Below are 72,089 nucleotides of genomic sequence, written 5' to 3'. Positions count from 1 at the left end.
ACAACAACAAGACATTTACTTGCTAGTGAAAATAATGGGATTAAAAAACAGTACTTGGATCAACTACTAATAAACATTTTTGTAGCACACACAGACATACATATATGACAGCAACAAATATTCAGTACTGTTAAAGACAAAACAACAGGCCCAAAATGGAGTTATTTATTTTAAAACCCACACCACCAAGCTGAGACTTAATTATAGTTCTAACTCTCCCAGGAATGGACTCTTAAATCAATCAGAAACTGTCTGATTAGTATGAGCTAGATAATTTGCCCAATAGACTCCTGAAATCCCCTATCAGGAAAGTAACCTTGCAATAACCAATCCACCTTTTTGCTTAGTATAATTTCCATATTCCCACTCCTTTCTGTCTATAAAAATCTTTTGCTTTATATAACTCTTTGCAGTTCCTTTCTATCTGCTTGATTAGATGCTGCCCAACTTGTGAATAAAGCCAACAAGATCTTTAAAATTTACTTAGTTGAGGGGCAGCCCAGGTGGCTCAGCGGTTGAGTGCCACCTTCGGTCCAGGGTGTGATCCTGGAGACCTGGAATCAAGGCCCACGTCGGGCTCCCGGTGCATGGAGCCTGCTTCTCCCTCTGCCAGTGTCTCTGCCTCCCTCTCTCTCTGTGTGTCTCTCATGAATAAATAAATATAATCTTTTTAAAAAATAAAATAATATAAAATAAAATTTACTTAGTTGAATTTTCATTTTTAATAATATAGTTGTGAAAGAGTTCATATCAATTGGACAAGCCTTGTTTTCTGGTTTTGACGTTCCATATGAAAATTTACAGGAGTAAAGGAGGGCCCCTCAGAATGGCAAGGGACAAAACATTCAAATTATGTCTTATAAAGATTCACTGGAGAAACTAGAGAAGCCTAGGCTGAAGAAGACAAGGCTCAAGGAGAGACAAAGTTTTCCTCCAAATATTGAAATATATTTTTCATAAAACATAATTTTAAAAGAGGAACTGGATTTATTCTAGAATGCCACAAAATTCAGAACTAGAAGCAATGGCTAGATATTTTAGAAAGATCTAGTTCATTATGTTCTTAGAAAATAATTTTAGTAGAAACAAAATTTTTACTCCACAAAGAAAGTGAAGTATAGATCATTATTGACTTTGACAGGAGCAGTTGGTAGGATGATGAGTCTGAAAGGCTGTTTAGAATATGTTCATATATCTATAATCAGCTTTGAAATAATCTGACGAAAGCCGGAAGATGGATGTATGGGCATTAATGTCATAATTTTATTTGTGTTTGTGTTTAATTTTATTCATAATAAAGGTAAATAAAGAGAGAAAAGGTAAGTTCAAGAGAAAATAAGAGGAGAGAGATTAGGGACAAATTATTTAAGAAAATACAGGCTGTTCTTTCAAAAAGTTTGTTTTAAAAGGAGAGAAATAAGGGGGATCCCTGGGTGGCTCAGCGGTTTAACACCTGCCTTCAGCCCAGGGTGTGATCCTGGGGTCCTGGGATCGAGTCCCACGTCGGGCTCCCTGCGTGGAGCCTGCTTCTCCCTCTGCTTGTGTCTCTGCCTCTCTCTCTCTCTCTCTCTCTCTCTCATGAATAAATAAATAAAATATTTTTTTAAAAAAAGGAGAGAAATAAGATGGTAGCTGGAGGGTGTCTAAGATCCAGAGAGAATTTCTCTTAAGATGAAAGAAGATGCAATTGACTCTTGAACGATGCGGGGTTGGAGTGCCAATCTTGCTGCCCTCCAGTCAAAAATCCACTTACAACCTTTTTTTTTTTTTTAAAGAAAACTCTACGCCCAGTATGAGGCTCCAACTCACAGTCCCAAAATCAAGAGTTGCATACTGTACAGACTTAGCCAACCAGGTGCGCCCCCACATATAACTTTTGACTCCCCAAAAACTTAAGTACTAGTAGCCTACTGTTGACATAAAGCCTTACTGATAATGTAAACAGTTGACACATATTTTGTATGTCGTATGTATTATATACTGTATCTTCACAATAATGTAAGCTACAGGAAAGAAAATGTTATTAAGAAAACATAAGAAAGAGAAAGTACATTTATAAACTGTACTGTGTTTATCAAACAAAAAATCTGTGTGTAAGTGGACTCACACGGTTTCCACCCGCGTTGTTCAGGGGTGAACTGCACAGCATTTGTAAATGATTCGGGAAAGGACAGGGGAATAGTAACACAGAAGGGATTTGGGGCCAGTTGCTATAAGGATGAGTTTAAGTGGTTTAGGGAGGGAGAAGATTTATTTTGCACAAGTAGGTTGACAGGCAATAAGAGGAAGAAAGGCTAAGATGACAGGGACTTTAATGCCTCTATAGAAACGGAATTTTACTTAGCTGATTATTGGGAACCTTCAAAGGATTTTAAACAGGGAAGAGGCATGTTAGACTTGTACTTTAGGTAACATCCCTGTATCCAGGACGGGATTCAACTCAGAATGTGAATTGACCCCTTCTTTTCAATAGGCGGTACTTCGTATAGATCACTAAAACCTGAAATGCTCCAGTGAATCCTTGAGGATGGCATTTTACACCTTTTTGGAAATCATCTGAGTGTCAACATATAAAGTTAGCCTCACAAAAGAATATCAACATTTACTCTGTGACTACCAAATGACCAATTTTAGCAAGTGCATTTTTTTCTTTGTAATTTCATATAGGAAAAATGGTATTTCATCAACTGTTTTAAGTTACATTTCTTTAACTTCTTATGAGGGTAATGATTTCCATCTGTGCCTTCATTGTGTGTATTTTTTTCATTCCATTGTTAGTAAACTTTATTGCAGTTAAAGATGCAGTTGTTGTACAGGTATTTTCATAATCCAAGAAGTCTCAAGTAAAACAAGAAATTGCTTGTATTATCAGCCCAGAATCTCCTTCTTAAAGAACCCTAAGCTTTTAAATTGCTATAAAATATTTAGTTTTAACTATCTAAACATAGAGTATAAGGAGCTGGACACACAATAATTAACCGTAAAAGAACACATCCTCCCTTGCAAACAAATAATCAGATCCTATGGGGAACTGGTCCTCGTTGTGCCATTACAAATGACCTCAATACAGACCTTCCGTTGATACAACGTAGAAAGCTTTTGATGCCTGCCAGATGTAAGCATCATTTGTAAGCTTTAATTTCTTGAAGAAAGAAATACACAGACATTAACCACAGTGTTGAACAAGAAGAGAACGTAAGATAAAACCTGGGCTTATTTTGGCTTATTTGCAATTTAGGGGTAATGTTTTGGTACAATCTTTAAAGATATTGAAATAACTAGTTCCTATTAAATAGCTGTCTCAGTGTCTTACACATGTGGGGAATGGGAAGGACATATAGTATGATGTTTGCTGCTGTAATGAAGGATAAGCAAGCTTTTTCTGTAAAAGGCCAGATAGCAAATATTTGAAGCGCTGCAGGCCATCCAGTTCCTGGTGCAGCTGTCTGATTCTGTGATGCAGTGACAGTGCAGCCTTGGGGGCGCCTGGGTGGCTCAGGAGATTAAATGTCTCACTCTTGATTTCGGCTCAGGTCATGATCCTGGGGTGGTGAGATTGAGCCCCACGTTGGGCTCCATGATCAGCAGGGAGTCTGCTTGAGATTCTCTCTCTGCCTCTTCCCTCCTCTCTGCTCCTGCACTCTCTCTCTCTCTAATAAATAAATGAATCTTAAAAAAAATAAAAAATAAAAAGGAATGTAGCCTTAGGCCTTACTTAAACAAAAGAGCATGGTGGTGTTCTAATAAAACCATGTAAATGGACACTAAAATGTGAACATCATGTCATTTTCACATATCACAAAACAGTATTCTTCTGTTGATTTTTTTCAATTATTTTAAAATGTGAAAACCATTCTTTACTGATGGACTGTACAAAAAACAGGCATGTGGCCAGATTTGGCCCAAGATAGGCAGTTTGCCTGCTTCTGCTGTAACAGATTGTTTCTTTTTGAAATGAGTAAGAATTTCTGAAGAATTCTGAAGAATTCTGTAGAATTAGAAGAATCAGCCCTTCTAATTCCCCAAATGAAGATATTGGTATAAATACTACATAAGTGACAAACTGCAAAGAGCAGATGATCATGTGTATGAAAGTTGAAGGTATTATCAAATTCAGTCATGCAAACAATTCACAATTCATAAGAATCCATTTATTTTTCTTAAAGAAACTCATTGACACATTCAAATGCTAGTCTTTAATGACATTAATATATCTACTTGGCAGCAAGATTGATGGTAAAGGACAAAGTCCTGGGAAGAGAGTTTAGAGTTATGATATGTACTAGCTGTGTGATTTAGAGCCAATCACTTATACTTTCTTGACTTCCATCTGTAAAATAAGGCCACTAGACTAGATCATACCTAAGCTTCCTTCCAGCTATGAGTTTTTAATCAAGCACATTGAGTTACAGTATGAAGCATTTAATCTAGCCTATATTCTTGGAATTTATGAGCCCTGAATAGATAGAACATTTCTAAATCATTTTTGTCTTAGTTCACTATTGACTAAGTCCAGGATCTAGACAAGTACCTGAAACATAGTAGGAACTTAATAAATGTGTTGAACAAATAAGAAAAATATAATTCTCTCTTTATAAGACCATGTATAAAAAGTTAAAATAAGGTAATATATTGATTTAGCAAGAGTTTTCTTGTAATTTTTTTTAAGTAAACTTTATACCCTACATGGAGCTTGAACTAACAAAGCAGAGATTAGGAATCACATGCTATACCCACTGAGCCAGCCAGGCATCCCGTTTAGTGAATACTTTTTAAACAACTATGTGTCAGGTACTGATACCAGGAGCAATAAGATGACATACCTGTTCAGGAAACTTCAGGGAAGAGTGGGGTTGAGGCACAAGGTATGATGATAAAATTTATTTATACAATTATGACTTCCATGGTCTTTTCATAGTTCTAATATAAGCACTTAGCAGAAAGTGAAATCAGAACTAAGAGACCGTTTCTATCCCTCTGATCCTTGTCTTTAAAAATGAATAAATAAAAATAAAAAAAAAATAAAAATAAAAATAAAAATGAATAAATATCACTTGTCATCATTTGCTCTTTCCTTAGCAGAGTCTCTATCTCTTTAACACAGGTACATAGACAAACACAAACACTTGGATCTTTCAGTTCATGACCCTTTTTTTGTCACTGCTGAAAATGTTGATTAACTCATCAATAAATAAGGATTATTACATAAATGAAGATTCTAGGAATTGAAAAAGGCATAAGAGACAAATACAGAAAAATGTTAGTTCTAGGGGCACCTGAATGGCTCAGTCCATAGAGTATGTGACTCTTGATCTCAGGTAGTGACTTCAAGCCACATGTTTGGCAAAGAGCTTACTTAAAAAAAAAAAAAAAAAAAGTGTTAGCTCCAGATTAGGAAGACCATTATTATGGACATCAAGAGAGTAACCTGGCCCAAGAGGAGCAATGGTGCTGGAGGGTAGGGAAAGCAGAATATGCTGAACGTGGGTGAATAGGTATAATAGAATTTCTTTTCTGATTGCTGCTATTTTAATCAGTGAAAAAGTGAATAAGCAAAGTCAAAACAGAATGATTAGGAGGAAGAGAAAAAGGTGTTACAAGTTTGAGGGGAAAGAAATAGTGAAATAATCACCTAGGACTTTTTTTTTTCCCCCTCAAATACCAAGTGAAATCGTTTTTTTTTTTTAATTATGTTTTCACACATGTTTTAGTTGACACTTAAAATTTTTCATTAGGAATTTTAAAAGTTGCCAAGGATGTAATGTCTGGTACATTGTAAGTATAGAAATTTTGTTTTATTATATTTTTAAGACTTTATTTATTTACTCATGAGAGACACAGAGAGAGAGAGGGGGGCAGAGACGCAGGCAGAGGGAGAAGCAGGCTCCTTGCAGGGAGCCCAGTGTGGGACTCGATCCCAGGATCCCGGGACCATGCCCCAAGCAGAAGACAGATGCTCAACCGCTTAACCATCCAGCCGTCCCAAGTATAGACATTTTAAATAAAACTTTTATATTGCTTTTTTTTTTAAATGTAGATACTGGAATCAAAGTATAATTTACAAAAATTAAAAACATTATTTGGGGATCCTTGGGTGGTTTAGCAGTTTAGCACCTGCCTTGGGCCCAGGGCATGATCCCAGGCCTCCGGGATCAAGTCCCATGTCAGGCTCCCTGCATGAAGCCTGCTTCTCCCTCTGCCTATGTCTCTGCCTCTCTCTCTCTCTCTCTCTCTCTCTCTCTCTGTCTCTCATGAATAAATAAATAAAATCTTTAAAAAATAAAAAAATAAGAAAAACATTATTCATAGAAATATGAAGTAAGCATGCATAGATTTATTTAGGTCATTGATGAGGGGACCAGCAGGATGGTAAACAAGTTCAAAAACTTATAGAAAAGGGTGTTCATAGTCCCTGAAAAGAAGTATAATGAAATAAGATTGCCAAATTAGATATAAAATTAGTTAATGTGCTATAGGGCAGTAAAAATGTACATTTTAAGCTGTCTTTTCTATAGAAATCATCCATATCTCTACTAAACAAAATTCATTTGCAATTTTATTGAATAAAAATCTTTGCTTTGAGATGCTTAGCTGGCTCAGTTGGTGGAGCATGCATCTCTTGATTTTGGGGTCATGAGTTCAAACCCTATAATGGGCCTAGAACTTACTTTTAAAAAATATATATTTGCTTTGCTATTAATTTTCTACAACTTAGCACCTACCCTTAAAGAATTATAAAATATTCTGATCAATAGTATATAGTGAGTCAAAAAAGGTACACATCTTGGGGTGCCTGGATGGCTCAGCTAGGATTCCAAGTCTTGATCTTGGCTCAGGTCATGATTTCAAGATCACAAGATGGGGTCTTGTGTTGAGCCTTGTGTGAGGCTCCACACTCAGCAGGGAATCTGCTTCTCTCTCTCCCTCTCCCTCTCTCTTTTTCTGCTCTTCGTCCACTCATTCTCTCTCTGTCTCTCCCTCTCTCTCTCTCTCTTTAAAATAAATAAATAAAATCTTGAAAAAAGGGTACACATGTTTAAAAAACTAGGTATTTCATATTTGAGCCTGTTAGACAATACTCCTATTAATGACATTGAAAAGTCATATGATCATCCTTTTGCATATTTTTGTGTTTCAGATTCTATTTCTTATGAGAATAGCATAATAATCTGATATCCAGAATCATTTATTTTTTTAAAAAAGATTTTATTTATTCATGAGAGACAGTGAGAGAGGCAGAGACATAGGCTGAAGGAGAAGCAGGCTCCCTGCAGTGAACCTGATATGTGACTCAGTCCCAGGACCCCGGGGATCATAACCTGAGCCAAAGGCAGACACTCAACCACTGAGCCACCCAGGTGTCCCCAGAATCATTCATTTTATTTTATTTCATTTTATTTACTTATTTTTGGTGGGCAGCAAAGTTTATTGAGCAACAGTAAAGTTTATTGAAAGATAGAATACAAAAGCTCTCCAAGAGGGAGAGAATGAAAGAGGGTTGCCCCAGAATCATTCACTTTAAAAAATACAAAGTATTACCCCTCTTTGGGCTCTATGGCGTGGAGCCTATTTTTTTTAAATAAATAAATAAATAAAATAAAAATAAAGTACATATGATTCTTCTTTAACAGAATATTTACATTTTTCTTTTTTCCTCCTTGAAATACTACTTTTATTTACCTTTTCATATAATTATTCTAATTTAATATACATTTAAATTCAATAGCCATTTTTTTTTCTTCTTTTTAAGTAGGCTCCATATCCAGTGTGGAGCCCAGTGTAGGGCTTGAACACATGATCCTGAGATCAAGACCTGAACTGAGATCAAGAGTTGGATGCTTAACCAACTGAGTCCCCAGACCCCCCTAGCCATTCTTTTTTTGAATTTATTTTTTAAAGTAATCTGCATACCCAACATGGGACTCAAATTCAAGACCCTGTGGGGAGCCTACTTCTTCCTCTGCCTATGTCTCTGCCTCTCTCTCTCTCTCTGTGTGTCTCTCATGAATAAATAAATTAAAAATCTTTAAAAAAAACTACTTTTTTCTTATCATACGGTTCATAAGTGTCAAAAAATTACCATTCTGTATTTAGCTTATTAACCATTATTACCAACTAAAGATTCTGATCACCAGTTGCAACATATGGAGGAGTACTTTTCCTCGCACCAAGCAATTCTCCAATACCAGTTGGGTGTTCTACAGCTCAACTCAATTCTGAAGCTATCTACCCAGAGAGAGCTTCAGATTCCACAGGTTAAGGGCTCAGTCTCATAAGACTGTACCCCATCCTTCAGACACCAGTTGCAAGCACAGGTTTTTCACCTGTCAACCAGCTACACGTAGGAGTTTCAGCAACCCGATCCTTGGGTTCAAAACAGAACTTGTAGAAACATTTTACTTACTAGGTCACCAGTTTATTATAAAAAATATACTCTGAAACAGCCAGATGGAAGAGATGCATAGGGCAAGGTGTGAGCACTGAGCTTCCATGTCCTCTGGGAGGGCACTCTTCTCTCAGAATCTCCATGTGTTTACCAACCTGGAAGCTCCCCAACATCCCTCCTTTTGGATTTTTATCGAGGTTTCATTACAAAGGCATGATTGATTAAATCATTGGCCATAGATGATTGATTCAATGTCCAGCCCCCTCTCCCCAACTCCGAAATCAAGGGGTGGGACTGAAAGATCCAATCCTGCATTCAAAGTTGGTTTTCCCAGCAACCAGCCCCCATTCTAGGTGCTCTCCAAAACTCAACTCATTAATATAAATCCACTTGTGGTGGAAAAGGGCTTGTTATAAATAACAAGATAACCATTTGATATTTATGGCTCTGAAGTGACTTCTGGAACTAAAAACTACAGATGAAATATTGCTCTTATCTCTTACACCATTGCTCTTACCACTCAGGAAATTCCAAGGATTTTGGAGGCTGCAAACCAAAAATGGTGGATGAAGACCAATGATATATGAGAAATATATTTTGGTCATCTGAATGATTAAATATATATTTCTTATAAACCACAATATCACACACAAAAATATAATCTTAATTATTTTTAATTAATATAAATTAATATATTAAATTAATATAATTAAATTATTCAAAGCTAAATAAATAAATAAATAAAATAAAATAAATAAATAAAATTATTCTGAGCAAAATGCAGACTTTATTGGAAAAGTATCTCTTTTTGTTAAGTTTATTCATCCTTTAAATTTTTTTTTATTTTTTTTAAGATTTTATTTATTCATGAGAAACACACAGAGGCAGAGACACAGGCAGAGGGAGAAGCAGGCTCCACGCAGGAAGCCCAATATGGGACTCGATCCCGGGACTCCAGGATCAGGCCCTGAGCCAAAGGCAGATGCTCAACCACTGAGCCACCCAGGCATCCCTATTCATCTCTTTTAGTAATCTCTACACCCAACACGAGACTCAAACTCATAACCCCAAGATCAAGAGTTGCATCCTTTTCCATCTAAGCCAGTCGAGCACCCCACAGAATGTATCTCTTGACATTAAAGGATCTTCTCTAACACCACAATTTTAATTGTCCTTTTTGGGGCAATGTATCAAAGAAAAATTTGGGGGAAGAAAGAAAGAAAAGAAAAAAGAAAAGAAAAGAAAGAAGAAAAGAAAAGAAAAAAGAAAGGAAAAAGGGATGACTTTGTTTTGTGAGTAGAAGAAAGATCATATGGAAAAAGGACTAGGGGGCATTTAGTTGGCTCAGTTGTTTGGGAACCTGCCTTCAGATCAGGTCATGATCCTGGAGTCCTAGATCAAACCCCTCATTGGGCTCCCTGCTCAGAGAGGAGTCTGTTTCTCCCTCTGCCTCTCACCCAACTCGTGCTCTTCCTCTCTCTCAAATAAATAAATAAAACCTTAAAAAAAAAAAAAAAAAGAATAGAGAAACTCTCATTCCTTTTGCACAGGAACATACTGAAGCAGATGAATTATAAATTTTAGGAAATAAATAAATGGAAATTTAAGATATGGAGTTACTCCCTTTAAATTACTTGAACATCCAAGTCTTAGTGGACTGCAGTTTGAAACCACTGGTTTGCAAGGTGAGAGAATGAATGGACTGAGGCAATAATTCTCAGAGTGTGACCATCAACCAGACCAGCAGCATCAGTATCACCTGGAAACTTGGTAAAAATGCAAATTCTCAGGCCCCACCTTAGACTATTGTGGTCGCCAGCCTCCTAGATGGTCCTCAAAGATCTCTGCCTCCTGGGATTCACATCCTTGGGCAGTTCCCTCCCACATTCTACCAAGGTACAATTGTGTCCTTTGGTCTGTGACCAATGGATAAAACAGAGGCTTAAAAGACTATGGACTCTGTCCCGTCCCCCTCATCTCTATCATCTGTCTTATCATTTTCTCTGTAAGAAAACGGCTACCATGGAGACGCCTACGTGGCAAGAACTATAGCCTTTCACCAACGGTCACGTGTATGAGCTTGAAAGCGAATCCTCTAGCCCTTCAGGTGACTGCAGCCCAGCCAACAACAGCTTGACTACAACTTTGCCAGAACCATCAAGTTGTTTCTCCCACATTCCTGATCCTCAAAAATGGCATGAGACTTTTTAAAAGATTTTAAAAAGAAAGAAAGAGAGAAAGAAAAAAGGAAAAAAGTTTGCTGTAAGGTACTAAGTCTTGAAGTAATTTCTTATACAGCTCTTATGCCTACTGAATCCGAAACTGAAGGCAGGGCCCAGCAACCTGGAAAAGACACGAGTGATTCCGATGCAGGTTTTAGCCAGACAACCACGGAGTAGGGAATGTAGAAGCATTGCAGAGAAGTACAAAAAGCAAGTGGGATCATGCACAAGGTTATGTGCTAGTTCCAAGGATATGCAGCCCCCTGGGGACAGAGTAGACAAGAGAGTAGGCTTTAACCAGAGTTAGTGTTTTACCAGGATTTATGTCGAAGCACGAAGGCAAAGGACTGAGTGCCCGCCAAAGAGTGATTATAGACTAGGGAGTTAAAGCTTCATAAGAAGGGAAGTGAGATGATGGGGTAACAAACTGAAAACTGCTACAGAGGCCGGTGAATTGAGAGCAAAACCACAGAGAAGTATTTTACTCACAACCCTAGAGAGAGTCTGGAAAATGAAAAATATATATATTTTTTTAAATTTTATTTATTTATTCATGAGAGACACAGAGAGAGAGAGAGGCAGAGACACAGGCAGAGGGAGAAGCAGGCTCGATGCGGGACTCGATCTTGGGACCACAGGATCACGCCCTGAGCCAAAGGTAGATGCTCAGTAACTGAGCCACCCAGGAGCCCCCCTCCCTTTTTTTTTTTTTTTTTAAGGAAAGAAATAATTTGGAGAGGACTGAAATTCTTTCCTAATAGAAGAGGGCTCTATATCACAATGAAGCAAGAGTTGCTGTCTATCCCAGTCCTTTCTCAACTTTATGAGAGACTCACACTGAGAAACACATTTCACATGGTTGCCTATTACAAACACATGTCTACAAGTGATACAAGTTCCACCAAACAATGCTTGCCCTGACTAGATACACATGACACACTCTATATTCTAGATTATTCTATTCTAGTTTAAAAACTTTAAAATGATTTTTAAAAACTTCTGGTTATAGCTCATTAAATAGATTTTAGATTCTCTAATGGGTTCCAATCCACAGCTTAAAAAATCTCGGTCTATGCCAACACTGTCCAGTAGAAATAAAATGTGAGCCACATGTGCAGTTTTAAATTCTCTAATAGCCACATTTAAAAAAAAAAAGGTAGAAAGAAATAAGTGAAATTAATTTAAATAACATGTTTTATGTAATGTAACATATTCTAAATATTATCACTTCAACATATCATCAATATGAAGAAATATTAGAATGGAGACACTTTATGTATTCTTCTCACTTATAATCTTTAAGATTTTATTTTTTTAAAGATTGTATGTATTTATTTGACAGAGAGAGAGAGAGTGCACACGCACCTGCAGGAGGAGGGGCAGAGGGAGAGAGAGAGGCAGACTCCTGCTGAGCACAGAGCCCAACGTGGTATTGGATCCCAGGACCCTGAGATCATGACCCCAGCCAAAGGCAGATGCTTAACAAACTGAGCCACCCAGGCGCCCCTAAGATTTTATTTTTAAGTAATTTCTACACCCAACATGGGGTTCAAACAAACAACCCAGAGTTCAAGAGTCACACGATCTATGTATGGACTGAGCCAGCTAGGCACTCCTCATATACAATCTTTAAACTCCAGAGTGTATTTTACATTTATGGGACATCTTCACTTCAACTATTCACATTTCAAGTGCTCAATAGCTGTGTAACTAGTGGCTACCGTATCAGATGGCACAGATGTAGGGACGCCCAGGTGGCTCAGCGGTTGAGCACCTGCCTTTGGCCCAGGTCGTGATCCCCAGGTCCCGGGATCGAGTCCCACATCGGACGCCCTGCATGGAGCCTGCTTCTCCCTCCGCCTGTGCCTCTGCCTCCCTCTCTCTCTGTGTCTCTCATGAATAAATAAATAAAATCTTAAAAAAAAAAAGATGGCACAAATGTCCACAATACTATATCATGATAGCAAAGATCAAAAGTCAGAGAGATCTGATTTCCAAACTCAGCTGTACCACTGATTTGACCTTGCTCAAGTCATGTCAACCTCCTGAGTCATTTTTTCAACTTTAAAATATGGATAAAACAAAATCTGTCCTTACAGAACCAAGAATTATCTGAGATTATGTTATAAAGTGTTTTCGGTAGTGTTCATGTATATATGCAGTAGTGTTAGCTCCGGTTCAAAGTAATCAAGTCTCTTGGCTGAACAAAACTAAATTAAACTTGCAGTCTGAGGCATTCACTCCTCAGGTATTTATGAAACTTGTAAAACTAAAAGATTTTCCTCCTATAATGGAAACTTCAATCTTGGGAGATGAATTTTAAAGATACAAACTGCATTATAATTCAACTACAAGAAATTTAAAAACAAGAGTATTCATACAACATCATAGAGCAACTGACATTTGAGCTAAAAATTAAACTTTGAGGCAGGGCTGAGGGAAAGAAATAAAAGGTCGTTAAGGCAATAGGCAAAGCTTGTGTTCAAGCACAAAGAAATGTGTGAAATCACAGCAACAGTGAACACATGTACTGTGATCTGTACCAGCCATTCACCGGAATTATTTTAGTGCATGATCCTTCAGGGAAGAGGAAAGCATTTTGTTTTTCCTTGACTCCCAAAGGCTTGTCCTGATGCCAGCCATGAAACAAGATATGAGAAAGTTTACCATCCAAAGGGAAGTTCAAAAGTAAGAAAAATGTAGGGATTTTTCATAAAGCTACTTTGACTCAATTTTTTAAAATGTCCTTTACTTTCCAATTGTGGGTTTCCTAACTTTGTGGCATTATAATATCATTTATTTTTTTACATGAATGTAACAACCATGTTGTTATAGATTTCTTTCTTTGTTTTTAATATCCTCACTTAGCTCTTTCTTTCAGCAAATATTCAGTGAGTGTCTTAGTCAGTTTGAGCTGCCCTAACCAAAATGGCATAGGCTTGGGGTGCCTGGGTGGCTCAGACAGTTAAGCATCTGCCTTGGGCTCAGGCCATGAAAACAGGGTCTGGGGATGGAGCCCTGTATCAGGTACCCTGCTCAGCAAGGGTCTGCTTCTCCCTCTCCCTCTGCACCCCTTCCCACCTCCCTCCCCCCCCCAAATAAATAAATAATTTTTTTTTTAAATGCCATAGGGATGCCTGGGTGGCTCAGTTGGTTAAGCATCTGCCTTCAGCTTGGGTCATGATCCGAGGGTCCTGGATTGAATCCTGCATTGGGCTCCCTACTCTGTGGGGAGCCTGCTTCTCCCTCTGTCCTGCCCCCTGCTTCTGCTCTCTTGCTCTGCCTGCTGCTCCCCCTGCTTGTGCACACACTCTCTCTCTGTCTCTGCCAAATAAATAAATAAAATCTTTTTTAAAAAAAATGCGATAGGCCAAGTGGCTTAAACAACAAACATTTTTCATAGTTCTGGAGGCTGGAAGTCCAAAATCAAGGTGTCAGCATGGGCAGGTTCTGATGACAGCCCTCTCTCTGGTTTGCAGATGGCTACCTCCTTGCTATTTCCTCACATCAGAGAGGGAGAGACATCCTTTCTTGTGTCTCATCTTATAAGGACACTAATCCATTCATGAGGATTCCACCCTCATGCCCTAATCAGCTCCCAAAGCACCCCCTACTACCAAACACCATCACAAAGAATTGGGGCTTAAATATATTTATGGGGGGGGGGGACATTCATTCGATAGCAGTGAGCTGCTGCTTTTTGCCAGATCCAGTAATAAGCTCTGGAGATAATATCAGCGAACAAGAATTAAAAAAAAAAAAAAAAAAAGAGGACCCTCTCCTCGCAGAGCTACAGTCTAATGGAGGAAACATAATAAGTAAACTAAGAAACCAATATCCAAGATACTTAAGATAATTATAGAGTGAGATATGAATTAGTAAATTTACAGCATGGACGACATGACGATAATTGCTGCCTACTTTGGCTGATGGCATCAGGAAAAGCCTTTCTGAGGGAATAAAATTAAAACTAAGGAAGTACACTGGGGACAAAACAGAATACTATGCTCATTGGTTCCTCTTTTAGTTCTGACACCAATTCCAGTGGAGGGGGGGCAGGCGGGAAGGAGGTAGTTTCCTTGCACTCAAGGAGCCTTTCTCAACAACCAGCAGGGTGTCCAAGAATTTAACCCAATTCTGACACTATCTACACAAAGATAGCATCAGATTCCACAGGTTAAGGGTTCAGGCCCACAGCCTATCCTCCCCACCCCCCCTTCAGATGCCAGTCGGAGGCCCAGGTTGCTGCCCCGGCTTCTGACTGGCTATAAATCAGACAGTTCCATGATCTCCTCATGTTCCATTACTTTGCTAGAGCGGCTCACAGAACTCAGAAACATTTTACTTACTAGACACAAGTTTACTATAAAAGGATGTAACCCAGAAATAACCAGAAGAAAGATGTGTGTAGGGCAAGGTATGTGGGATGGGGTGTGGAGCTTCTGTGCCCTCACTGGGCACCTCCCAGACCTTACATGTTCACTAACCTTCAAGCTCTTTGAATCCTTTTGGGGTTTTATGGAGGCTTTTATTACCTAGTCATGATTAATTGAATCACTGACCAATAAGAATTGATTCTATTTCCAGGCTATCTTACCTCCCCAGAGGTCAGGGGGATGGGACTTAAAGTTCTAACTCTAATCACAGGTTGTTTGCTCTAGAGACCAGCCTCCATCCTTAGGTGATGTAAGGGACATTCCAAAAGTCACCTCATTAACATAACAAAAGATACATTAATCACTCTAATCACTTAAGAAATTCCAAGGGTTTTAGGAGCTCTGCGCCAGAAAGGGGGATAAAGATTAAATACATATTTCTTATTATAAATCATAGTATTACAGTTTCCCACCATCTAGAGGCTCAACAATCAATTATATTGGGCTATAGATTCCGTATTCCAAAGCGCTAAGCTATAGAGGTATGATTACATTTTGGCTTTAGAAATCTAGAAGATAGATTTATCAGCAGCAAAGAAGTTGCATCAAATGGAGTAGTTTAGCACAGAAACAAGTGAGGAAACTATTATAATAAACTAAGACTTGAATAAAGTCAAAGATTGTGGTGATGAGATATTTTGAGGCCAGAATTAAGGCAAAGCCTTAATTAGAAAGGCAAAGCCAACAGGATTTTTAGCTTGGATATGGCAGGCAGTTATGTGAAGTATCACGAATAATTCAGAGATCTCTACCTTTTGTAGGAAAGACAGTGATGTCATTAACCAGGGTAAAGCATCTGGGGATAACAGTACTATGATTTGTTGGCCACCTGTTGTATGTCAGGTTAAGTGCTTCATAAACATGAGAGATTGGATAAATTTAGAAATACACAAATATTGGATTCACCCATGTGACTAGGAAGTAAAATGCACCTTACTGCCTGCTATAGGCTCAATGTTTATATCTTCCCAGAATTCATTTGTTGAAACCTAATTTCCAATGTGATGGTATTTGGAGGTGGGGGCTTTGGGGTGTGATTAGATCATGAGAGCAGAGCCCTCATGAATAGGATCAGTGTCCTTATAAAAGGGACCCCAGGGAGCTCCCTTACTCCTTCCAACATGTAGACACAGTGAGTAAGATGGCCTACTATGAAGCAGGAATTGGGCCCTCAACAGACACCCGATCGTTTTTTGTTTGTCTGTTTGTTTTTTAAGATTTATTTATTTGAGAGAGAGAGAGAAAGAGTTGGGGAAGGTGGGGAGGTAGAAAGAAACTTAAGGAGACGCCACACTGAGTCTAATGCAGGCTCAATCTCATGACCCTGAGATCAGGACCTGAGCTGAAACCAACAGTCGGTTGCTTAATCGACTGCACCACCCAGTCGCCCTGGATCTGCCAGTCTTGATCTCAGACTTCCAGCCTCCAGAACTAGGAGAATAATTGTTGTTTAAGCCACCCCGTCTGTGGTATTTTTGTTGTAACAGCTGGAACCACTAAGACACCGCCTTCCTGACCATGAGCAATTATATTAAAAAGAATAATGTAAAATCACAACCACAAATTTCTAGGGCTCTCCCACAGTCTTGGAAAATACCTGAGCAAGTGAAGAAACCTAAAGTATGCTTCAATAGCCTGGTAAATCCACCTTTGAATGCCCATTAGATAATGGGTTTGAGGGGCACCTAGCTGGCTCAGTCAGAAAACCATGTGACTCTTGATCTCAAGGTCATAAGTTTGAGCCCCACACTGGGCATAGAGATTACTTAAAAAAAAAAAAAAAAAAAAAAAAAAAAAGATAATGAGTTTGAGTTGCCTTCAAGACAGCATAAGATGATTAATTGGAGAGTTGGAATTTTGGGTGTAAATTGAGAAAGATGGTTGTAGGAGTCATTGGTCATGGTTAAAACCTTGACAGATGGCAAAAGCTCCAAGTGAGAAAATGTACAACAAGGAGCAAAGAGGGTAACATGTGGAGTTCTGACCTAATAAAAGGTTTAGGAAAGAATTTTTTTTTTTTTTTTTTTTTTAGGAAAGAATTTAAAAAGACACAGTATATTAGCTTCCTATTGCTGCTGTAACAAATTATTACAAGCTTAGTGGCTTAAAATAACACACATTTATTCCTTATAGTTCTGCAGGTCAGAAGTCCAAAATCAATTTTACAGGACTAAGGTCACCGTCATGGCAGAGCTAGTTTCTTGTGGACATTCTGAAGGGACAATCGTTTCCTTGCCTTTCAGCATACAGTGCCTGCTTGTGGCCCCTTCCTCTTTTCAGCACATCACCCCAATGTCCGCTGGCATCATCACATGGCCTTCTCCTGCTCTAACTCTGACTGCTGCTATATTCCTCCTTGTATGAGGACTATTGTGATGACATCTGGCCTACGGGTTAATCCAGGATAAATTCCTCATCTCAAGACCCTTAACTTTTTTTGTTTGTTTGTTAAGTAAGTTCTACATCCAACATGGATTTGAACTCATGACCCCGATATCAAGAATCACATGCTCTATCAACTGAGCCAGCCAGGTGTCCCTCAAGACTTTTAACTGAATCATATCTGCAAACTCTCTCTTCTCACAAAGGGCAATATTCACAGGTTCTGGGGATTGGGACATGGATATACTTGGAGGCCATTACTTGCTGACCACGCACAGTAACAAAGGAAACTAAAATACGAGGGTAATAAAAGAACAACAACAACAAAAAAAGGTAAATGCGAGGAAAGAGGATGCTCAATGAATCTGACTTAACCATGTCAGTTAACTGAGTCAAATAGAGGTACAAATGGAAAAGTATTAAGAGTAGGGCATTAGACTGATTAATAAAGAGCTTTGCCAAGTTGGTTTCAAGTGGAAACTATATCTCAGCAAATTGAAGAGCAGATGGGAGAGGAAGACATAAAGCCAGCAAGGATTGACTCAGTTTTTTCAGGAAGAAAAGGTGAAAAATTTTTGAAGAAGACCACACAATCCAGAGAAGTGTTCTATTGGTTTCAAAGGGAGAAACAGCTTTGAACATGTTTATACCCTTACAAAGAAGCCAATAGAGAGGGACGTCTGGGTGGCTTCGGCTCAGGTCATGATCCCGGGGTCCTGGGTCGAGTCCTGCATCAGGATCCCTGCCCTCTGCCTGTGTCTCTGCCTCTCTCTCTCTCTCTCTCTCTCTCTCTCTCATGAACAAATAAGTAAAATCTTTAAAAAAAAAAAAAAAAAAAGCCATGAAGAAAAATGGGAGAAAAACAGAGGCAAAAAGAGGGTGCAGAGCAATCAGTGGGGGGCAGCTGCAGTATTCCTTCCTCATGAATGAGAAAACAGCAGTGAATGGCTGAGTTGAGGGAAAAATGTAACATGGAGTGTAATCATTCATAATGCAGTAAATAACTTCTGGACTACACAATCTTTAGTCTCCAGGTTTATCATTTTAGATACTTCCCTTAAAAAAAATTCATTGTGAAGAGATATTTGCATTCCCACGTGTGGAAACAGCCCGAATGTTCACTGCTACGTGAATAGAGAAAATATGGTATATGTATTCAAGGAAATATTCTGAAGCCTTAAAAAAGAAGGAAATTCTGCTGTACATGACAACATGGATCAATCTTGAAGGCTTTATGCTACGTGAAATAAGTCCATCACAGAATGAATGTCCTTTATCTATCTCTACGTATTTTGCTGAGACATTTTAAAATATTTTTGCAGACGTCATACCACTCCCACCCGCGTACTTTAGCATGCACCTCCAAGAATTGAGACATTCTCATTTTTATCCACAAACATTACCATCACTTCAAATATTGGATATGCCTAGTATAGAGAAGTTTTTAGTTGTCGCATAAGAATTCTGAGGATAAATAAATAAATAAATAAATAAATAAGCAAGCCTATTAGTCTTCAAAATTGAAGCGCTTTCAGAGACTAACTTCTTCATTCATGCACCATTTCTAGTTAGCCTATAATAATCTACAGAAATCACAAGTGAAAATCACCAGATTTGACTTTCGCCCACAGCAAACTTTGTACCCCAGCTGCTGAGAAGAATAGCAGAAGCAGAGAATTCTCCTGAAGCCATGAGAAGCCCAAATCACCCTTCATCACCCCACTCCCTCTCTTTTCTAAATATTCCTCATAAAGTAATTCAAATGAGCCCAAGAGCTAAACAGAAGACACCTGGGAACAACTGCTTGAAAGGCAGTTGTGGAAGTTGTTAGCCTCATATAAACATGAGCAAACAGACCAAATAACAGCTTGAAATATTTAGTTTAACCCTCCGTGAATCTACCGGATGTGCAACTCATTTGCCTGGTAATTACCTCCCATCTCCTAGGCACAAATTTATCTGCTTCAAACATTCCCCAGCAGAGCATTCTTCCTTTATTCATCTCAGTGCAGTAAAAAAAGGAAGGCATGATATTCCCAGAATTTCTGTGCAACCACATATGCAATAGAGACAGATTTGTGTTTTTTTCCATTCATTTCTCTTTACTCAATATTCCACCAGAAGGAGGGAATACTGCTATTGAAATCTAAACCAAATGATGCAAAATAGAGGTTATGAAATCTGTACTTGTCCTAACTCTCTCACTAATGTGACTTTTGAAAGTTAGGAGGAATTCAAATATTTTACTTTTAAATATGACTTAGCAGAGGCTGGAAGTCATTAAAGACTGCAGAGCTCAGCACCTGTTCAGTGACATTTAATGAAAAGCAGAAACATCTCCCTTTAGCCATGAATTCTAACAATTTTAAATTATTACCAGTAATGGGCCTGAAACCCATTATGGAAAGTGTGGGTTTTTTGTGCCCTGGAATTTATATCATCAGCAACTCCTTGGAAGCAGGAACTTGGGCTGCAACTTCAAGAGAGGAAGCAGTGTCCACAATACCTTGCAACCAACGAGGCATTCGTGAGAGCCCCCTCCAGTTGTCCCAGCAAGCTAAACACAAAGGGTACTTCCTCCTATCCTCAGCCACACTCCTTCCTTGCATTTAAGACTCAAATTCTATTCTCACATACAGTTGTTACTCCTCCACATCTTATCAATGCATCAGAACAAAAACAAAACAAAACAAAAAGCACACGATAATAGAAGTACCAGCTGATACCTATGATTATTCAGTTTGGGGACCCTTTGTATAAATTGTCTTAATACGTGACATAGAGGGGCACCTAGGTGGCTCAGTCAGTTAAGTGTCTGCCTTCAGCTGGGGTCATGATCCCAGGGTGCAGGCTCCCTGCCCAGCAAGAGTGGGCTTCTCCCTCTGCCCCGCCCCCCACCACTACTCATGCACAGGCTCTCTTCTTCTCTGAAATAAATAAAATCTTTAACAATATATATATGACATGTAACAGACATGCACAGAGTTCTGTTAAATCAAATTTCTCAATTTTCAGTATTTCCAAATGATACCTTCAAGAGAATACAGCTAAATAATATACCCATTTAACAGGTAACAAAAGTGGGGCTCAAAGAGATTTCATGACTTTCTGAAGTCCTGAAGGAGAATGATGCTAGGTCTGTCTCAGGAGGTAAGTGACAGAAGTGATACATCACCAAGATTTTCTGGTGGTCAATCTGGTCTTGTGCAGTGGTGCCTCCTAGATCAGTACTTTTAATTCTTTTCCAGCGAGGCAAGGCTCTGGGTATTTCGCCCCTGGGCACCATCTACCACTAGGGGGAGCCGGCTGGGGGGGGGGGCGCTGCCGGAAATGTAGGGACTGATATGCTACTTGCTGTGGTTGAGTCAAATCCCTGATAAATGGAAAACACAGACAACAACATCCATCACATGAGAAGGAGCAAGAGACTCTGGGTTTCAACTAGCAGGGGAAGGAAATGGAAACCACACTGCTGAGTTTCAAAGAGACATCTCTATACACCAATAGTGTGCATTTCTGGTAGAGGACTGAACTCAGAGCTCTGGAACATAATTCTTAGACATTTGCAAAGTACCAAGGTGGTTAAGGATCCCAGAAATCATGAAAAGTTTATTGTTACTCAATTCAGCTTGTGATACCATGTCCCCCTAGCTCCTGCCACCAGATAAAAAAGACTGTTTTTTTAAGATTTTATTTATTTATTAATGAGAGACACAGAGAGGCAGAGACATAGGCAGAGGGAGAAGGAGGCTACTCGCAGGGAGCCCGATGCGGGACTCGATTCTGGATCCCGGGACCATGACCTGTGCCAAAGGCAGCCGCCCAACCACTGACCCACCCAGTCATCCCTAAAAGACTCTGTTTTGTTTCTTCTTCTTACTGTCAGATCTGGCCAGCTCAGTCAGTAGAGCATGTGACTCTTGATCTTGGGGTCATAAATTTGAGCTCCCTGTTAGGTACTGAGATTACTTAGTAAAAAATTTTTTTCTAAATCTAGGGGTGCCTGGCTGGCTCAGGCGGTAGAGCATGTGACTCTCAATCTCAGGGTTGTGAGTTCGAGCCCCACATTGGGTGTGGAGTGTACTTAAAATAAAAAATAAATTTATTAAATTAAAAAAAATTAAAATTTCCTGTTCCTGGGATACCTTGCTGGCTCACTCAGAAGAGTATGTGACTCTTGATCTTGGGGTCATGAGTTCAAGCCACATATTGGGTGTAGAGATTAGTAAAAACAATTCAAAAAAAATCTTCTATTTCTCATCACATACCTCCTACTACCCTAACAGATGGATTAGGGAGCAGGAAAAGGGATTAATGGGTCATGTTATCAAGAATGAAAGAACTAGACATTTTGCAAGATTGTGCTCATGCCGGATGTCATTTATAAAGCCATTGTTGTCTCAACCTGAATGTAATATAAAGTGTAGTAGAATTGCCATTAATAGTGAAATCCAGGGCTCCTGGCTGGCTCTGTCAGCAGAGCATGCAACTCTTGATCTTAGGGTAGGGAGTTCAAGCTCCAAGTTGGGTGTAGTGATTGCTTAAAAAGAAAAAAATAGTAATAAAAGCTGGCATTTTGTTTGCTACGCCCTGTTCACTTGACCTGCATTCTCATTTATTCTTCACTCCTTTCTTACTAGGCCTTGTCTCTATTTACAGAAAAGAAATTGTTTTTTAAAAGATTTTGTTTGTTTATTTGAGAGAGAATAAAATACAGAGAGAGGCAGCACAAATGTGAGGAGGGGCAGAGGGAGAGGAAGAAGCAGACTTCCTGCTGAGCAGGGATCCTGATGTGGGCTCATCCCAATCCGACCTGAACCAAAGGCAGGCGCTTAACCGCCTGAGCCACACCGGTGCCCCCAGAGAAGTAATTGAAAACACACAGTTAACATGAGCTAAAATTTGCACCTATTCTTTCTGATGGCAGATTATGGGGCTCTTACTATTATGTTATACTGTCTTTATTGAAATAAAATGGGATCTCTAAAAATTAAAATAAATGAAAAGAGAGGGAAATAGAAAAATACATGAGAAGATGTTACCTTTTGAAAAGGCACATTGCATTTTCATGTGAATGATGTTTCCTGCCACATACACGGAATGTCACTATAAATGACTTCAATAATAAATGACATTTTCTACACTACATGCATGCCCAGCCTCGCATCAGGGGATTGTGATGTCCACCTGGGATGGCCGCCACAGACGGCTTGAAGGAGGTGAAGACTCTTTAGTGTTCTCTCCTGACTTGATTTCCACCGGAAAATAAATATCTGCTTTCTCACTGCAAATGGCTTAATGTTCCTTGATTTAGTAACAAGAGTCAAAATAAGGAACACAGAGAAAGAATAAAAGACACACAGACATCAGCCTCTTGGGAGAAAATCATAATATATATTACTCTCCACATTCCAAAGTAATGCTTTTTAAGGAATATTTATGGGGCATCAAAGTCTTCTTGACAAGGGAAATTTGAGCTGATGGTGAAGGCAGTGAGATCTCACTGTCTGCAGAAGCAAAGGTGGTTTCATTTTTTATTCTTTAGTTTGACCACTACAGTTGGGATAATGAGGTATTTCTAGGTTGATAGTTAAAGCTAATTTAATCAAATGGAAAAGGTTTGGAAATATAACCATGAGTGGCTAAATTTATTAGGATTATTCTAAGACATGAAATGCTGATGTATTTAAGAGGTGAGCTTCCAAAAAAAAAAAAAAAAAAAGTTGAACTTCTTGAAAGCATCTGAGTACAAAATAGTACAGGTGGCCTTAATAAGCATTTCAGGTAGTTAAGAGAAGTACAAAGTTATTGGTTGCACTGTTTTTTGTTTGTTTGTTTAAAGATTTTATTTATTCATAAGAGATACACAGAGAGAAGCAGAGACACAGGCAGAGGGAGAAGCAGGCCCCCTGCAGGGAGCCCGATGTGGGACTCAATCCTAGGACCCCGGGATCACACCCTGAACTGAAGGTAGATGCTTAACTGCTAAGACACCCAGGTGTCCCAAGCTGCACTGTTTTTAAGAGTTAATGTTTGTTGACCATTTTGTATCGACAGCCAAGTTTGTTGGCTCGATTACACTTACTAGAAGAGCTTTTAAAAGAGAAATTATACATCTGTATGTTTAAGTACAACCCATGAAAATACTGAAAAAGTAATAAGGACATCAATATTAACACTCTGGAAGCTAGATCTTTGCCTTATATGTAACTATAAATTCCCCTATTGGGAAGATTTAAAAAAAGAAAACATACATAAAGGTCTTGACTATACCTCCTCCCTGTCCCTTAAAATAATGGAAATAAGATCGACTCTTTCTCCTCTTGCACCTACAGATCTATCTATCATTTTAAAATTCTCTAAGTTTATAGTGTGCCTGGCTGGCTCAATCGGTAGAGCATGCAACTCTTGATTTCGGCGTTGTGAGTTCAAGCCCCCCATGGGGCGTAAAAATAAAATCTTTAGGGGCACCCTGGTGGCTCAGTCCATTAAGAATCAAACTCTTGATTTCAGGTCATGATCTCAAGGTTTTGAGATGGAGCCCTGTATCTGACTCCATGCTGGGCATGGAGCCTGCTTAGGATTCTCTCTGCCTCTCTCCTTCCCCCTCTCTCAATCCCTTTCTAAAAAAAATAATAAAAGAATAAAATATTTAAATAGATACATGTATTTTTTAATTCTCTGAGTTTATATGAAAATTACTTTTCATATGTAAATTCATAGGAAGAAATGGCTGGGAAGAGTAAGGGTCAGAAAAGGAAGGCAGCAAGTCAGGTCTGAATTTGTCCCTCCCATGCCTGACCCACCGCACACACTAAGTACTCTTGACTTGCCCATCTCATTATATACCTAATATATTCTGATAAGATCTCTTTTAATGAGAATGAAACTAACACCAGCTACACAAAAAAACACATTTATCTTATGCCAGAACAAAGAAAAATAGCTTTGCAATTGAGTAATGTATGTGGAGTTAAATAAATTCTATATGGTGGTAAGTTCTCATTTCATGATTTAAGATTTAATTCAAAACTTTATTTTTTATACACAAATGGAAACTAGTGAGAGGTCGAATGCTGGTCTTCTATGAATCTGAGCACCAATTTTAATTAATTGGAGACCAATAACAGATCTTCCTTTATTCCTTTACTATAGTTTCTACTTAAAACCTGGATTCCTTCCAAAAGGAACTTCATTAATTGGGGGGAATACTTCCTAAATTTTTATTTCCCTCTCTAGAAATAAATCACATATTACCCTAATTTGAAATAATGCAATTTCAAAGCAGAATATTTATTTTCTCTAGAAGTCATTTATTTATTTATAAATTATTCTGAGCTATCACTGGGAAAAAAAAAAAAGGCAAAACATCTAAAAACCTGGCACAGTTTTTTTTTTAAGGATATTCATTTCAGGGCAAAATTTAGCCAGAGTAGCTCTCTCATGCCATTTCTCTTAAATACAGAATGATAGAACAAGTCATTCACCAAGTGTGTAGAGTGACATTTTCATTAGAATACAGGGCAACATGAGAATGAGAAGACTAGGGGAAAATATTTTTTAAAAAGGAAGGAATTTTGGGATCCCTGGGTGGCGCAGCAGTTTAGCGCCTGCCTTTGGCCCAGGGCGCGATCCTGGAGACCAGGGATCGAATCCCACGTCGGGCTCCCAGTGCATGGAGCCTGCTTCTCCCTCTGCCTGTGTCTCTGCCTCTCTCTCTCTCTCTCTCTCTCTCTCTCTCTCTCTCTCTCTGTGACTATCATAAATAAATAAATAATTAAAAAAAAATAAAAATAAAAAGGAAGGAATTTTAAAAAGGAAGAAGTGCTCGAAAATATTAATAGCAACTGCCTCTAAGTGGTAAATTTATGAAAAATTTATGAATTTTTTTCTCCCTCTTTGCACTCTTTCTACACTAAGCCTTATTAAATTTGACGTGGGTGCAGAAAGATCAATGACTCAAAATTCAACATTATAAAGAAGGAGGTTTAGATGTCAGAGATGGGGAGTCATGGTGCCAAGCTAGTAAGGTAAGTTCCCATCATACATCCCATATTTGACCTTTCTGTTAGTGCAGGTAGCTTTCACGGAGAATGAGACCAGCAGCTTTGCCAACATGATCAAATAATAATTAAATTAAAATACTTCCAAGATTTCAGAGGAAATACAAATAATATGAATATGAAAGGGCCTTTTCAATACCCCTTCTGTAGTTTATCATCAGAAAGCCTGAACATGGTTTTTAAATCAAAGTAATTGATTTCTTCAGACCGAAGTGTTTTAGTTTCTCAGGGTTTACAAAAATCCTTGAAATGAGTACTGTTAATCTAATTTGCAAAGTACCTTGACTGAAGCTTTATATATTTGCATAAATTAAATCTACCAGTCATTACTCCAAAGGTGACCTTTGTCAGTTGGCGGTTCTCTTCTGATTCTCCCGGCACAAAGGGAGTAGTAGACAGTTTATGTGAATGGCTCTCTTTGTCTGGCTTTGGGTGATCCACCAGACAGGTCCTCAGCATACAATGAGTCAGCCCTGGGCTGTAGTCTCTCTTTTGTGGGGACAGTGACAGAGTACTCTTGTGGGATTTAACCCTTACCTTAGTCTGGAAGCCGTGCAAATGAGATGCTTTCACAGAGTAAGAAAAATAACTTGCCAACTACATTACAATATAAACATTTTCCCCTGAACTTAATGCAGCGGAGTCATAAAAATGGTTTGTAGCATGGGTGGTCAGAACATAAAAGCATATACAAGGAAGATGGAATTTATTCTGGAAAATATCATTTCCCAAGTTGGTAAAGGCCTTCAAAAGGCAGTTTTTTTTAAAGAAATATTAAATTACATTCTGTTTGTTCTTGATCTTTCAACCCTTTTTTGCCTTATGATCACTAAAAATAAATCAGTTCCCTTGCATATAGTGCAAATATAGTGCATAAATAAAGTACATGCATAACTCTTTTATATTTTGATACTTGGAGTTAGGTTTTTGGGATTTATGAAGGTTAGTATTTATCACCACAGGTTATGGTATTATCATGCAGTATTAAAGCAAAAGTCAAGGGATTTCCTACTGTGACAACAAAGTCTTCAAATCCCCCTTCTTTGCAATAAAAATGCACTTTGGAGTTCTTGTGGTAAAAGCTGGGGTGTTCAAGGTTGACAGGGTAAACACAGAACAGCAGGTGGCAGGGCTCCTGTAGAGAATGTCTTCGTATTCACCATCCATCAAGGATGTATGGAGTGCCTACTGTGTACCACACATGCCTCTGAACTCAATGGATAGAATGAGCACGGGAAGCAAGATCCCTACTTTCAAAGAGTTTATATTTGAGTGGGGAGAGATCATTGAATAAATAAATAAATTTAAGATTGCATTAAATGTTCCAAAAATAAGAAAATGGACAATATGAGAGCATATAAGCAGAGGGAATGGCAGAGAGCACGAGGAAAAACTATTGGACAGGAAGAAAAAGTTTTCCTTGACCATCTTCATGCCCCTGGCTGGGTCTGAAAATTGAAGTGACAGTAACAGGAGAAAAGCATACAAATTTATTTAAGATAAATTTACGTGACATAGGAGCCTTCTGAAGAAGACGAAGAACCAAAGGAACGAGCACCTCTATGCTATGTTTGATGACGAGTGGCCAGTCACATAGATATGTGATAGGTCAGAGTGTGAGCTAAGTTTACTAGACTGGGGGAAATTTTAGGAAGGCCTGGTTGTTCAGATTTTTCTTGGGGTCCCTTTGACCTAGAAGATAAGGATGCTCCTCTCCTCTAGGTATAGGAAGGGCACCTGTCACATAAGCTCTTTTTTTTTTTTAAGATTTTATTTATTTATTCATGAGAGACACACAGAGAGAAAGAGAGAGAAAGGCAGAGACACAGGCAGAGGGAGAAGCAGGCTCCATGCAGGGAAACAAGCATCTGTTTCATGAGATATCAGAAGAGGCAACATCACCTTCTGGCTTCCGTTATTTTCTCCAACTCCTTCAGCTTAAAATATTTGAAATGCTGCGTGCCATATTTTGGGATATCATGTCCTAAACCCCATCACTATCTATCCATGTGAAGATCTGAAGAAGAGAATTCCAAGAAAGGGGAACAGCAGGTGCAAAAACTCTGTGGGAAGAAAATATGTGGGTTTGATAAGCAATTAAATATACAGTGTGGGACGTGTATGGAGCCTGCTTCTCCCTCTGCCTGTGTCTCTGCCTCTCTCTGTGTCTCTCATGAATAAATGAATAAAATCTTTAAAAATAAATAAATACATAAATAAACAGAGAGAAGGGGAAGAGTAGAAGGTAAGGATAGACAACAGGTCATACTATAAAGGACTTGGAAGGAATTGGTGCCATATTTGATTTTCTTCTGTGTGGAAAATCTATCCAAAATGCCTCTCACCATTTATGATTTTGCTAAAAAAGAGCAATGTAATCTTCTCTCAAGAGCATTTTTATATTTTAAGTAATCTCCATACCCACTGTGTAAAGAGTTGCATGCTCTGCTGACTGGGCCAGACAGGTGCCCCATGATGCATTTATCTTTACATTCCTAATGTTTATTCATTCTTTGTACATGTCAGCATAGGTAACCTGGGTTGTGTTGAGAGTATTGGTAAACCATCTATATGATGGGAAACTGCAGATTAACACCGTGGTTAGGAGTGCTGGCTCTGGGTTCTAAGTCTGACCTTGCCACTTGGCCCTCAGAAGGCCAGCAAGTTACTAACCATTCTATGGCTCAATTTCACTACTAGTAAAATGGAGAAAGAAGAGCACCTTGCAGGCTCAGTCCATAGAGCATGTGACTCTTGATCCTCAGGTCATGAACGAGTTCAATTCCCATGTTGCATGTAGAGCTTACTTCAAAAAAAAAAAAAAAAAAGGAAAAATGGAGAAAGAATAGTTTCTACTTCCTAGTGTTTTTGTGGATATTGTAGAACAACATATGAACTCATGGTGCTTTTCACATACCATGAGCTCAGCTCAGTAAAGGATTGTTACTTTGATAATTGGAGCATTTATTATTGGTGTACTAAATTTTTCTGCCAAATGATAAAATACCAAGGATGCTGATTTAACTTCCCCCAAAGCAGCACTTGGGTAAGTTACTATCTCACAACTATGTAAGTCAGAAAGCATATTTTGGCTCAGTTGGTAGAGCATGAGACTCTTGATCTAGGGGTTGTAAGTTCGAGCCCCACTTTGGACATAGAGATTACCTAAAAATAAAAATATTTAGAAAGCCTATTTGCTGTTGAGTCATTAGTTGAAGTTAGACCATGAAATCATGTCGGCATTCTTATTCATGAACTAGTGTATCCTATCTAATATGAGATGTTCTGCCTAACAACGCCATTTAGTAATGCTATTTATGTTTAAAATATTAGGTCTCTATGTGTAGTCCAGAGGGGCCGGCTAGAATCTGATCAACACTCACTCCCAGGTGGAAGAAGGAAAAACCATGTGGAGATAAAAAAACATAGTACCTTTCACTAATCAACCATGGTGGGACTGTAAGAGCTAACACAGATCTTCATGACAATCTGAGACAGTTTTGCAGACTACACCTAGCATTAGCATTATCTATCCTTCATTTTTAATCTGGAGGTAGCATTGAGAAATCATTAAAAGTAAATGGTCTCCAAAAGGATAGAGGAGAAAGCCAACTCTTTAGTAATTCCCCTTGAGGTTTTCCTTCCTTCTCTATTTTGTTGATTTGAAATGAAATGGGAAAAAAAGAGAGAGACTAAAATCTGAGAAACAGAGCAGAGATTCAGCAGAAAACAAAGAGGTTGATCACCTTTGTCAATTTTATCTTTAAAGTGAGATTTTAGGGCAGCCCTGGTGGCACAGCGGTTTAGCGCCGCCTGCAGCCTGGGGTGTGATCCTGGAGATCTGGGATCGAGTCCCAGGTCAGGTTCCCTGCGTGGAGCCTGCTTCTCCCTCTCCCTCTGCCTGTGTCCCAGCCATTCTCTCTCTAAATAAATAAATAACTAAATAAATAAATAAAATCTAAAAAAAATTTTTAAAAAATAAAGTGAGATTTTAAAGAAAGTAACACTCCATTGTCCTCTGCTACCATCAGGAGGAAACATTGATATGTTAACTATCCTCTCAGCCCATCTTGCTGAGGTGTGATTAGAGGACTAGCAAAGTGTTTTCAAAATTTAAAGTTGTTTCCATGAGATTGTAATTCCAGGTCCAAAACTTCCTTAAATCCATTTAACTTGCTATGGCTTTTGTCTTACATTTTACCGAGAGCAATCATGTTGTATGGTAATTAAATTTGCAAAACACATTTTCCTAGAGGTAAACAAATACAGAGGCCACCAAAATTCCTTCACAGTCAAGCTCTCTCCTTTGAGCCTCCTCTTTGTCCTGCTGCCTCAGCTCTTTCTCTCTTCTTACATCTCATTTTTCCCTTTTATTTCACACTTTATTCTTTTCCTTTTCAAATGACTAGATTGCCATAAACATTCTTCCTTCACACACGCGCACACACACACAACTGCATCTGCTACTGATTGGCTTCTTCCAAAAAGGACAAAGGGTCAAGTTAGAGGAGCCATTCCTCAGTTTGCTTCTAGAGATTTGGCAGACTGGCTGAAATCAGTAGAAGTGACTGTCATTACAACTCTGCAGACAATTAAGTAATTGGATCCGTATGTGCTGGCTTACAGGATTTTAAAAAGAAGTAAACTTCACGGTGGAGGTTTGATCTAAGAAAAGGAGAAGTAAAAGGACACACCTATAATTATTCTTCTAGTTTACTTCCTGCCAAGTTAGTATACCAGTCTTTTAAAGAGAATTTGTATTCGTGCTATAACAGATTTTTGTGCTTGTGTGATAGAGGAATTGGATGTTTTAAAGTATTCATGAGAAAGCAGTAGCCTAACCTAAATAATTTAATTTCTTTAAATACATCCCTACATGTCCACATATTCTATGACTGTCTAACAATTAAATTTCTGAAAAATAACATTTGACCAGTTCAGCAGAGTCAGAAATCCAATAAGGTTTGTTCATTGGAAGACAAGCACATGAATAAGACCTAAAATTCAAATAAAGCTTTATTAAAAATACAAAATTGGAGCACTCAGGTAGCTCAGTTGGCTAAATGCCTTTCTTTGGCCCAGGTCACGATCTCAGGGTGCTAGGATGAGCCCCGCATTGGGCTCCCTCCCTGCTCAGCAGGGGAGTCTGCTTCTCCCTCTCCCTCTGCCACTCTCCCTGCCTGTGCTTGTTCTCTCTCTCCCCATGCCCTTCTCACTCTGCATCAAATAAATAAAATCTTTAAAAGAAGAAAATACAAAATTATTTCCACTGTAAATACTAAGGGAAACTCCACCAAGTTTAATACATGATAAGGATTGTTTTACTCCTGCATCCGTGGAGAGAGAGGTAGCGAGCAACCCAGAACTGTAACTCTGGGCTTTCACTGTCTGGATTCAAAACCTAGATCTGTTGCTGACTCTCCGTGTAACCTTGGAAAACTATCTCATTTCTCTATATCTACACTGCCCAATTTGCAAAACAAGCAGAAGAGGGTTGTTGTGAAGATTAAATCAGTTAATTCTAGTAAAGTTACTACAATACTTAGCATATAGCAGGTGAGACAGCAAGGATCATTCCCATTACATATCCTTGTTTGTTTGTTTTTTAATATTTTATTTATTTATTCATGAGAGAGAGAGAGGCAGAGACACAGGCAGGGAGAAACAGGCTCCATGCAGGGAGCCCGATGTGGGACTCGATCCCAGGTCTCCAGGATCACACCCTGGGCTGAAGGCGGTGCTAAACCGCTGAGCCACCCAGGCTGCCCAAGATCCTTGCTTGAATTGTAGCGAGGGCACATTTGTTCTATTACTAACTTGCTTCAGCTTTCAGCAAGCCATTGATGCCAGTTTTCTCATTCATAGAAACAAAGCAGAATGGGCTTCATTTCTTTCTCTCTCTCTCTCTCTTTCTTTCGGATTTCATATCTAACATTCCTCCTAGATCTATTTCTAGGACTTTTATCAGACTTTAAAAGCACATAAACTGGTTTAAGTATCAGTGTGTGTGTGGGAAATGGGCTCAGCAAATCTAAAGCAGTCACAGTAACTGAGTAAGAGATCACAGACATTTCCAGTTCAGGTGCCAAGTTTGGGGAACACAGAAGTCACAACATAATAATAAACAATAACATACCCATTCCAGCCGTGTCAAGAGGTCTGACAGAGAACTGTACCCAACATTCTTATCAAATAGCCCCTAGGGGCACTCCCTGTAGAAAGGAGAGAGTTGGAAATTATCCTGCACTAGTTATCAGGCAAACAGTCAGGCAAAGTGTGGCACGGCTAGACAACGGGGCTGAGCATCCTGGGATAATGTTAATTGGACTGATTCTCTGAGAAAGAGAAATGATATTTTGTGGTATGCTACTAGGGAGTGAAATAAGGGTCAGGGTTGAAAGGATAAAACACTTGGAAATTGATCAACAAAATATTCTGGACTTTGTCAACCACACATCAATCAGCAAGATACTACCCTACTGTTGTGAGTCACAGATGCTTTGGGCTTGCGTCTTCCTTTTTCATGAACTGCAGCAAAATCTCTGCATATATGAAGTAGTTCATTTCATATTTATTGAATAAATTTGTTAACCCTCTTAAATTTTCAGCCAAAGGAAATTAAAGTGGACCCCAAAACTATGGTTTTGGAGAATTTAAGATTCTGTAAATTTATTTATTTTTTAAAATTTTATTTATTTATTCATGAGAGACACAGAGAAAGAGGCAGAGACACAAGCAGAGGGAGAAGCAGGTTCCAGGCAGGGAGCCCGACGTGGGACCCAATCCCGGGACTCCAGGATCACGCCCTGGGCCAAAGGCATGCGCTAAACGCTGAGCCACCCGGCATCCCAGATTCTGTAAATTTAAAGTCTAAATAGCTCACATTCTAAACAAAGGATCTGACAAAATAACTTGGCCAAAACCACATGACTTAGTGACAGGAACCAGGCTAAAATCTTCAATTTGCCTGACTCCCAAAGTCATGCTATTTCCACGACACCAAACTACCTTCACTTTTGGTGATGAACAAAATGATCACACGCCAAGTTTCTAATCTGTTGGTTTAATGTTGCGCTCTAGACCACTCAAGCTTTATGATTCAAAAAACTCAAAATTCTATAATTTCAAAGTCTTAATACACTCTTAAAGAATTCTAACACAAGGTTTACTAGCAGTTTTATATCATATATAATGCATCCAATAAACAGTAATCGTTGCTTAGGAGTTACTTGGATATGTTATGAGAATTCCTGAGATGTTTTTGATCAGAATGAGCATATAAGCAACGTTAAAAGTAGAGGTAGAGAAGATAAACCCAAAATGTATCACTTATTTTTTTTAAAGATTTTATTTATTTATTTGTGAGAGAGCGGGAGGAGGAACAGAGGGAGAGGGAGAAGTAGACTTCCGAGTGTGGAGCCTGATGACGGGTTCCATCCCAGGATCCCTGAGGTTCATGACCTGAGCTGAAGTCAGACAATCAAACCACTGAGCCACCCAGGCGCCCCTCACTTACTTTTTTTAAAAAAGAGAGAAATACTAAGTGGGACCTCTTCTATGTCAATTGAATAATTTTTACCTAATTTATTTTCATTAGAAAAATATGTAAAGATCATCAATATCCCTTTTAATGTGCCATGATAACAAAAGTCTTCTTGATGTCAGTTGGTCAATCACTTTAACCCAATAAATAAGAATCACCATAATAATGCAGGGGGCTATCTGTATGTTCCAGAGATATTGCCACATCTATTACTTTTTTGTGCATGATATAACTGAGAGTCTACTACATCCATGACCATATTACTTTTTTCTGGTTTGCCAGGCATATGAGGGTTAGGAAGATATCTATATTCTCAAAAGTGTGTGTGGTTTTTTGTTTTTGTGTTGGTTTTTTTTTTTTTTTTTGGACTTATGGTTTCTTGTGAAAATATGTATTTTGGCCCAGATACTAGCTTGATGCAGCATTTATGATCAGTAATGTTTTTTCAACCAGCTCATATGCCCAAGAAGATCCTGGGAAAATGTTTGAGTGAGCATTGTACTGAATACATGTTTTACCACACTCAATATTCTAATTTTATACATTTGATATTTTTAACATGTGTAATTCACTATTTCCTCTAAGTAGGGAGAATGCCAATTTTGGTCACACAAATTTTTAAAAAGAAAATTTTTTTATTTACTATAATTTTGTTTTTCTACAGTTTTGGTTGTTAACTCCTCTTCACTGTTAATTTGGGGTCCAAGAATGGCAGTAAATAATTCAGGGAGGCCCAGGAAAACAAATGTAGGGAATGAAAACAAAAAGTGTGGTGGGATTGATCTAGACCCAGAAGTGGTCAAAATGGAACCTAGGGCCAAAAGAAAAATGTATACCAAAACCAGAGGTCAATCAATATATTAGTCCAAAATCCAGCAAGAATCAGAAAGCATAGAGATGGAAAACCAGGATGAAAGAAGGCTGAGGGCAGATAGCTGAAATCTAAGCAAGGTATTAGGAGAAGGTAGTCAACACCATCTGAGCAAACAGGACTCCAATAGGAAACACTCTTGCGAAGACAGACTCTCAACAAAGGCATAGTCTGTCTCCATCGGGATCAGTTTTAAATGTTTCCATCCATGGGCAGGAGTTAATCCCACCGCAAAGAGAGGCAGGTGCTTAACCAGGAATCAAGAGCCGATTCTGACACTATTAAGATCTGCTTGGGGCACCTCGGTGGCTCAGTCAGTTATGCATCTACCTTTAGTTCAGGTCATGATCTCAGGTCCTGGGATCTGGCCCCACATCAGGCTTCCTGCTCAGCAGGGAGTCTTCTCCCTCTGCCCCTTGGGTTTTTTTCTCATGTTTTCTCTCTCTCTCTCTCTCTCAAATAGTCTTTAAAAAAAATCTGCCTTACTATATAGAGATACTTAGAGTGCAATTTTACTAATTCATTTATTTAACAATAAGTTTTATGGGGCATCTGGCTAGCTCACAGCAGAGTATGCAACTCTTGATCCTTGGGTGGGAAGTTCAAGCCCCATTTTGGGTGTGGAGAAGAAAGAAAGGAAAGAGAAAGAAAGAAAAGAAAGAAAAGAAGAAAGAAAGAAGAAAGAAAGAAAGAAAGAAAGAAAGAAGAAAAAAGAAAAGAAAAAAGAAAGAAAGGAAGAATGAATGAAAGAAAGAAAGAAAGAAAGAAAGAAAGAAAGAAAGACCCAAACCAGTAAGTTATATAATTAACATACAGCAATGAAGAAAAACATAAAATTTCCTGCCATCAAGGAGTTAACACTCTATAGAGGTAGGTCTATCACAGATCATAGAGCTTAGTTACAGAACACAGCTTTTCAGACTTTAAAGACACCTTGTTCTATCTTTATCTGGATCAATCTCCATAAACTGCCATTCTAGTAATGCTCTAATTCCTGAACTTATTTCATTTCTTTTTCCTTTTTACCTTTTCCAGGTGTATATTTTTCACATTTCCATATTCTTTATTCCAATATTCACTCTGGAGCCATACTGGTTTTAAATTCTCAACCCTTTATTTTTTAATATCTCATGGCTTCTATATTTAACATTTCTAGGTTCTGGAGAAGACATCAAAAAGTGAAAGAACAAGTCTTTCCATTCAGGGAGTTTTTATTTCTGTAGGCATTCGTATGTCCTCAAGAAACTGTCAGACCAGGATGAATGTACTATGGCCCATAGGGAGACATTAAGTGCTGCAGTGGTGAAAAGGCTATGATAACCAAATGAAATTTTCCAGATCTCTCGAAGAGAACTGAAATCACTTTCAGTTGGGAGGAATCAGAAAATGCTTATAGAGGAGACTTAATTAATTTATTTTTAAAAGTTAAATTAGGGACGCCTGGGTGGCTCAGTGGTTGAGTGTCTGCCTTTGGCTCAGGGCGTGATCCTTGAGTCCCGCAGCAGGTTCCTTGCATGGAGCTTGCTTCTCCTCCCTCTGCCTCTCTCTTTGCCTCTCTGTGTGTCTCTCATGAATAAATAACACCTTTTTAAAAAAAAAGTTAAATTATATTAGATAAAATCTAATAAGCAGAATATGTTCTATGCCTCTCTCCTAACTTTTGGTGGCTGCTGGCAATCCTTGGTGTTCCTAGGCTTATAGCAGCATACATCCAATCTCTGCCTCTGCTGCAACATGGCCTTCTCCCTGTGTGTCCTGTGTCTCTCCTTCTTTTCCTTTTTTCTTTTTAGATTTTATTTATTTGTGAAAGAGAGCGCATGATCAGGGGCAGAGGGAGAAGCAGGCCCCCCTGATGAGAGAGTACCATACGGGACTGGATCCCTGGGCCCTGGGATCATGGCCTGAGCCGAAGGCAGACACTTAATCGGCTGAGCCACCTAGGTGCCCTCTCTTCCTTTTTCTAATAAGGACATCAGTCTTTTGGATTTAAGGCCCAGCTACTCCAGTATGATCTCAATCTTAACTACTTACATGTGCAAAGACCCTCTTTCCAAACATGGTCCATATTCTGAGGTTCTAGGCTGACATGAATTCGGGGAGGAAGGGCACTATTCAATTCAGTACAAGAAGTATGTTCCTAATTTATTTGTGATGTCTTCAAGAGGCTGTTATCATAAGAACTAGGATTTGGGCCTTAGAGGGGAAGAAAGCAAAATGGTTGAGAGTTCAGTTCATGAAATTTGAATTCCATTTCTTCCTCTTCCCAGTGGCATAGCCTTGGAGACCACACCCTCTTTAGTTGATAATTTTCTCATCTAATAAACAGGGAGGAGTACTTCGGAGTGTTGGAAGGAGGATTAAGTGAAGTAATGTAAGCAATGCACTTAGCCTGGTACCTGGCCCAGAAGGGCAGGGCTTGGCTCACTCACAGGAGCCTGACCTGTGCTATAGGGGGTGGTAAAGTGGGGGTTTCTGTTCACAGAAACAAAGATGATTCATCCTTTTCAACTAGGAGCTGGCTACAAGCACTGTTTGCAGGGCCACTTGCATTGTTTTCACTAATCATTTTGCTACTGAGATTTCTCCAGTCTGGTTGTTCAATATGAATGATTTACCACCACTGGTGACCCACATTCCATAGAAATGCTGGATCCCACATCATTATTCTTCAATGTCTAGCATTTCAGTTTGCCGATCGCCTTTATAACACTTTATTACTGCACTCCCCAAAACAACTGCTTAAATATAATAACCATTACCATCATCTTCTTCCTTAAGTTGTTTTGGAAAGAATACTATTTAAATATATAAATAAGCAATATCTTAAGTTTTATAAATGTTCTACATTATCTTATAACTCTTACAGGTGGAAAACCTAGTATTTTGTATCAATTTTTTGAAATGAGAACATTGATCTTCAAAGTAGTTACACGACAGACTTTTTTTAAGAGTTATCTCTACACCCAACATGGGGCTTGACCTTAACAATCCTGAGATTAAGAGTCGCATGCTCTACAGGGTGAACGAGACAGGTGCCCCAAAGTAGTTATATGACAAATACAACACTCCACTGTATCCTGATCAGTGGAGATGTCATATAAGTATATCTTCCACAGTGCTTGGCTTTTATTGGCCATATTCTAGGAGTTCGTTATCATCTGGTAATGAAATATAAACAATTTTTAATTGATATATGCAGTCTATGGTAGTCACTCTTTTATCCTAAAGAAAACTATTATTCCTTTGAATATACTTAAAGTTGAAGGTTTTTTACTTCCTTTTTTTTTTTTTTAAAGATTTTATTTATTTATTCATGAGAGACACAGAAAGAGGGGGCAGAGACACAGGCAGAGGGAGAAGCAGGCTCCATGCAGGGAGCCCAAGGGGGACTTGATTCCAGGACCCCAGGATTATGACATGAGCCAAAGGCAGATGCTCAACTGCTGCGCCACCCAGGTGCCCTAAAGTTGAAGTTATATTGTCAAAATCTATATTGGTCTCCTGTTGTTTTGTTTAACACTCAATTTTGTTAGCTTGCTGTTTTCCAACATGCTCTACTGAGAATTTTGAAGGGGAAGTGACAACTTGAACAAACCCTTTGCTACTCATGATGCACTTTTATCTTTTACTACTTTTTTAAGTTTATTTTCAAGTAATCCCCAGTGGGGTGGCTTGAACTCATGACCCCAAGATCAAGAGTCGCAGCTCTTCCAACTGAGCCAGCCAGACTCCCCGATGAATTTTTATATCGTGAGTCCAAACTCTTGTATTTCATTGATTTTGCAAAGTGATGTACAAATGCAGCACAGGAATGCAGTACCCTTTAATGTTATGTTTCCAGTCATCAGATGGGCAACTTGAAGAATTTCTGTATGCTATTGCCTGTTATAAAGTACATGATAATTAGGCAGGCAGGGAATTTTACAGAGTGACTTGTAGGACAAATCATGCATTAATTTCAAATCTCTGGAAGCCCAAGATTATGCATCAACTACCTGGACCTAGAGAAGGAAAATGCACTAGAATGCCTGGCCATTGGGAACAAGTTGCCCAGGCTTTAGATTTGGTAGTTTGGCTGTACTTGCGTCCCAGAGTGTATCTATACTATTCTTTACGTTCGTTCACTTTGTAGTAAGGACAGTGATTTCCATTTGCAACAGCTACCCCCTGGCAAGAAAATGCTTCAGAAGATCTCAGGGCATGTGTGCAGAGACAATACTAGACGTTCCTGGGTCTTCTGAATTCAGCGGGAGGTGATCGGAGGACTTGTTTTCCCCAGGTCTCGTTTCTGTGTCCGAGATGCGTTAGGCTGCTGTCCCACCACATACACATTTTCTAAACAGAACACAGATTTCAGGGATCCCTGGGTGGCGCAGCGGTTTGGCGCCTGCCTTTGGCCCGGGGCGCGATCCTGGAGACCCGGGATCGAATCCCACGTCAGGCTCCCGGTGCATGGAGCCTGCTTCTCCCTCTGCCTGTGTCTCTGCCTCTCTCTCTCTCTCTGTATGACTATCGTAAATAAATAAAAAAATTAAAAAAAAAAGAATGTTTAAAAAAAAAAAAAAAGAACACAGATTTCATGAGTCTGTAGCTTCCCTAAACCTCCTTTTTAAAAACTCCTGGATGGTATTGCAGATGGAAGCAATCCCCGTTACTTTTTAAATCGCACTTTGCGAAGTCAAAAGATAAACATTTTTTTCAGATTTACTTCAGAACATTCTCAAACTTCAGGAATGCTGATTGATATAAAGCCGCACACAGGAGGCAATTTAGCGACTGGGAGCGAAAAGGCACCCCTTGGCAGCGGGTCTGGGAGGGAGAAAGCCTCGGCCAGAGTTCCTTCAGAAAAGGACAAAAGAGAGACTTCCTGTCATTTCGATTGGTTTCCGCTCGTGGGATCAATACGGCAAAGCCCAGTTTCAGCAGATGCAAAGGGGGGGCGGGGGAGGTGCCTGGGTCCACACATCTCTCCGCGTCCAGGTGGAGTTGCGGGCTCCCTCCCCCGGGCTCAGCCCCCGCTTTCGCTCACCGGTATTTGCTTATGGAAATAAAGGGGGGGCGGGAGGCTCCGCCGCAGCCCAGTAGCCTCGGGGGAGGTGATCATTAACCTCCCCGGAGCCCGCGCGGACTGTGAGGCTGCGCCGCCCGCTGCACCGCCCGGCCCGCTGCCCCCGAAGCTCGCTCCCGCGGGGACCTCCCGCTGCACCGCCGGGCCCGCTGCCCCCGGAGCTCGCTCCCGCGGGGACCTCCCGCTGCACCGCCCGGCCCGCTGCACCGCCGGGCCCGCTGCCCCCGGAGCTCGCTCCCGCGGGGACCTCCCGCTGCACCGCCCGGCCCGCTGCCCCCGGAGCTCGCTCCCGCGGGGACCTCCCGCTGCACCGCCGGGCCCGCTGCCCGCGGAGCTCGCTCCCGCGGGGACCTCCCGCTGCACCGCCCGGCCCGCTGCCCCCGGAGCTCGCTCCCGCGGGGACCTCCCGCTGCACCGCCCGGCCCGCTGCCCCCCGGCCCGCTGCCCCCGGAGCTCGCTCCCGCGGGGACCTCCCGCTGCCCCCCGGCCCGCTGCCCCGGAGCTCGCTCCCGCGGGGACCTCCCGCTGCCCCCCGGCCCGCTGCACCCCGAGCTCGCTCCCGCGGGGACGCGGAATCATGAGACTGCGGCAACTCTTCCTTGCGGCTTGTGCTCTCATGCTGAGTCTCCTTGTCATCAACGGACAGAGACCAGGTAGGACTCTGATAGTCATTGTCCGTGCCTGTGTGAGCAGGGCGGCCACGTACCTGTTGCAGGTCGCTAAGGGGTTTGGGTAAGAATGTAGGCTTTCCGAAGCATGCTATCCATCCCGTCGGGTCTACTACTCGAATACTTAAAAAGTAGGTGGATTTTAAAATGACGTTGAGTATTTTACCACTGTTTTTCGGAATTCAAAGAAAAATTGATTCCTAAGTTACTTTAGGTATGTTGTCCTTGTAAGTAAAAAAAGAAATACAACTGTTGGGTCTATTGATTACAGAGGTAAACAGACTTAACGGATTTTTAGGGAAAATGTAAAAGCCAAAGGGGTTGATTAGCAGAACATGTTGCTGGCTGGAGTGGGGGGGGGCAGTGTTAACATTTTGAATTAACAGAAAGATCATGTGACAAAATACAGATGAAACCTTAAGACAGATTATTATAGCTGTTATTTCTAGTTACGTAATTATATATCTCACTTAAAATGCAGCTGTTAGTATTATTGTGCTTACAGAGCCAAAAATGTCAAAAATATTTATGGTCAAGATAATAGTAATCGACTTGACACATTTTTCAAAGATGGTATAGTTGTGTTGTTCTTACCAGCAAGAATTAGTAAACAATTACTCTAATGTGCTTTTACTTCAAAATCAAATACCTAAGATTTCAAAGCCCTGGCAAGTTAAAAGAAAAGAAAGTGTTCTGACTGAGGGAAAAGCAAACCCAAATTTAAGGAGAAAGGTGGTAATATTTATTCCATGTCAGATTATTCAACTGGTAACATACTTCTCCATTTAGAGCAGAAAAGGGCACATAACTGGTTAAAAATTCAGTCTCTCCCTTCTAGTTAATGAGAAGTTTGATCACTGAGGTTATTTCAAATGACGTCCCCGGGTTTGCCCTTTTACATAAACAAGAAAAAAATGTACAAATCAGCAATTCAGAAAGCAGCTGGCCCCTGCTTACAGTTAATAGCAATTGCTAATCAAACTTCTCAACTCCAGAACACCTTGGACAATGTTCTTGTAAAGTATCTGTGATTAATTCATTACATTAGCTGAAAATCCAAGAGCATTTAGAAAGAAGTAATGTGGAAGGAGGAGGTTATTATAAATAGATCCTGCTGTTAACATGAGTTGTTAGGAGTATTTTTTTCATATTTTTGCATCATGTTAATTTTTATATCACAATCACCAAGTACCAAATAATCACAATATAGTTTGGACCCAAAATATTCCCTTACATTCTCCAGATTAAACAATTCATTTTCTGAAATATGCTCTTAATATTTCCCTCTTTTTTTTTCTCAGCTAATTTGGCAATGAGAAGAAAATTGCACAGACACAACTGCCTTCAGAGGAGATGTATGCCTCTCCATTCACGGGTGCCCTTCCCCTGAGGTATTTCTGATAGAAAATTGTTTTTACTACATTTAGGCAATGTTCCAGATTAGATCTATCAAAGAAGGTTCATTTATATTTTGTAATATGTGATAATACCTTTAAGATGATATCAGTTCAAGGAATGCATCCTGACAAATGGGAATAGTGAATGACATGATATCTGAGAATTGTTCTAGTTGTTTAATGGGATAAAGCAAATGTAGGAAAATCTTGATAATCATTGATTCCGAGTGATAGGGTAGGGATTACTCTTCTTGTGTTAAACAATTTCCTAATGAAAACTCAGGTACGCAGAGAATATAATTGTGATAGTATCTTTAAACAATCTGTTTTCAAGAACACTGAATAGCCCTGTAAGACACTAAGACCACTGTGCCCTTGAAAGCATTGGAACATATTTGCCCAATTACACCATATAGATGATGTACTATCCTCGATATTTTCATAGATTATTAAAATAGTTTATTTTTCTTGACAATATTTGAGTGTATAAGATCAATTTAATATTAATACCATGGCAATTTTCCAGCCTTACACATAGAATTGGTCTTGATGGTTGTTGCATCTTTAAATTATGAAAAGAACTTTCCTCCTCCCCCCCCCTTTTTTTTTTCACTGAAAGACCAGTGATTTTTAAACTACCACCACTACCAGTAATACTGCTTGAATCAATTAACTTCAAACACTGCCCAACTGTGTATTTCTTCATACTAAAAAATAAATGATGGGGCATTCCACTGGAATTATTTTAAGCTCTTTAATTCTTATAAAATATATCATCCTTTAAAAAAATGCCATAGAAATATCCCTCAGCTGGTTAGCATACGCAGGCAATTGCTAAGTTAGCTTATTCAGTTGGTCTATAGACTGTAGTGTTTATGGCACTATTCATTCAAGGAGAGAATGGTTGCCATGCCTCTTGTTTAATACATGCTTTTCAAACCTGGGGAATGTCCTCTAGTGGGACATTAAATGAAGGAGCAATTCAGTAATCATGTATCAAGAGGGCTAAGACAAAAAGCCAAGTTCTCTCTACCTGTATCTGTAACAAATTACCCTTTGCTGTCAAAATATGAACAATAACTTTGTTGGAAAAATCCAGAAAGATACAGTAAGAAATTCCTGAGAGGCCAACTAATAGGGGCTAAAACATTTTCTATCCTAAAGAATCCTTTGGCATGTGTCAATAATGCATTTCAATCTCAGATATAAACAGTGGTAAAATCTGTGCTTAGGAGAGAAGTTCAAGACTTTCCCAGCACTCCACCACAAATAACAAAGAGGAGAGGAGGCAGTTCACAGTAGCAAGGGAATTCCTGCATATACTGAGAAAGATACCTTGCATAAGGCAAATAAAAGCCCTCAGTTGGCCACGGGTTGTATCAGCTTTCTCCACAAACCACCTGCCATAAAAACGAGGGTTGCAAGTAAACAAGACAGAGTAATGAAGTTTGAATTGTCAAAATTCAGGAAAATTTTGATCTATAAACCAAGTTTGTAAACCAAAGGGAAATCTAAATAGAACCTGTGTAAACCATCTAGTAAGAGAAGTCCTGTACAAAATTTGACCGATTGTTGTAAAGAACTGCTCAGGTTACAGCATCCATTTTCTTATTTCTGTTTAGACTACTTCTGCATTCCAGCTACAGTTCTTCGAAGAATGTACAGAACTCCTCTTTTGAAATCCAGTGATAGCATAAGAGCCAATGTGGGATGAATATTATGATCATTTTCCAAGGTCTTGCTCAACGAGGGCTATAATACCCAGTGCTGCCCTCAGATGTGAAATCACAATTCTCATCCTAAATTCTTGCACACTTTTTATAAGTCCTGCAACACAATGATTTGACTGCTGGCTAAATCACTGTAGTCCTAGGTGTAGTGGAACTCTAAGGCAGAACCTCCCTTTCACTTATTCCCTCTGTTTTCTGAATGTTTTATTTGTCTGTTTATTAATTGTTTTTTCAGCATTGGGCTTGAACTCAGGATCCCAAGATCAGGAGTGCTCGACTGATTGAGCCAGATAGCCACCCCTGTTTTCTGCATGTTTTAGATAAAAATCACACATGGTTATTTGATTCAGTTAGGGTCATGTAAGACTGGGAGAGGACAGGTGAGGTAAACAGTTGACTTTGGAAGTTGTCCAGATTAACCTTTGAAGGAGCTTAGGCTTTTAGCTCCCTTAACAAGAATGCCCCATTATCTTTACTCTGTCAATTTTACCAACTCCTAGAGTCCTTCTCAGTGATCGTCAGTGACATTTCCTAACCCTTACAACTGAGTTAATTAAATAGAAAAATCTTGCTGTGTAAAATTCTTTCTCTTCATAATTGTTTTTTCTTGCTGAAATATGTTGGTATCACATTCAGCCCTAAGTGAATTAGGAAGTGGAGGAAAATGAGAAAGGGTGTTGGGAAATTCAAGTTTACATGCTAATGTTTTAGTTTTAGAGTGGAAAATGAGGCAAAATCCTTAGATTCTCATGATTTTCCTCTTCTAGCCATAAAATCTCACTGTATCAAGGCTTTCCCCTTTTTTTGAATATTTTATTTATTTGAGAGAGAGAGAGAGAGAGAGAGGGATCACAAGCAGGGGGAGTTGTAAAGGGAGAGGGAGAAAGAACCAGGCCACCTGCTAAATAGGGAGCCTGATGTGAGATTCGATCCCAGGACCCCCTGGATCATGACCTGAGCCAAAATCAGATGCTTAACCCACTGAGCCACCCTGGCATCCCATCAATGTTTTTCTTTTCTTTTCTTTTTTTTTTTTTTTTTTACGGTTTTATTTATTTATTCATGAGAGACACAGAGAGGCAGAGACACAAGGCAGAGGGAGAAGCAGGCTCCACACAGGGAGCCTGATGTGGGACTCGATCCCGGGTCTCCAGGACCACGCCCTGGGCTGAAGGCAGGCACTAAACCGCTGAGCCATCCAGGCATCCCAATGCTTTTCTTTATAAATATGTACTCCAGGGGCGCCTGGGCAGCTCAACTTGTTAAGCACCTGCCTTTGGCTCAGGTCATGATCCCAGGGTCCTGGGATAGAGCCCCATGTGGCGCTCCCTGCTTCTCCCTCTCCCTCTGCCCCTCCCCTGGCTTGTGTTTTCTCTCTCTCTCTCTCTCTCTCTCTCAAATAGATAAAATCTATAAAACAAATAAAAAATACTCTAGATAAATATATAACCCAGTAATGTACACTCGATCTCACTTTTTTTAAAGTAATCTCTATACTTAACATGGGGCTTGAACTTACAACCCAGAAATCAAGAGTCATATGTTCCACTGACTGAGCCAGCCAGGTGTCCCTATCTAGCTTTTTAATAATTGTGACATATGTTTATAGTATAAAATCTTTTCCTAACAGTATGAAAGAATGTAAAGTCAAAATTAAGTCTCTTTGGCCTTTTTCATTTCCCAGAGGCAATGGCTATGAAAAGGTTTTGGTAAAGGTGGATTTAATTTTTGTTTTGTTTTGTTTTGCAAAAAGACTTATTTGAGAGAGAAAGCTTGTGAGCAGGGGTGGGAGGGTGGGAGAGGAGGAGCAGAGGAGGGAGAGGGACAGAATCTCAAGCAGACTCTGCACTTAGCAGGGAGCCAGCAGAGTTGGGGGGGGGGGAGGGGAGTGGGGGGGGGTGGCTACCCTGAGATCCCAAACTGAGCCAAAACCAAGACTCTGCGTAGCTTGGCTGAGCCACTCAGGTGCCCTGGTAAAAGTACATTTTAGTACATTATTTTAAATTGAGACCAGCTAGTACTCTCTTGTCACTCTTGATTACCATTCTGTTAAATACTTAGTATGTTCTCTATTTTCTGCCTTATTCTTACCCCCTCAAAGTTATGGGCTTCTAACCTTTGACCAAACCTCTAGCCTCACCTGCCAGTTCTTTCTGCAATTGTACTATTTATTGTCTCGGCCCTTCTCACTCTCTTGCTGAACTGAAAGCCAACTTTCTAAAGCACAGAATCGCTACTCTTGTGGAGCATTTTATCTTCAACATTGGCAGGACTTTGTGAGAACACCCCCCCCCCTTTTTGCCTTAAGTTTATTTATTCATTCAATTATTTTTAGTAACCTCCACACTCAATGTGGGCATCAAACTCATGACCCCAAGAGTCGCATGCTCTTCGGACTGAGCCAGGCAAGTTTTTTTTTTTTTTTGGGGAAAAACTCTTTTACTTACCCTTAGGCATCTCTGATTCCCAGTCACCTACATTTAAATCTCTAATGATCTCTAGTTTCCTTGAACTTCTTAACCTTTTCCAGCTCACAGCTAGAGATAATTTCTCTTCCCAGAGAAGATGGAGATCATCAAGCTTTAAAATCAGACTCCACACTCCAGCTACATTTACATCTGCTACACTTCTATTTTCACTTCATAGTCTTTTAAGAGATTCCTCTCCTGAGTGTGGGTACTCTCTCTACATCTCAAGAATCTTAAGCTGACATTTATTCCCTTTCTTCCTCAGATTGTTCATATGTCAAAACTGACTGGTTTCATCTTTTAAAACGAGGAAAATAGGTGCACCGCTGACCCCATGGTGCTCTCTAGTGACTAGCCCCTGTTCTTCACTGCATGGCCAAGTTTCTTGAAAAAGTGGCTGTTTCTTTTCTGTTTCAATACACTGCTACCCACTGCATTCTGGGAAAGATCCCCAATGACTTTCTTCTCAATCCAGTGAACACATTTTTATTCTGTCCTCAGTTATCTTGCTATAGGTCAAATAGTGAGTAGGTCTTCATTCCAATGATACGATGCTCCCTTTTGATTATCTCTGAAACAAATCACTATTTCTTAGTACCTGTACCAGGAGTCCAGTCGCCTACGTGGGATCACTTTAGCTGTTCTAAGTCACTTCAAGTTCATGTCTACAGTGCATTTGCAAATCGCAAGCATGGCTTCTGCATAGCTTATTCTTGTAACTCGGTTCTCTGTTCCAAAATCATAGATGTCACCAGGAAGGACTTTCCTTTCTTTAAAAAAGCAATACCAGGGTGCAGAGTCAGCTAGTGCCCGACTCTCAGGTCATGATCTCAGGGTCATGAGATCGAGCCCTATGTCCCGCTCTGCAATCTGCAGGAGTCTGCTTAAGTTTCTCTCTCCCTCTGTCCCTTTTACCCATGCGTGCTCTCTCTTTCCCTCTCTCTCAAATAAATAAATCCTTAAAAAAAAAACAAAAAACAAAAAAAGGGATATCAAACTTTATTTTTTTAAAGATTTATTTATTTATTTATGAGAGACGTACACACACAGAGGCAGAGACACAGGCAGAGCGAGAAGCAGGCTCCATTGCAGGGAGCCCGACGTGAGACTCGATCCCGGGTCTCCAGGATTGGGCCCTGGGCTGAAGGCAGCGCCAAACTGCTGAGCCACCAGGGCTGCGCCAAAATAAACTTTTATATAAAAAAGCAGTACCTCATCCTACCCAAAATATATTTTCCCTTTTCCTGTTTTGTTCTTCTCCATGTCACCTACTGCCACCTGACATCACATATATTTACCTTGTCATTGTGTAGTATCATCTGCCTCTCTTCCTTAGAATGTAAGTTCCATAGGAGCAGGGACTTTGCTTTGATCACAGTTATATGCCCAGTGACTGTAGTAAGCTCCACAGAAATATTTGATGAATGAACGAATGAATGCACACTTAAACTCTTCAATTACTCCTGTGCAGGTATTTCTCTTGTGTTCGCAGAATTTGGAGAATAATTGTAGAGCTGTTATATATCAGATGTTTACTCTGTATCAAGCTCTGTGCTATGAAATATGCATTTTACTGTCTCTGTAAATTTTTGAGACTCTGGTGCTCCAATATTCAGTTCTAGCTGGTTTCCCAGGCCTGTCATTTCTACCCTGAGATGTTTTTAAAAATCTGCTCCCTCCTCTTCATCTCTGTTACTATCTTAGTACCTGTTATATCTCTCCAGCATGACTTCAACTCTTTAACTGATCATTCCAACCTCTAGTTCCACTTCTGGAAAACCCTTTTTTTTTTCCTTTTATTATTTTATCTTCCCAAGCTGTAAATCCAATTATGTCTCATCTTGATTAAAATTCTTAACTGTCCCGGTAGTCTTCAGGACATAACAAAGCCTTCTAACTCCCATAAGTTAAAAAATAAGACCTTACAAAATATGCCTCTCCAGCACCATCTGTCAGCTGTTCTCCCCTTCCCTCTCCTAGAGGGGATAAGAAAGGATTAACACTGGCTGTTGTGGATTCGAGCTGAACTCCGTGGTCATTTGAGTGATCACAAGCTCACTCGCTGGTGGTCACTGGTAAGTCAGTTGTCCTCTTTAAGACCCCCACCACCGGGTGCCTGGGTGGCTCAGTCATGATCCCAGTGTCTGAGGTTGAGTCCCACATTGGTCTCCCTGCTCAGTGGGAAGTCAGCTTCTCCCTTTCCCTGTATCCCTCCCCACTGTCCTTGCTGTCTGTCTCACACACACTCTCTCTCAAATAAATAAATAAAATGTTAAAAAAAAAAAGACACCCCCCCCCCGCCACTTCCAGACTTGTAAGAGGGAGCTAGTAACGGTATCAACTTTGCCATTCCACACCTAGCACATGGTAACTGCTGAATCAGTAGCAGCTACAGTTATTATTAACATCACTTTAGTCTATTCTTTACCTCTTGCTATTCTTCAAAGTACACTTCTGTCTGCAGTGTCCTTACTTTATTCTGGCTGTTAGTTCATCCTTCAGGAAACTTCCTGAGTTTGATGCCCCTACAATGTGTATTGGAGGTCTACATTTTGCTCTCAACCTATTTGAATAATTCTGTCAAAGTTCCTGACTCACTGCTTTGTGACACCTTGTTAGCTGGCAGGACTCCTCCCTTCCTTCCTCAGCAGGATGCCAGTTCCCTGTAGGCAGAGTGTGGCTGTTCTGCTTTGTTGAATTAACATTTGTTAAGTGGAGCATCTACTGCAGGACAATGAGCAGGGGAGCCTTAGTTCAAAAGCTGGCCAGGAGGTAAATTGCAATAGAGAAATGTATTCCTTGAAGGTCCTGGGGGAAGGTCATGGAATGCCTGGAGAGACCCCACCATGGGAAGGTTAAGGGAGAAGCAGACCTAGAGACAGGCAAGCCCTAGGGCAGATGCCTTAATTACCTACAGGGTGGAGTGCTTTGGGATTCTGGTGGAGTGTTTAGGGTTCTTGGGCTAGGGTCTGATGGGTCAATTCAAACCAAAGAGCAGAGTTTTGCTCCACAAGTTTTGCACCCATCCCTGGGTGGCTCAGGGGTTTAGTACCTGCCTTTGGCCCAGGGCGTGATCCTGGAGTCCCAGGATCCACGAGTCCCGGGATCGAGTCCCGCACAGGGCTATTGGAGAAGTGATATCGGGAGCTTACATTTCTTTGCCTGTGACTTTGCTGCTGGGCACAGGAGCTTGCTGGAGGGGCTAGTGTTGGTGCCAGGCCCGTGCAGGCTGCTAGGCCACACAAAATGGACCCGGAGGGAGTCGTACCAAGGTGTGGCTTAGCCAACTTCTTAATAGTGGGTTGTATTGATCTTTGCCTCATTAGCCAATGAAAGTGTCCCGCATACAGCAGGCACTCCATAAATGTTGCTAACAGACAGGAAATGAACCTTTTAGTTATTTTAGCATTTAAGACACCTGGGTGGCTCAGTGGTTGAGCATCTGCCTTGGGCTCAGGGTGTGATCCTGGGGTCCTGGGATCGAGTCCCACATCGGGCTCCTTGCAAGGAGCCTGCTTCTTCCTCTGCCTCTGTCTCTGCCTGTCTGTGAGTCTCAGGAATAGATAAATAAAATCTTTAAAAAAAAAAAAAAGATTTACTACAGTGAGACCTGAAGGCACATTTTCACTTTACTTTCTAACCGTAACTGACAAACTGAATTCTGATTTTCTATCTCTGTGCTAAGTGTTTCCTTGTAGGAACTGCTTCCCTCATCTCAAATTTAACCCTTTCCCTCCCTCAGAGCTCTTCTAAATTCCATTGCCTTTATGAGGTCCACTTGCATCCACTCAGCTTAAAATAATCTTCCACTCTGTCAACAATCACAGCATTTTTATCAGTGTCATTTTTAAAGGCATTTATTATGTTCTACTGTGTTTGGTCCAGATTTTATCAGTATTGGAATGTCCATTCCTTGATTGCAAGATTGGGCCCCTGAAGCTTGGAGCATAAATGTTTAAAACGTGTCAGTGTCCTGAAGGTGGTCCTAAATACAGGGGATTCCTGTGTGCACTATAATATCCATAGGGCCTCTTAAAAGGGAATGAAAGAGAGAAAAGTACTGTTTTCTCAATTAACCACGCTCAGGGAAAATCCTTCATGTTGCTAACTTACTGATGAAATAAAATTTTTCTATAAAAATCATGCCTTAATGATAATATATTAAAAATATATTATATATTAAACATATGAAATGTAGGTAGGTTATAGGTGATATATTATTATAACAAATGTCTGTTCCCCTACCATAATGTGTGTATGATGGACTAAAGCCTAATTTCAAAGTTTTCTTCAGTTTGCAAGGTTTTGTTACAAAATGTCTTATAAGTTTTTCTAAGGATGTTTTCTTAAAGTGGCTGCTCTCTTTAAATTCTTTTATTTTAAAATTTAAAAATTAAAATTAAATTTTAAAATAAAAAAACAAAGTGGCTGTTCTCTATCATACTCAGGTATCTACAATTTCTTTGTAGCATAAATCTTTTGTCTTAGTTTGTTCTCAGTTACTTATTCAGGTAATGATCTACTGATATCTAGTTAATTTTATTATTACATAACAGTAACATATTTGAAAAATATTCCTAGATAATAGCAAGTGAATATTTATCGGTATTTAGGGGATGAGAAAAATAAGATTGCTTATTGTTAACTATTTCAACACATTTCACTCTTGGATGTATTTTTTTTTAATAGTGATGCATGGTATTATTGAATGCCACAATTCTTTCAATACTGTCTGTAATATAGGGAATCCCTGGGTGGCTCAGCAGTTTCACGCCTGCCTTTGGCCCAGGGCGGGATCCTGGAGTCCCGGGATTGAGTCCCACGTCGGGCTCCCAGCATAGAGCCTGCTCCTCCCTCTGCCCCCCCCTTCTCTCTCTCTCTCTCTATGTCTATCATAAATAAATAAATCTCTAAAAAAATATATCTTCAATACTATCCGTAATATCAAAATGTAAAGATGAATTCTGAAGTTCCTGATCTTAAAATTATGAACAATCGTCACTAGAAACAAATTCTTGTCAGTGTGGCCCTCAGAATATTGCTAATTTTTTTGAAGGTTTTATTTTTTATTTGACAGAGAGAGAGAGAGAGAGAGTGTGTGTGTGTGTGTGTGTGTGTGTGAGCACACAAGAAAGGGGAGTGGGAGAGGAGCCCACTGTGGGGCTTGATCCCAGGACTCTGGGATCATGACCTGAGTGTGGAAACAACTGAGTCACCCAGGAGGCCTTATTTTATTTTATTTTATTTTATTTTATTTTATTTTATTTTTTTAAGATTTTATTTGAGAGAAAGAGCACAAGTAGGGGGAGAGAAGAGGGGCAGAGAGAGAAGCAGACTCCCCTCTGAGCAGGGAGCCCAACGTGGGGTGCCTCAGTATATTGCTCATTTATAATTAAAATCCTTGGTAGTTTACCTGTTATCACTCAGAATATCTATACCGATTTATAAATAAAATAATGTAAACCTTTATCCTGCTTTGTTAAAAATCTTTTTAAAAGATTTTATTTAAGTGAATAAGAGTGGGCGAGAGAGCGCACAGAGAGAGAAGCAGACTCCCCTCTGAGCAGGGAGCCCGACATGGGGCTCTAGCCCAGGACCCCAAGCTCACAATCTGAGCCAAAAGCAGACACTTAACCGACTGAGCCACCAGGTGCCTCTGTTAAAATTTTATTAGAGAAAAAAAAAGTAGGCAAAATATAGAGGCTTTCCCAAGAACTCTTCCTCCACTGGAGTCTCACCCATGCATACCGAGTCATGCCGGGAGCTTGGTCAGCCACGGCCACCACTCCAACCTCCTCAGGCCTTCCAGAGTACCCGCCATCCTTCTCCAGACCCACTGGTCCTCACGAGTCTTTCCTTCCTCCAGCTAAGACTCTATAATAGAGTCGAGACTCTATAATTCATTATTTCCATGAGCGTTGCCAATATCATAAGTCGCCCTGCTGCTCTGTCTTCATCACATTGTTCTGGATGAATCCTGAGGTCTTCATCAGGCATGTAACTGCTGCTGAAGAAGACACAAGAAGCCAGAGCGGAACCACTTTTATATCCATCATCTCCACTCACCACCCAGCAAGCCTGCTGCATTTCTGTCATCAGCTTGCTGCCTCATGCTCCGCCATCACTGGTTCTTTCTTTTTCTACTCACCTCTGGTTTCAGATTTTTCTCCTTTGCATTTTCAGCAGGTGGCCTTGCCTCTTACATTACAGAAGAGAGAAGTCATCAGATGGTGTATCCCTCAACATCCCAGCACCAAACTAGAGTCCTATCTAATCCACATCCCACCCTGCTCACCCTCATCCTCCTCTTCCCTCCTGCAGCCATGGAAAGGACGGCCATTCCTTCATCTGTGTTGTGGGTCCCGGCCGTCCCTTCTTACTTTCTCAGGAATCTGAAACTGCCACTTAAGCATTTTCTTCATTCTCCTTGCTCTCTGGATTACTTATCACCAAGGATGGAGGTTTAAATGCTGATAAGACTACATACTAAAACAAACACCACACACCCGTGCATTTCTCAGTGAATGCTCTCAAACCAGTCTTTTGTGGTCCGCATTTCTGATCCATTATTTTCTTTTTTAATATTTTTAATTGTTTTATTTATTTAAAGTAAACCCTATACCCAACAGGGTGCTTGACCCAAGATCAAGAGTTGCATGCTCCATCAACTGAACCAGCCAGGCACCCTATCTGATCCATTATTTTCCATTCACATCTCAATCCACTCTAATCTATTTTATACCTTCTTTAAAATAGCCATCTGGGTGCCTGTGTGGTTCTGTCCGTTAAGCATATGACTCTTGATTTCAGCTCAGGTCAAGATCTCAGGGTCTTGGGATCAAGCTCTGCCTCAGGCTCTGTCCTCATTACAGAGTCTTACTTGAGATTCTCTTTCTCTTTCTCTCCCAAATAAATAAATCTTTAAGAAAATAAAATAAAGTAAAATAGCCATCAATCACCTTCAGCTTTCTAAATTAAGGTTTTTTTATTCTTCCCCCCCCCCCCCCCCCCCAGAATTTAACAACTGACTAGTCGGGCTACAAAAATCTCTTCCTTTAAATTTCTGACATCGTACTTCTACTTTTCCACTAAGTTTGCAGCTAACCCTCTGACTCCTAGGCAGGCTTAATCATACTTAAAAGGCTTGCAAGCTGTAGTTTTTCTCTGCCCTCTTCTACTGTTTTAAGCATTCCTTTTTTTTTTTTTTTAAGGTTTCACCATTTACTTTTTTTTTTTTTTTAATTCAAGTGTTGTTGAAACAGTGTTTCAACCATTCTTTTGGCCTCAATCACCTCTTTACATTGATAATATTCTAGGGGTGGGGGGGGGGAGGGAAGACCATCCAAGCCTATTTATTCAGAGTTTGCTTGAGCAAGGCGTCACAGCCACTGTCAATCGTATTTGGCAGAGGACCAAGAATAGGCAAGGGAGTTAGAAAGTTTTATGGTGAAAAAAGCCTTTCGGCTTTGAGGTATGGGGAAGTTGGAGTCAGGCTACCTAGAAGTAGAGCTTCCTATGTGATTGGTTTGGGGTGCATATATGGCTTTCTTTGCTTAGTCCTGAATTGTAATCAGAGGAAAGATGGAGCAAAATTAGGGAACCTGGTAGTTATGGAACAAATCTTGACCATTTGAGGCCAGTTGCTCCATAGGTTATGGTTTGGCTTCCTGGACTGGTTGCTATAGAGTTGTGGGTCAGGGTTCTGTTTTAACATATGGTCAGGCCATTGTCCATTTGTCTGTTCAGTCTCTCCATTCCAGACTTATTTCATCTCTACTTCACACCTCGAAGGCCTCTCTACTGTCTGCCTTGCACCATCCTCCTCACATCTACTTTTGCTTCTCTTCTATCCATTCTTCATATTACAGCTTCATACCACTCAAGATCCTTTAGGGTTTTCTCATTACTGTTACATTTAAAATAAAACTTTATTTTTTTAAGACTATATTTTTAAGTAATCTCTACACCCAGCATGGGGCTTGAACTTACAAACCCGAGCACATGCTCCACCAACAAAGCCAGCCTGGTGCCCCAAAATAAATTTTTTTTTTCTTTCCAAAGTAAAATTATTTTTTTTTAAGATTTTATTTATTTATTCATGAGAGACACAGAGAGAGCAACAGAGACATAGGCAGAGGGAGAAGTAGAATCCCTCCAGCAGGGAGCCCGATGGGGGACTCGATCCCAGGACTCCAGGATGCCAGGATCACGACCTGAGCCAAAGGCAGACACTAAAACACTGAGCCACCCAGGCGTCCCTCAAAATAAAATTCTTAATGTAGCCCATAAAACTGTGCATGATCGAGCACTTCTCTCTCTCCAACCCTATCCAACATGACTCACTGACTGTATCTGTGAGTTTATCAAGTATGTCCTGTTTTCTTTTCACTTCAGAGCTTTCACATACTATTTCTCTGGATCTAGGATCTAGGTTGTTCTAGCCCTTCTCCTCACCTAGTTTATTCCTACTCAATCAAGAAGACTTTGATCGAATGTCACTTCACTTGTGTGTGCACATATGTGTGCGTGTGTGCGCACATGCACATGTACCATTTATAACATCTCTCATTACAATGGCCCAAGGAACTTTGGGAAGGAACTTTGGAGTTCTTTAGGTTTCATGTTTCATTATATAGTGTAATTGTAGGTGCTCTTGGCTGGCTTAATGGGAAGAGCATGCGACTTGATCTCAGAGTTGTGAGCCCCACATTGTGTGCGGAGATTCCTTAAAAATAAAATCTTTTTTTAAAAAAGGAAGGAAATTGTATTAGAGCTTTCAATTTTATGTATACTCATTTTTTTCTCTAATAGTAACATTTTTATATATATAAATTATATATATGTACACACAGGTAATTTAAACACACGTGTAATGCATTTATCATCTTGCCTCTTGAGGTTGCTAAACTTAGATGCATTTATTTGTGGATCTAGAGATAGTCATTTTTTTTTAAGATTTTTTTTTTTTTTTAAGTAATTTCTACACCCAGCATGTGGCTCAGACTTAAAATCCCAAGATCAGGAGTCACAAGCCCTATAGACTAAGTGAACCAGGCACCCTAGAAGACAGCCTTTTTGAATGACTTCAGTTTCATTGTCTGGGCAGCCTTCATTTATTTAACTTGGTTATTGGTCGATGTTTATTTATTAATGCTATTTTGAATAGTGCAATGAACATGTATGCACTCATCTTGCACGCTTGTGCATTTACTTACAAAACATTTCTAAAAGAATCACTGGGACATGGATGTTTTTTAATGTTTTGGATATTCACATAGTATAAAATTTACCCATTTAAGTTGTACAGTTTAATTGTTTTACTATATTTAAGTAATTGTGCAACATCATGGTAATTATTTATAAAAAGCATTTTCATCACCCCATAAAGAAATACTCATACCGATTAGCAGGCACTCCCCTTTTCTCCCCAGCTCTCTAATCCTAGACTACTAAACTACTAATACTACAGATTTGCCTATTCTGGACATTTTATATAAATATTCTTATTTTTTTTTCCCTTATAATCAGCTTGTTTCACTTAGCTTAATGTTTTCAAGATCTATCCATATAGTAACAGATATCGGTACTCATTCCTTTTAACTGACTAAATAAAATCCTATTGTATAGGAAAATCACATTTTGTTTATCCAGTCATTATTATTTTCACTATTTGGTTATTAGGAATAATTCTACTCTGAACATTCATTTATAATATTTTTAAGTTTATTTATTTATAATCTCTACACCCAACATGGGGCTTGAACTCATGACCCCAAGATCAAGAGTTGCATGCTCTACTGACTGAGCCAGCCAGGCGCCCCTAGTTCATAAAATTTTTGTTTGAACAGATGTTTTCATTTCTCTTGGGTATTTACCTAAGAGTGAAATTACTGGGTTATATGATTATTCTATGTTTAACTTATTGAGGAACTATTTTCCATAGTGGTTGCAGCATTTTACATTCCTACCTTATAAAGGTTCCAATTTCTCCACATCCTCACCAACACTTTTTATTATAACCATCCTAGAGGTTGGTAGAGTAGTCCAACCTCCCCGCCCCCGCCCCAATTTATCCATGATTTTGTTGTTCATGGTTTCAGGTACCTGCAGTGAATTATGGTTCAGAAGATGATTCTCCTTCTGACCTGTCTTAGAAGGTCAATAGTTGCACAATACATTACAATGCCATTCCCCTCACTTCATCTCCATATGTAGACTTTTTTTTTTTTTTTTAAGATTTTACTTATTTATTCATGAGAGACATAGAGAGAGGCAGAGACACAGGCAGAGAGAGAAGCAGGCTCCATGCAGGGAGCCCAACGCAGGACTTGATCCTGGGTCTCCAGGATCAGGCCCAGGTTGAAGGCGGCGCTAAACCACTGAGCCACCCGGGCTGCCCTCATTACATAGACATTTTACCATCTCACATTACAACAAGAAAGGATGGGTATAGTGTAGTATCTTGAGAGAAAGACCACATTCACATAACTTTCATTACACTTTGTTATAATTACCATATTTTGTTATTAGTTATTGTTAATCTCTCACTGTGCCTAATTTATAAATTAAATTTTATCATAGATATGTATGAATAGGAAAAAAACAGTATATATAAGGTTTGGCCCTATCCATGGTTTCAGATATTCACTGGGGCCTTGGAACACATCATTGGGATAAGAGCGACTACTGTTATCTCACTGTGATTTTGATTTGCATGTTCCTAATGACTAATGATGTTGAACAGCTTTTTATGTACTTCGGCCATTTGTCTACCTTCTTTGGAGAAATGTCTTCAAAATCTTTGCCCATGTTTCAATTGGCTTGTCTTTTTGTTTTGAGTTATAAGAATTCTTTCTATTTTGAATACAAGGCCTTTATCAGAGATATCATTTGTAGTTATTTTTTTCAAACATTTTATTTATTTGTTTGAGAGAGAGAGCACAAGCAGGGGGGCAGCAGGCAGAAGGAGAGGGAGAAGCAGGCTCCCCAGGGAGCAGGAGCCCGATGCAGGGCTCAGTGCAGGGCTCAATGCAGGGCTCAATGCCAGGCTCTATCCCAGGATCTTGAGATCATGACCTGAATGCAAAGGCAGATACTTAACTGGTAGAGCCACCCAGGCACCCCTATGATTTGCAATTATTTTTTTCCCATTCTTTGGGTTGTCTTTTCACTTTAGTAGGGTCTATCCTTGAGCATAAAAACTGTTAGTTTTGGGCAGCCCGGATGGCTTAGCAGTTTAGCACCGACTTCAGCCCAGGGCGTGATCCTGGAGACCCGGGATCGAGTCTCATGTCAGGCTCCTTGTATGGAGCCTGCTTCTCCCTCTGCCTGTGTCTCTGCCTCTCTCTGTATCTCTCATGAATAAATAAATAAAATATTTTTAAAAAATTGTTAGTTTTGTTAGAGCCAGATTTGTCTGTTTTTCCTTTCGGCTTTTTGTGCTCTAGGCCTCATGTTTTTTCTTAAAGAACAGGCAGAGGGAAAAGCAGACTCCATGCAGGGAGCCTGACGTGGGACTCGACCCCGGGACTCCAGGTTCAGGCCCTGGGCTCAAGTTGGCGCTAAACCACTGAGCCACTGGGCTGCCCTAGGCTTCATGTTTTAAAACCACTGACTAGGGGATCCATGGGTGGCTCAGCGGTTTAGTGCCTGCCTTGGGCCCAGGGCATGATCCTGGGGTCCTGAGATGAGTTCCGCATTGGGCTCCTTGCGTGGAGTCTGCTTCTCCTCTGCTTCTGTGTCTCTCATGAGTAAATGAATAAAATCTTAAAAAAAAAAAAAAAAAATCCACTGACTACTCCAAGGTTACAAATATAACTTACACCCATATTTTCTTCTAAGAGTTTTGTAGTTTTATCACATTATGGCTGAGTTATGAATTGTTCATTGCTAATGTATAGAAATACAATATGATTTTTGTTTATTGATCCTAAATCTTGTGAACTTAGTGAAACTATTGATTCATTCTCATAGTTTTTAGTAGGTTCCTTAGGATCTGCTGTGTATGAACTCATGTCATCAGCAGATACTTTTTTTTTTTTAAGGTTTTATTTTTAAATAATCGCTACCCCCAATTTGGGACTTGAACTCAAAACTCCAAGATCAAGAGTCACATCCTCTGTAGAGTGAGCCAGCCAGGCGCCCCTACTTCCTTTCTAATCTGGATGTCTTTTATTTCCCTTCCTTGCCTAATTGCCCTAATTAGAATCTCTTGTACAATGTTGTATAGAAGTGGTAAGAACAGTCATCTTTGTCTTAATTTGATTTTAGATGGAAAGCATTCAGTCTCTCACCATTAAGTATGTTAACTGTGGGTCTTTTTAAATGTGCTTTATCAGGTTGAAAAAGCTCCCTTTTATTCCCCATTTGTTGAAAGTTTTTTATTGTGAAAGAGGAGTACTGAATTTTAACCTTTTTTTTCTCTGTAACTATGAAGATTATCTGCATTTTTGTCTTTTATTCTTTTGAAATTGTATGTGACATTAAATTATTAAATGTTTAGGGGAAAAACTGAACATTTGGTAAAACTCACCAGTGAAGTTATCTGGACTAAGGCTTTTTTTTTCTTTTTTAAAATCTTTTATTTAAGTTCAATTTAATTAACACATTCTGTATTATTAGTTTCAGAGGAAGAATCCAGTGATTCATCAGTTGCATACAACACCCAGCACTCATCACATCAAGTACCCTTCTTACTGCCCATCATCCAGTTACCCATTCCCCCACCCATTTCTCTTCCAGCAGTCTTGTTTCCCATAGCAAAGAGTCTCTTATGGTTGTCTGCCTGTTTTTGCCTTTTTAAAATTTTTCCTTCCCTTCCTCTATGTTCATCTGTTTTGTTTCTTAAATTCCACATATGAGTGAAATAATACCTAGAGCTTTTCTTTGTGGGAAGTTTTTTAAATTGTTAGTATGATGTTAGTTTGTTTTACAAACAAGTAAAAATGCTTACTCAGATTTTTTATTTGAGGCACCTGGCTGGCTCAATCAGTAGAGCATGTGACTCATGATCTTGGGGCTGTGAGTTTGCCCCACATTACACATACAATTTTGTTAAAATTATTACTTTCTACAATTTTAGGTCCTTTAAGTCTGAGAGAAGGAAGAAGAAATACGTGTATCTATAGAGTTGTTGCATTAGCCTTCTTATTTACCACTTCCAGTTCTTGTCATTAGATTTTTCTGGTGTCTCTATTTGTTCAGGGTGCTCTAACAAAGTATACCACAGACTAGGTAGCTTATGAACAGAAATTTATTTCTCACAGTTGGGGAGGCTGGTTCATAGATGTCTATCTTCTCACAAGGTGGAAGGGACTAAGGAACTCTTTGGATTCTACTCTATAAGGGCACTAATCCCAGTCGTGAAAGCTCTACCCTTGTGGCTTACTCACCTCCCAAAGGTCCCACTTCCAAATACTATCACATCGCCAATCAGGTTTCAATATGTGAATTTGGGGAGCACACAAACATTCCATTTACAGCACTTAAATCAGTGTTTCACCATTTGCTCTATTCTCTCAATTTCCAAAGACTTTAAAAACTTTTTTTTTCAGTAGGTTCCATTCCCAACGTGGAGCCAATGTTGCGCTTGAACTCTCTACCTGAGATTAGAACCTGAGCTGAGATCAAGAGTCCAACATTGACCAACTGACTTATCCAGGAACCCTTTTAAATACATTTTTAAAGAAAACTTTAGCGGCACTGGCAGGCTCAGTTGGAAGTGTAACTCCTGATCTCAACATTGTGAGTTTGAACCCCATGTTGAGTGTACAGATTACTAATAAATAAATAAACTTAAAAAAAAATGTTTTTCATCAGCTAAGGTTTCACTGGGAAGAAGGGTCACAGAGCTTCTTATAACATCATTTAAGAACCCTCCAGGTTATACATTTTTTTTAAGTGAGCTCTGTGGCCACCATGGGCTTGAAGTTACAACCCCCAAGGGATCAGGAGTTGCTCACACTACTTCCTGAGCTGGATAGGTGCTCTCGATTATGCATATTTTAAACATGCATACCTAGTAATATATTGCTCTGTAGAAAAGCTACACCACCTTATATTTCCAATAGCAAGCTATGAGAAAGTGTATTCCCCTGGCTTTTGCCAACACTGCATGTAAACAATGTTTTTAACCTTTGCAATCTGATGAGCAAAAAGACCATCTTGTTTTTATGTTCTAAATTTAGGCAGCCTGAAGTGATTACTAGAAGAGGCATACTTGCATTTTTTTTCACTGCTAAATTTGTTATGATTGACACCTCACCATGAGTGTCAGGAAAGTGAAATGTTAAGGAGGTGGAAGCTTCCAAAAATGCCTTCACGTCTTCTGGAGGGGGCCAAAACAAATTGCCTAGGGAAACCTTGACACCAAGAATTGTCTTCCTGTAAAAGAACCATTTTTCTCTTTAAAAAGTAGTTTTATGGGGGTGGGGATGAATGGGTGACGGGCACTGAGGGGGGCACTTGACGGGATAAGCACTGGGTGTTATGCTGTATGTTGGTAAATTGAACACCAATAAAAAATAAATTTATTATTAAAAAATATAAATAAAAAATAAAAAGTAGTTTTATGTTGCCCTACCGTGTATTTAAAACATCGCTAAGCACTAATTATTAAGTAGTTTCTTAACGTCAGAAGTTTCCCATGGACCGTTTTACCTGTTAAAATACCTCAAATTAAGATAATTGCTTCTGGAGGTGCCTGGTTGTCAGTAGAGCATGTGACTCTTGGTCTCGGGGTTGTGAGTTCAAGCCCCAGGTTCCGCATGAAGCCTACTTGAGAAAAAGATGCTGGTTCTGGTATGTTTTCGTTGGCCTCCTCCAAATAAATTGTCTTACCTGGTACAAATATCGGGAATCAAATCCAAAATATTAAGAAAAAAATAGCTGAGACTGCTACTGTGGATCACTGAGCAAAGGGTGAAAAATAATTTAATGAAAAAAAATCTCTTTAACAAATTCAGACTTTTGAAGGAATATAGGTGTTTCTATATTGAAAGGTAAGAAAATATAAAATTGCTTTCAGTGCACTGAAAAACCTTGGCAAATTTTCATAACGTGTTATCTGTTAAAAAGAAATTAAGCATGGGTAAATTGGTTCTTATTATAATATGTTTCTTTCTCCTTTGCCTTCCCAATGTAGATCTTCTCTAGGTAACCACACCTGGTCTGCCATAAGAGGAGTGAAGGAAAGATACCCACCCACACCATAGTGTGATTGCTTAGAAGTTCCTGTACAAAAAGGAATCATTTGAAAGCATCTGGGATGGTTTACTGGTTTTACAGGATTCTCCCTCGTTTCCCTTCAGAGGGGAAAATAACAAATTCAAAAGCAATTCTCATCTGAAGCACAATTATTTGGTTGCATAACAAAAATCTTTTTCTGCACATTACTATTCTTAGAGGATAAAAAGAAAAATACTTTTTAATGTCTTAGAACTCTCCGGTAATAAAAAATATAAGAATTTAAAATTTTTCTTTCATCGTCTTATAATTCTCCAAAAGTATTAAAATAAATATTTGTATGTTTAAGTGGTTTTTTTTTTTCCAAAAATGCTAAAGCTGAAATCAAATGCTTTGACCATTTGGCTTTACAGAATAGGGAAACATTAATTGGTTATAATTGATTATTTATATGGAAAGACTAAGAAAGAAGCTATTGAGGGATGCCTGGTGGTTCCGTGGTTGAGCGTCTGCTTTTGGTCAGGGCATAATTCAGGGTCTGGGGATCAAGTCCCGAGTCCAACTCCCTGTCAGGAGCCTGCTTTTCCCTCTGCCTATGTCTCTGCCTCTCTCTGTGTCTCTCATGAATAAATAAATAAAATCTTAAAAAAAAAAAAAAAGCTATTGATTACTACCAATTTTATATTGTGGGCTTTAATGTTTGTGAAAGTTTTTTTATTTTGAATAATATCTATAAAGTTGTAAAATAAGGTTTGAAATACTAACGAAAATGTCCATTTCTGATATCTCTCATCATGTAATTATAAGAAGTCAATGTCTGATTTCCTTTGAAGTTCTTTTAGGTCTTAAGTTGTTAAATACACTCTTAATTTGTATTTATTAAAAGACAGCTCAGTAGCATAAAGTTTTTATTTTGCTGTAAGTTAATTCCAGGTGTGAAAATTACAAATTCTTTTCTTGATTAGAAAATTTGCACTGTAAACATTATAGAGTGGAAGAAACCATAAACCATTAACCCTTATTTTGATAAAATAAAAAGTTGGGATTTGTAAACTATAAAGAATTTGAGATAGAAATTCTGAAATCACAGAATTTGTCTCCTTTCATAGTTTATTAATGTCTTTTGGGATGGAAAGTTTCTATAAAAGCACTGTAATTAACTTTAAGCACAAAAGATGCTGTATGAAATGTTTTACCTCATTTAAATTGGATACTTTGGGGAAATTCTAATTTTCTGGATAAATTGTAATTCTTTTATATAAGTGCATTTCAGTAGAAATATAAGCTATTACCATTTACATTTATGTTTAAAACATGTATGTTTATATATTTTGTACAAAAAAAAAGAAAAGCAATACTTTATATAGTTCAGATACAGCTCATTGAATAGAAGCCAATTTTTTCAAGTACAGACTCACATTCACAAAGTTAAAAACTAGCCATACCACTGCAAGGTAATTAAATGGTTGTAGATTTCTGCTCATACAACAGCAATAAGTTTTCAATAGACATTTGACTGTCTAGTTGTCCTTTTGTACAGGAAATGTTCAAAGTGTTGAACACAGCCTAGTAGAAATGCTTCTGATACTTGTCTTTATTTCCAATTTTTTGTTCATTTTAATTGAGGCATTTAAGACTGCATCCTTGATACATACCCTACCACTGGAGATTTTTTACTTAATTCAGGATTAGGGGAATAAGGACAAAGATTCTCTTAAAAATTATAAAAATTCTGCTATCAGTGGCATGTATGCTGAAAGTGGCATACCAGAACAAATTCATGACAATGGACCCAAATTTATTCACTGATAGTTGGAGGGGGAGACCAGAGGAGTGTCAATATGTATACTTTAAACTTAACTTTCACTATGATTTGGTGTTGTTATTTTTCTTTAAAAATTTCTATTAAAAGTTCTTTGTAAATTCCAACATATTCAGAATACAAAATAAAATAGATTTTACATAGCTTAATCAAGATGGTTAAGGGGAACAGAAGTAATGGTGCTGCCCCAGTTTGGGGCCATGAGGTGAGTCAGTGAAGTGGAGCAAATGGCAAGTGGTAGAGCAAATAAGAATTGAAATGTTGATCTTTCTCTCTTGGCTCACTTCCTTTCAAACTCTGAATTCAATCAGTGGTCTTTGGTTCCATTCTGGCACTATTTTTATTCCTTCACAGGGCCGGCCAGGACTAGAATATCCGGACAAAAAATTTAAGGGTGTGCTCAAAACCTCACTAAACGAGATAAATAATATTTTAACACCATTAAAAAAAATTAACACCAAAAAATGTATGATGAACAATAGCAAATTTTTAAATAAAGACAGGATCAATTGACCCATGTTAGAGCCTGAGGCAAAAGGAAAAAATTAGTAATTTTAATCCAGTAAGAACGTTATTTTAGCATATTGCTGAGTTCCAGGTTTTGTTTCTTCCCTTTGTTCTCACTTCCATAAATGACCTCACCCCCTAAACTCTAGATCTGTATCCCATTTTCCATTCCTGGCTTCCACCCAGCCAGAATGTTCATGGAAAGAACACTGGATTCTAGCCCTGGCTTCTTTTTACATCTAAATTCTCATCCTACTATAAAATCATAATTGAATTCCAAGGAGTCTTGGTAAGTGGTAGTGAGGTTGATGACTTGAGGCTCTGGTCCCTGTCAACTGCTTGACAGAAAAGTCCTCATCCTCCTCTGGAAGTTATGTGATTGCACACTTAAGAATCCACAAGAACTACCTATGCTGTCTCCTTACTACATATTTAGGAGTATTACAAAACTCAGGTTTTACAAGTTCTCAAAGTACCTTATATCAACTGTTTTGTGTTATTTGCTATGTAGTTGGTGGTTATAGAATATTCTCAAAAGTTTTTAATTTGGTAATGGGTAAAGAATATTTTGTTATGTATCCATTCCTCAACTTTTCCATTTTTAATGTAACATTTCCCTGAAGCACGTGTTAATATGTTAGTTTCCATGCTATTATTTCTTCCAGTGAGGTGTTAAAATTTTTGTTTCATAACTCAAATAGTTATGCTTAACTAAATATGAGCTGAGCCATATATATATCATGGAAGGTTCAAACTGAGCCTTAAGTATCATGGAAGGTTCAAATATAAGTAAACCAAAACAAAAATATTTTATGATTCAGGGGATCCCTGGATGGCTCAGCGATTAAGCATCTGCCTTCAGCCCAGGGCGTGGCCCTGGAGTCCCAGGATCGAGTCCCACATCAGGCTTCCCTGCATGGAGCCTGCTTCTCCCTCTGCCTATGTCTCTGCCTCTTTCTCTCTCTGTGTGTCTCTCATGAATAAATAAATAAAATCTTTAAAAAAATATTTATGATTCTTTAGCATTTAAGAACTTTTAATATTCTTTTTGAAAAATAAAAAAGTCCCAAACTTGTAATATGATGAAAAAAAAAGTGTTTTCTATTAAAATACTCTTCCCTCTAATGAGACTGTGGATGATTGCTCTTGTACATATTGTGATTTTTGGAGTTCTGCTTTTAGAGTACCTGAGCCGCGTTTTAAAAATTATTTAGATTGGGGCAGAGGACCTGGATGGCTCAGTCAGTTAAGCATCTGACTCTTGATTTCAGCTCTGGTCACCATCTCAGGGTCATGAGATCAAGCTCCACCCTGGGCCTGAAGTCTGCTTAAGATGCCCTCTCTCCCTACCTCCACCCACCTAAAAATAAAATAATGGGAAAAAAAAATTAGGTTTACTGTTTAATTTAAAAAGTGCACTTGAGGGATGTCTAGGTGGCTCAGTTAAACATTCAACTCTTGATTTCAGCTCAAGTCATGAATAGGATTGTAGGATCAAGCATCAGTCTCCCTGCTTAGAGGGTGGGGGGAGGGAAGTCTGCTGCTTGAGATTCTCTCTGTCACTCTTCCTCTGCCCCCCACCCCACCTCTCTCTCTCAAAATAAATAAATAAATCTAGGGATCCCTGGGTGGCGCAGCGGTTTGGCGCCTGCCTTTGGCCCAGGGCGCGATTCTGGAGACCCCGGATCGAGTCCCACGTCGGGCTCCCGGTGCATGGAGCCTGCTTCTCCCTCTGCCTATGTCTCTGCCTCTTTCTCTCTCTCTCTCTGTGTGACTATCATAAAATAAATAAAAAAAAAAATTAAAAAAAAATAAATCTTTTAAAATAAATAAATAAAAAGTGCACTTGTTAAAAGAAAGGCATGGGGGGGGGGAGAAGAGGGTCAGCCTTTTGCAAAGTAATTTCCTTTGAGGTAGTGGCTATGGTGGCCATGGTTCAGTCATGGGACATGCAGCTCTTTGTCCACACCCAGGAGTGGCATGCCCTGGAGGTGACTGGCCAGGAGATGGTGGCCCAGATCAAGGCTCAGGAAGCCTCGTTGGAGGTTATCATTCCAGAGAATCAAATTTCTGGCAGGCCCGCCCTAGAGGCTGAGGCTACCTTAGGTCACTGTTGAGTGGAGGCTCTGACTATCCTGGAAGTAGCTGGCCGCACGGCTGGAGGTCAAGTCCATGGTTCCCTGGCCTGTGCTGGGAAAGCAAGCAGACAGACTGCCACGTGGGCGAGCAGGAGAAAAAGACAGCTGAGCCAAACCCCAGATGCCAAACAACTGGCGCTTTGTCAATGCCGTGCCCACCTCTGGCAAGAAAGGCCCAACACCAACTCTTAAGTCCGCTGTAACCCAGGCTTTCTCCAAAAAAGCCACTTAGTTCGGGGGGGGGGGGGGGCTTTACAAATGAGAGAAAATGGTGGGTTTTTTGTTTGGTTAATTTTTCTCATACCTGCTGTTTCTAAATCTCATTTCTGCTCTTAGGGAAACAGAAATAGGCATTTTTGGATGAATTTATAGTGTGTGTGTGTGTGTGTGTGTGTGTTGACACTGTATTTGCCATGTCAGACACTAGTGCTTTAACTCATTAAAAAAAAACTCCTTTAGAGCTTCAAGAAGTCAGGTTGTACCATGTCATGAGCAGCTATGAAGGTGCGCACATAAGTTGTGTCTTTCCACAGGGGCAGCGTTATTCGGTCAAAACAAGGTTAACATAATTATAAAGCAGGTTCAGGATCCCAGACTCGATGACATTTCACCATGTGATTAAGTTGTGAACTTAGGCTGTGCACAGAGCAGAACACAAGTCCCACAACAAACGAGGTAACACAGAGGGTAGGAAGTTAACGAACCAAACGGGAAGTGAGTCTGGGTGCACAGTTGAGGTAAGACCTGGGTCTGGTCCAGGTCAGCTCCCAGCACTCCGGGCCTACTATGTTTGAGCAGCGAAGGATCTCTGTTCTGTTGGGGGATCAGTCGGGCAGAGCCTGTGGCGGCAGCTGCCTTTTCTTAAGGGGTCAGACACAGAGGAGTCGATGTCTGAAGACTCTGACAGTTTGCTGCCAAAATCCTCCCTTTTTAAAGGGACTTAATTAGTCTTGGGCCCCTGCACAACTCCTTTGCCTCCACTTATCAGTTCTGGGGTGTCCTCAGCAGCTGCTGGTCTGAGAGATATCCGGTAGCTGCAGTGCCCCTACTTGACATGAGTGACTCCATCTTACACTCTACATACTGTCACCCCCCCAACTCCATTTTTTTTTAGTAGATGAGAAACAGGTACAAAAAGATAATCTGCCAAGGGTTACACAAAGCAGTGCTTGCTTTTGAATTCTGGGAAGCCTGCTTGCAAAGCCAGAGCGTAACCACTCTCCTCTCTACATGCCGAAACACACAAATACACGCATGTGCACCCACACATACACACATATACATGGGTCATGCTACATATTAAGACTTTGCTGTGTGCCTGCGCCCTTGCAGACCTTTACGGTCATGCATGAAGGCAGGGAGAGGACGAGCAGATTGCTGAAAAACAAGATGGCGCAGCCAGAGACCGAGACTACAAGGCATCTCAGAGGGTAACAGGCACGGAAACTAACCCTCTGCTGAGAAACTAGGCCACTGATTACTAGGAAGAGTTTCAGTTCTTACACAGGACGACTGAGGCGGAGGCCAGATCGCTTCCGAGTAGGAAGTTAAACGACAATTCTTAAAAGCCCGGAGTTCAGAAGAATCCAATACTTAACCATCAAGTCCTTAGTTAGCACACAGCAGGTAGGCTGGCCCCACCCGGCGGGACTACCACCACCAGACCACGTGCAGCCCGCCTTTCAGGATTCAGTGTCCTACTGACGGGGTTTCCTGTCAGCAGTGATCATGTCCTGATAGGACTGAACCGTGATAGGAAAGGGCTCAAATTTTGTATCTCACAGTATCTCTTTATTTTAAAAGGTCTTATTTATTTGACAGAGAGAGAGAAAGCCTAAGCTGGGGGTGGGGGTGGGGAGGCAGAGGCCCACTCCTTGCCGAGCCGGGAGCTCAACGCGGGGCTCCATCCAGGAACCCTGTGATCACCACCTGAACGGAGGGCAGACGCGAAACCACCGAACCACCCAGGCACCCAACTCACAGCATTTAGGTTTTTTTTAAAGACTTATTTATTTACTCATGAGACAGAGAGAGACAGAGAGAGACAGAGAGAGACGCAGAGACCCAGGCAGAGGGAGAAGCAGGCTCCCTGCAGGGAGCCCAGTACGGGACTCCATCCCGAGACCCCGGGGTCACACCCTGAGCCGAGGGCAGACGCCACCCATTGAGGCACCCAGGTGTCCCGAACTGACAGTATTTAAATCAAAACCATATACTCCCCCCACAACACAAGGACAAAGGCAAAGCGGGGAAGCAGTGGCCACCAGCAGTTCAAAAGCCTTGGGGATCCTAACAGTACCTGGGGAGGATCCTCTCGACAGTCACACCTGCGTGTCCGTTCCCACCGCTCACCGCTCGCTGGATCGAAGTCGAAGTCGTAGCCAATCATCCTTCCAGAATTCAGGCTGCACCGGAGCACGTGACGGGCCTCCGACGGCGGCGGGGGCGCCCGGGGTCGGCCGCAGAGCAGGCCACGCCGCCTCCCGGGGTCAGGAGCTCGGGCCCTACGGGGCGGGCAGGGATTGCTTTAAAAAGAAAAAAAAGGGGGGGGGGGCTTACTGCCTTTTCTCGGCACCACGCAAACCACAGTGGTTCTGTCAAAATGAAAACCCCCCGTTTTGCCCGAAAGGCGTCGGGGCAGCTATCGCGGGCGAGCTCGTCGGTGCCCAAAAGCCGTCCTCCGACTTCCCCGCTCGGGACCCCGAGGCGCCCCCGACGCCTCCCCTACCGAGCTCTTCCCTCCGGGGAGCGCCCCGGGTCAGCCGGGGTCGCGGTGGGCGGGCAGACGCGGCCTGTCACGGCCCCTCGAGGCCCCACGCGGCCCCTCAGGGCTGCCGCTCCGGCTCCTGCCGGCGGCAGCCCGGGGGCGCCCCAGGAAGACGTGACTGCGCGGCGGAGACCAACCTGCCCCTCACCGGACCACACTGCTCCTAGGGACACACACACTCACGTGCAAAAGGCCGCCAGCGGGAGCCACGGTCGACGGCGGCAACGGCGGGACCGCTGAAGGAGACGCCCTCCGCCGCGCGCCCGTCCCCGCTCTTTGGCCCCTCGGCCCCTCAGACTCACGGAGCATGCGCAGGCGCTGACCACGCACTTCCGGAAGGCCGGCCAATCAGCGCCGGGGCCACGGGCGCGCTTCCGGCAGGAGCCCGGCCTGGGCTCCGGGGGCGCGCGTCGTCTGCGCCAGGTAGGCTGAGGGGCGCGCGTCGTCTGCGCCAGGTAGGCCGAGGGGCGGCTCCGGGGCGCCGCGCCTCGGGGTCGTCTCAGGCTGCAGGAGGGTCTCGTGGGAACTTGCGGGTTGCGGACCCGTGGACGCGGCATGGCCGGGCTGGGCCCGCGTTCGTTAGATGTTCCAGAAGATTCTGAGCTGAGCGAGAATCGGGGAAGCCGCCGGGGCGTCTGCAAAGAATGACTTGTCCGTGCGCGATGGAAGGGAGGAGGTGGAGGGTGGGGAGGGCAGAGCAGGGGCGGTAGCCGCCCTCGGACAACCCGCTGCCCTCCATCGCCCGCCCGCGCCGGCCCGTGGGGACGCCTCACGGCTCGCAGGCCTTGCAGTCGGCAGTTGCCGCGCCCGCCGTGCAGACGCTTCCGCTTCCGGTTCCAGCCCCGGCGGGCCCAGGTCCAGTGCGAGGTGGTCGTGCTGACCCGCTGGGTGCTTGTCGAGCGCCCGTCGCCCGCGCGGCCACCGCAGCGACCCGGAGATCCGTCCCCCTCGAGAGCGGACCTGTGACGTAGGAGTCCACGGGGAGCCAGGCCCGGCGGCCGCCGCGTAACCCACGAGCGGAGGCCCCGAGCCCGGCAGCGTCCCCCGCGAACTTGGACGTGGAACCAGAGACTGGGACTGGGCCCGGAGTCTTCCGCCGAGGTGCGGCGGGACCGACACGCAGTCCAAGGCCTGAGAAGCTACTTCCTCACGGGCAAGGTCTCCCGGAAGGTCTTAAGTGGAAGATAAAAGGGTCATTCCCAACGTGGCAGTGCGAAGGACCACCTTAGGGCGGCCCGGGTGGCTCAGCGGGTGAGCGCCTGCCTCCGGCCCAGGGTGTGACCCCGGGGTCCCCGCTTGGAGCCTGCTTCTCCCTCTGCCTGTGTCTTGTGAAGAAACAAAATCTTAAAAAAAAAAAAAAAAAAAAAAAGCTCTTTACCTACAGTTAGGGGATCGACCGGAAGCACCGTCATGTTTCAGAGTACAGTGGGGAGAGAAATGGGCAGTTTAAGGAGGGTGGTGTTTTGTTGACTTGATTGTTTGTCAATGGCTTTATTCTGAAACATGGAGAAGACTGACCGTGTGTATGCATTTGGGGAAAGGGGGCACAACGACAGCTGGAGGGAGTTCCTATTATGTTCCTTGCACCTCGCTGAGTCCTTTTTATGTACATACCTTTTAAAAAGTTTTATTTTTCTGAAGATTTTATTTATTCATGAGAGACACAGAGAGAGGCAGAGACACAGGCAGAGGGAGAAGCAGGCTCCATGCAGGGAGCCCGACGCGGGACTCGATCCAGGGTCTCCAGGATCACGCCCTGGCCTGAAGGTGGCACTAAACTGCTGAGCCACCCAGGCTGCCAAAGAGTTTTATATTTTTTTCTTGACTTCTGTTTTCCCATCATGCTTTGCTGTTGACTGTCACATTGGGTAAGAGTCTGTAAAAAGCACCCATTTTGAACATATTAAGCAAGAATCAGAAGTCATGGAAACCTTAGTAGCTATAACACTTAGTTTGGGCAAGTAGGAAGAGTCACCTGGAAGAGACTGTATGCTGTATTTTGTGTAGTTCTGTGTTACTGGCATTTACTACAAGTTGAGTATATTTTAACATTAAAGTTGTATTTTAAAATTCTGAAACTCCTGCACTTCCAAAATTAGTGTAAGAAAATTTCCTACATCACGTTATTATAACGAGCCTGGTGGAAGTTAATGCCTTTACCAGTCATGAAGGACTTAGCAACTGTTGAAGACATAGCAACTTTCAGGTTTAATATCATTACTTTTTATATGTAGGTGTGTGTATACACACACAGCTCAGAGATACTGTGGGATCGGTTCCAGATCACTGCCATAAAGTAAGTCAAACAAGTTTGTTTCCCAGTACATTTACTGGTATTATTAACTGTGCAATAGCCTATGTCTAAAAAAAAAAAAAAAAAAACAAAAAAACAAAAACAAAACTCAGTGTACATACTTTAATTAAAAACAATCTATTGCTAAAATGCTATCATTTGAGCTTTTAGTGAGTTGTAATCCTTTTGCTGGTGGAGGAACTTCTATGCTGATGGCTGCTGACTGATCAGGTTGGTGGTTGCTGAAGGCTGGGTGGCTCTGGCAATTTCTTAAAATGATACAGCGAAGATTGCCGCTTTCTTTTCATGAAGGATTACTCTGTTGGATGTGATGCTGTTTGATAGCATTTTAGCCATAGTAGAAATCCTTTCAAAATTGGGAGTCTGTTCTCAATCCTTGCCGCTGCTTTATCAACTGAGTTTATGGCATCTTCTAAATCCTTGTTGTCATTACAGCAGTCTTCACAGCATCTTAACTGGAAGTAGATTCCATCTCAAGAAACCACTTTTTTCTTCTCGTCCATAAACAGCAACTGACTCTTCATCTCTTCAAGTTTGATCATGAGATTGCAACAATTCAGTCATATCTTCAGGCCCCACTTCTAACTCTGAGTCTTGCTATTTCCCTCACGTCTGTAGTTATTTCTTTCACTGAAGTCTTGAGCCCACAGTTTGCTAATAAACCCAATATCTGCAAAGTGGCAGTCTGTGAAGCATGATCAAACAAGGTATGCCTTAATTTTATTTTCTTGTTTAATAATTACAGGATGAGATAGTATTATTTCTCACTTTGTGAAAAGAAAACTGAAGCTCAGAGAAATTAATTTGACCAAGGACATACTGCTAGTTAAGTGGCAGAGCTGATGAAGACCCAGTTCTATCAGGTATTGCTGCCTCTCAAATTGTGTTATGTTTTTGCTGGTAGAGTGCTACAATCAATAAATCCCAGTCTTTCCTCTTAAAAATGTTTGAAATATGTTATCAAATGTGAAGAACTGTGAATATAGCAAATACGAAAAATGAGATGCTCTGAAATAGATGTAGAGGGAGCCATAGGGTGCTGTGGGAATATGAAGAAGGGACACTACAGCTTAGTGATTATCATGCCAATTAATGCAATGTTGTATGAGCGTACTCATTGTTGAGTACATTATTGTAGACTCATTTTTTACAGCTCTAATTGAGGATAACAGCTCCTAATTTATAGGGTTGCTTGGAGAGGTTAATTGAATCAGCATCTACATTAAAGATCCTTAGCTTAGTGCCTGATGCATAATAAACCATCCTAGAGAACATTTGTCTTGGTCTGAGTCTCCCAAAGGAGCAGAACTTAGTCTTAAGGAAAGAAGGGAGGAGAAGGTAATCTAAGCAGTGAGGGGTTTGTGCGGGAAGGAAAACCTGACATCTCTGTTTTGTTGTTTTTTTTTTTTTTTTTTAAAGACCAAAGCCAGATGAAGATGAACATGAAGATAATAAGGTATGAAGGGCTCTGATTCGTAAGCTAAGGGTGAAGCACTTTGTCCTGACTTTTGGTGAGTTGTGGACAGGTTTAACTAAGAGGAAACATTTAATCAGTTTAAAAAGTCAAGGTTTGAGAGATAAGTTAAATTATATATCAAGCAGTAGGTTAAGTGTAGAACTTAGGATAGTCCACCAGGACTCTACAACAGTAGAGGCAGAAGACACTACTCTAGATTGAAAGGTAGTTAAGGATGCTAATAACTAAATATAACATGTGGGCTGTAGTTGGATCCAGGTTAAAATAAATGTAAAATAGAAAGCTGGGGCACTGGCTGGCTCAGGCTGATGGAGCATGTGACTTTTAATCTCGAGGTTGTAGGCTCTAGCCCCACGTTGTGGGTAGAGATTACTTTAAAAAAAATCTTTAATAAAAAATAGAAAGCTTATTGGCCAAGAACAGTGGACACATTGGCTGCCATTTATGTGGTATCATAATTTTTAAAAAGGGGGTTATAATCCTCATTGTATAGGTCAAAGAAATGGGATTCAAAAAAGTTAGATGGGGATCCCTGGGTGGCGCAGCGGTTTGGCGCCTGCCTTTGGCCCAGGGCGCGATACTGGAGACCCGGGATCGAGTCCCATGTCGGGCTCCCGGTGCATGGAGCCTGCTTCTCCCTCTGCCTG

At 40.5% G+C, this 72,089-nt stretch overlaps 1 protein-coding gene and 1 non-coding gene across 2 annotated transcripts; both read left to right on the top strand.

Moving 5' to 3' along the window:
* Positions 1–21,427: 21,427 nt before the first annotated feature.
* On the top strand, positions 21,428–21,500 carry TRNAE-CUC (transfer RNA glutamic acid (anticodon CUC)). Its single transcript has one exon. It is a non-coding gene; the product is annotated as a tRNA-Glu (tRNA).
* A 3,927-nt stretch (positions 21,501–25,427) lies between these two features.
* APELA (apelin receptor early endogenous ligand) lies at positions 25,428–60,709 on the top strand. The gene is made up of 4 exons (XM_055336265.1): positions 25,428–25,456; positions 38,957–39,624; positions 40,941–41,030; positions 60,377–60,709. The coding sequence occupies exons 1-3, from the start codon at positions 25,428–25,430 to the stop codon at positions 41,027–41,029; spliced, it is 786 nt and encodes a 261-aa protein (XP_055192240.1). The 3' UTR covers position 41,030; positions 60,377–60,709.
* The last annotated feature ends 11,380 nt before the right edge of the window (positions 60,710–72,089 follow it).

This window comes from Nyctereutes procyonoides, unplaced genomic scaffold (assembly GCF_905146905.1).
Source record: "Nyctereutes procyonoides isolate TBG_1078 unplaced genomic scaffold, NYPRO_anot_genome, whole genome shotgun sequence".
NCBI classification, from domain to species: Eukaryota; Metazoa; Chordata; class Mammalia; order Carnivora; family Canidae; genus Nyctereutes; species Nyctereutes procyonoides.
The sequence above is the reverse complement of the archived record's forward strand: the minus strand, read 5'-3'. Positions and strand labels throughout refer to the sequence as shown.

Coding starts and splice junctions, on each gene's coding strand:
- APELA (XM_055336265.1), top strand. CDS start 25,428: ATGGGGAGTCATGGTGCCAAGCTAGTAAG. Junction 25,457..38,956: donor CATGGTGCCAAGCTAGTAAG/GTAAGTTCCCAT, acceptor ATGGAAATAAAG/GGGGGGCGGGAGGCTCCGCC. Junction 39,625..40,940: donor CATCAACGGACAGAGACCAG/GTAGGACTCTGA, acceptor TTTTTTTCTCAG/CTAATTTGGCAATGAGAAGA.